We start from the raw sequence: 72,089 nt of genomic DNA, 5'->3' as shown, positions 1-72,089 counted from the left end.
ATATTATTAGAAATAAGAATTGAGAAACTTTAAAATCTGTACTTATTTATTTTAAAATAATCCCATTACAGTGGAATTAATTGATTATTTTAAAATAAATTAATAAGAGTTGCCAAAATAGTGTAACATATTTTATGAAAATATAACATTTAAAAATGCTAAGAACAGCATTGGTTTTATAGTTTTGTAAATCTCTATTGTATCTGGCTTAATATGAGACAACTGGATTCTCACACCTGCTTCTTCCTTGAGTCTGTTGCAAATATACATCATGCAACTTCAGAAAACCTCCATGCACACACATGAAAGAATGAGTCTGAAAAAGAACCATAACATGTTGGTACTGCTATGAAAATAGTTTTGACTTCATGAGCTCGCTAAAAGGGTTTCAGGGATATTTAAGGGTCTCTGGACCGTGTTTTGAGAACCACTGGCTTAGTTAAAATAATAAAGCAAAATTCATTTATGTATTCAAACATTTTATTTCCACATGTGTGTTTCCATTTAATCCTCCCAACAAGCCAAGGAGTAGATATGTTATATCCCATTGCATACAAGAAAGTGTTCATTAGTAAGTTAGTGAAGCAACTCTTAAACATTTGAATCCATAAGCCAGGATCTGGGTGTGGAACTTTTTGTGTGACATCCAGTGGCCAAAGTGATGTCATTCAAAGATGACAGACTTACCTTAGTATTTCACTCTGTCCTTGAATATTCATTGTAGGCAATTCATTTGGATTCATCATCCAATAGCTTATCTCAATTCTATTTCATCTTCCTGTAGTGAAGATGCCTATTTTAAGGTGCATGATGTCTTATTTTGGTGTTTCTATTCCTTATTTTACCACTTTTAGGAAAGGTGCTGTCGTAAACCTGCCATCTGCTGAGCAACATAATAATCATGGCAATAATCCACTGAGCAAATACCAGTTTGCATGTTGCTGAGTGTTGGAGTTGAGGAGGAAGAGGGTGACTGTGGAAAAAGCAATGAGTGTGGTATAAAGAGACTGAGGTTGTACAATAAAATCCAATCAACTTCTACTTATTGTATGACTTGGGAAAGTCAACAGACTCCATGAACCTCAGTATCCTTATCAATACAAAGATAACAATACCAGTCTCCCAGGGCTGTTGGGAAGTTCCTGTAAAATAATGCATACTAGCTTCTAGGGCTTCTGATTTGAAAAGAAAGAAAGAAAGAAAGAGAGAGAGAGAGAAAGAAAGAGAGAGAGAGAAAGAAAGAAAGAAAAGAAAGAAAGAAAGAAAGAAAGAAAGAAAGAAAGAAAGAAAGAAAGAAAGAAAGAAAGAAAGAAAGAAAGAAGAAAGAAAGAAAGAGATATAATAATAATGCGTGGAAGGTGCCTACCACTGTGCCTGATACAGAGTGAGAACTCCATTGACAGTTGCTGTGAAAATGCAGATGATAGTAATGATGATCAAACAACGCTTCTGACATTGACACAGTCAGGTTGATTCAAGGACCCAGAAAGGGTCCAGAATCACAGCCAGAAACTACAGCTTCTCCTTTCCTTCTCTGTATTCTAGCCACAAGAGCCACCTTTCAGACCCTCAATCACGCCAGGCTCCTTCCAGCCTCAGGGTTTTTCTAAATGCTATTCCCTCTGACCGAAAGCACCTGAAACCCTCCATATTAACAGTCACCCAGCTGTTGGCCCTTCAGAGCTCATAAAAATCACCTCCTCTGACATGCCTACCAGGAGTACCTAGATTAGTCATGCCCTGTCTCCCTCAATAGGCTTACAGAAAATCCAGTGTTTCTTCATAATATTATCAGTTAATGAGGCAATTGTATAATTACTTGTTTAATGTCTGCTTTCTCCTTTCTCTCTAGTTTCTATCTAGTAGCAAAGGAAAAGAATGTGATAACAGCCCCCGAGGCTGTCACCTCTACTTCATGCCACATATATTAACTTTGCTCCTTTTGGATTTGCTGAAAGCACAGGTCCCAGGCATAAAATTCCCAAAGAACTAACAGCCCAAAGTCTTTTAAGGATAATAATAAGAGCTGCTACTTTTTGAGATGTTCCTCTGTGCTAATCATTGTATACACATGACCTGTTTGATTTTCTCAGGATGAAAATTTGCAGATCAAGTAACAGATTCAGAAAGGTGAAGAAATTTGCCTAAGGTCAAAGTCAGCAAAGCGCAAAATTCAAATCTAGGTCAGTAGACTGACCATTCTGCCTTGCCCAAGACTCTGAAAGTTCACAACTGCAGAAACCCCTCAGTTCTGAGCAAATCAGAATGGTTGGCCACCTTACTAACCTACTTAGCTGCCTGCTTCTAGGAAGCCACATAATCTTCCCAAGTTTAGGCTTCTTCATCGGTCAAATGGCAATAACAGCCTACCTGTAGAATGGCTTCACGTCACAAATGGAATGATATATTTAATAATAAAGGGCTGGGCATAGTGGCTCATGCCTGTAATCCCAGCACTTTGTGGGGGCCGAGGCAAGCAGATCGCCTGAGGTCAGGAGTTCAAGACCAGCCTGGTCAACATGGGAAAACCCTGTCTCTACTAAAAATACCAAAATTAGCCAGGCCTGGTGGTGGGTGCTTATAATCCCAGCTACATGGCAGGACGAAGCAGGAGAATCGCTTGAACCTGGAGGGTGAAGCTTGCAGTGAGCTGAGATTGTGCCACTGCACTCCAGCCAGGGTGAGAAAGCAACACTTCATCTCAAAAAATAATAATAATAACAAAGGCACTTAGTAAACATTCCTTAAATAACAGATTGGGCTTTCAAAAAATGTATACTGAATGAATTGACAAAAGTAATAAATATATAGAAGCTGTGTTGATAAATGTATTAAGAAGCATTTAGATAAGGGAGACTGTTGTGAAGAGAGAAAATAAGAAATGGCTTCAAGAAGTGACCAGAATGATTTTGGAGTCTAGCCTTATAGAAAATATAGTAAGGCCAGGCAGGGTGGCTCACACTAGTAATCCCAGCACTTTGGGAGGCCAAGGTGGGCAGATCACCTGAGGTCAGGAGTTTGAGAACAGCCTGGCCAACATGGTGAAACCCTATCTCTACTAAAAATACAAAAATTAGCCAGGCGTGATGGTGGGTCCCTGTAATCCCAGCTACTCGGGAGGCTGAGGCAGAAGAGTCACTTGAACCTGGGAGGTGGAAGTTGCCGTAAGCTGAGATCCCCACCACTGCACTTTAGCCTGGGCAATAGATCAAGACTCCATCTCAAAAGTAAAAGAAAATAAAGTAATTTTATATGCAGGCTTAAGATAGGAGGGCATACGAAAAAGATCCAAAATAAACACATCACAAACAAGTAAAGTACAGGTCCCATCGACAGGTTATTAATGGCAGATGTGAGTGAAGGATGGGATGTATGCTCTCGAGGAATCTCACAGAAAGCTGGGAGGTAGAGCCTGAAGCATCAGGTCTGATGACAACTCTATTCCCTTAACTAAAGCCAGTCACCAAACAGAACCCTCTGCATCAGAGGTGTCCAATCTTTTGGCTTCCCTGGAAGAAGAATTGTCTGGAACCACACATAAAATGCACTAACACTAATGATAGCCGATGAGCTTATAAAAGAAATCACAACCAAATCTCATAATGTTTTAATAAAGTTTACAAATTTGTCTTGAACCACATTCAAAGCTGTCCTCGGTCATGTGTACCCTGCGGGCTGTGGGTTGAACAAGCTTGCTCTACAGGCTTCTTTGACGTGTGACTAGGTGCTTACCGTCATTCCTACTTGTGTGTGCCCATGACTGCATGTGTTTTAAAGAGCATTAGCGGGCATCTACACTATGCTCAGGACTATGTCACTCCACTTAAGTTTTATAACTGAGATGTTCTGGAGAAGAAAATGGTGAAGGTGCTACGTGTAGCAAAGACGTAGGAAGACAGAGAAGCAGCTCGTTACATACGTGCCTCAGCCAGACTCTCCAGGCTTTCCAGAAAATCCATCAACAATGGGAATGGTTTCCCTTGACACCTCTAGCCTATCTTCTCAAAGAAATACTGTCCACCCTGAAATATGTACTTGATGGATGCCAGCGAATCAGTTTACCCAGAAAATGTGCACATGAGATTCACTCTCTCCCTAGACTGCCTGCCGTTTTTTCCCTCCTCCACCTCACCCCTTTCTCTTCTATAAATCTTACTTGCAGCTTTTGTAGTAAAAGTAATTGCTGTCTTTTATCTATGACTAACCTGCTGATAATTCAGCAAATGTATCTGCGTGATTCTTTCACATTATTCTGAAAGGGATGGGTCTTCCGAAAATTTTGAAATTTTGCCAAAGTCAATGTTTACAGAATAGACACTCCCCTTACTTCAAAAATAAATAAATACACTGAAAATTAGCAGACCACAATTCACTTTTGTTCTCAAGACTTCGGTTTTATTTTATTGAAGAAATCAACATCATCATCAAAAGCTAGCATGGGAAGATGACAGTTAATAATAGCACATTTTAGACCACAGCCATCATTTCAAAGATAAAACAGATCTTGTTAAATTAATGAAACCACAAAAGAGAGAACTGAACTTCCCCAGTGGCTCTCTGATCACTGCCCCACACTTACCTCCCTTGGATCTACCCAGCCTTATCATGCTAGATTGTCTTTCTAACTATAGCTCTAATCTTGCCATTCTTCTAAAAAAAAAAATTCAGTGTCCCCAGCATTGCCCACAGCATAAAGTCCCAACTCCTTACCCTGGTATTTGTATCCTTCTGTGATCTGATTTCACTGTACCCACTTACAGATTTCTCCTTCTATCTCTCTCTTGTCCTCTACCTCCTACCTACAAATGCCAGGTGGCCCACTGCAAGGCTGCCATGATGAAGAAAGCAATGTATTGATTTATATTCAGGCACAAGATTTTTTATCTTACTGAGACACAGACCAGCTATTTTGAATAGCATTGCCAAATACAGTTCTCTTTCTCTGAAACGCCTTTTCATTACTAAGATCTATCTGTCCATTAAAGTTCCACTCCAAGTCCACCACCTCCAGAAAATCTTCCTTATTCTATTCAGCTCAGCTAAAGACAGTGTCATTGATTATCCTGCTTATACTCCCTAACAGCATCTACAGATCTGGGTGTGGCTGTGCCTATTCACTTCTCCAGCCTCATCCAGCATCACGTGTCCTCTGTTCCTATATATAGGCCCTTCCTCTGTATATCCCTTGAACATACAAAGTTATTTCTCTCCTGGAGCCTTCATACACATTCTTTCTTCCTTCTAAAACTGACTTCGTCTCATTAGTCATCTGATCCACAATTTCTGACATTTCAGGCTTCAACTAAAAAGCCACATCCTCAAAAAGACCCTCTTGGATGTACGTCAGTCAGGGCCTCGGCAGGAAACGGGTGTCATATATCAAATGGGGTAAAATGTTCACAAAGAGTCCATATACCAAGTTATGGGCAGGGTTTAGTGACACCGACAAGAGATAGTGCAGTACCCCACAGCTAGCATCATCAGCTGGGGAGGCCAGGAGTGGGAGGGAAGGGAATGTACCAGAACCTGGAGAGTTTAAGTGTAAGGGCCACCTTAAAGAATTGATGGCCTTTAGTGGAGAGTTTCAATCAAATAGGAATATATAGTGTAGAGAGAGCTAGGCAAGTACACAACCCAGCATCATTCTTCTCCCACCCTCTCAGTGGCCAGTCCCCACTGGAAGCGGAGGAGCCCTTTAAAGCAGTCCATGCAGAAAGGCTCCCAGGAATAAGGGGGAAGGGTGGGAAGAGGGACTGATGGGACAAACAGAAGCTACCAAACACGTTACTCATTCTTAGGTAGACACTCTGATTATTCTGCCTCTTACATACCAACCTGTTCTTTTTCTTCTTAGTAGTCAATAACATTTTTATTTGTACATTTATATTTTTGCTTATATCTATAAGCACCTTCAGATTGTCAATTCCACGAAGACAGAAACCTTATTTAGTGAGCTCACTGAAGCATTCACAAAATGTGGCGTATAGTAAATGTTGAATAAACACTTGCTAGTAAATGAGTGAACACATGGATCCATCAGATATGTAGACGTGTCAATACAAGTGTGACACATACAATTATGCACATATACATCTCAGCCTCAAAGAAACAAACCTCCTCTGCAGAATTAAGGAATAACAGGACTTTTCACATCTAAATCAATTAAATGAAAACAAAATCCTGCCTAGCAAAGAGACTCAAATTCTAACTTCAAAGAGAGCTGGTCGTTTTCTGAGATGAAAAAGCCTTTCCCATTAACCTCCTGTGAAAATATGCTGAGCCAGACGGGAGAAGCCATCACTGTATTATACAAAACTGTTATCTTGCCCAATACACATTGCAGATTTAAATGAGGTTGAATGGAACTATTCTTCTTGAACTCTGTTCTTTAAAAAACCTCAGTAGCTCCCACACCCAACTTTACAGCTCAGAAGATGTAAAGTACTAGCAAAACCTGAGTCCCTTTCTCTTGGAATTTTGGTTTTACACATCTTCCAAAAGCTACATTTCCCTGAGATCTTGTGGTAACATTACAAGGAATCCAGACACAACCTCGTTAAATCAAATTTTCCATAAGTTCACATTACGTGGTAAGAATATTTTATAGACCGTTACATGTAACACCCAAACACAAACTTCCACATTTCCTTCTCTCCTCCCTCCCCAACACATTCTCACTTTGATGGAAACAGAGAAAGTCTTTTTCCTTTAGCATTGTACACAGAATAATTCCAAATACTTTCCTTCAGTTCCTCAAATGTGTCATATGCCATGTTCGTTCCAACCACAGGGTCTTTGTACTGGTTCCTTTTTGGTAGGAGATGCACCTTGCTTTTCTCCAGTTAGTTTTGTCTTTAAAACAAAAACAGAAAGGGGATAATATTAATAACCAGATTGCAGAATGACTGTAAGACAAACTTGTCCAACCCATGGCCCACAGACCACATGCAGCTCAGAACAGCTTTGAATGTGGCCCAACACAAATTTGTAAACTTTCTTAAAACATTACAAGGCTTTCTTGCAATTTTTTTTAGCTTATCGCTGATCGTTACTATTAGTGTATTTTATGTGTGGCCCAAGACAATTCTTCTTCCAGTGTGGCCCAGGGAAGCCAAAAGATTGGACACCCTTGCTGCATGGAATAATCAAGATAATACATGTAAGGCACATAAAACAGAGCCTGACACATAGTAAGGTCTCAATAAATGCCATCATCATTATCATTATCAACAACATCATCAATTATTACTTTGCTTCCGAATTATCCTCCAGATCTTTAATACTACTCACTCCAGGAAGTTTTTGTTTGTTTGTTCGTTTGAGACAGAGTCTTGCTCTCTCACCAGACTGGAGTGCAGGGGCACAATCTCAGCTCACTGCAATCTCTGCCTTCCAGGTTCAAGCAATTCTCCTGCCTCAGCCTCCTGAGTAGCTGGGACTACAGGCACACACCACCATGCCCAGCTAACTTTGTATTTTTAGTAGAGATAGGGTTTCAACATGTTGGCCAGGATGTCCTCAATCTCTTGACCTTGTGATCCACTTGCCTCAGCCTCCCAAGGAAGTTTTTATATGCCCCAAATTGGATTGGATATCCTAATCATGCCCATTCATATGACTAGTACCTTTTCTTCATAGCACTAATTATAACCCATAATTAAGGATTGTTCCAATAAACACAAAAATAATGTATATGTTGCTAACTAAGAGAAAAGAAGTCCTTGAGGATGTGTGCAGCAAGCATGCTTATTATTGTTTGCCCTTGTGTCTCTAGTGTCTAAGGTCTTCCATTTAGTGCTCAGAAAATGCGTGATGAACAGACAACCTCTCACCCTTTGTGTCATCATAATTACTTTATAGATTTCACATCCCTCTTCACAAATTTCCTTCACCCTCCTTATTTCAAGAGCTCTAAAGGGAGACATTTCAAGAAGCCGATGCATCAAGAAGCCACATGACCAGGGTTACCAGCTCCCAGATTCACAGGTGGGACACAACCCAAATGTGCATAGTTCCAATTGCAGAGTATCCTGGGCATCAGAAGAAGATGAAAGAAGCTATCTGTTGTGGACTGAATGATTGTTTCCCCTCAAATTTTATTTGTTGAAGCTCTAACCTCCAATGTGATGATATTTGGAGGTAGGGTCTTTGGGGGTAATTAGATTTACAGGAGGTTATAAGGGGAAGATTCTTGTGATGGCATTAGTTCCCTTATAAGAAGAGACCAGAGAGCTTGCTCCCTCTCTTTCCACCATATAGGATGCAGCAAGAAGGCAGCTGTCTGCAAGTCCCGAAGAGGGCCCTCATCAGAACCTCACCCTGCTGGCACTCCGATCTCTGACTTCCCAACCTCCAAAACTGTGAGAAATAAATGTCTGTTGTTTAAGCCACCCAGCCTTAAGGTATTTATGAAAAGGGATGTGAAATATATATAGAGATAACATGTCATTCCCATGCCTGACCTCAAAAATATCCCATGTACAATATTCCACAGTCTTCCCCTCTATTACCACCTTGTAGGTTACCAGGGCTACTTGTCACCCGTTATACTTCAAACAAGTGAGAAATACATTTTTATTTTACTAGGTCCCTGATATTTCAGGGCTTATTTGTTACAGCTGCACATCCTAGTATTTTCCTGACTAATACAAAGAGGCAGAGTGGAACAGTGGAAAAAGAAAGAAAGAGATCAAGGGTTTAATGCCTGGTTCAACCATCAGCTTATCGTGTGACATTGGAACTTCATCTCCTCTGTAGCCCTGACTTTTTTCATTCATGCTACTCAAATGTGGATAGATCACCGTGAACAGTCTCTGATTTTGCCCCAATTCTACCCGGAAGCCGGACTCAATGCTTCATTATATCCTTTCCTCCCCCCCACACACACAGTTTTAAAAGCAGTGATAAATCACGTTGTTTTTCACTGAAAAATTTCTTGGATGATACAACAGGGATTACAGCTAGAAGGACCATATATGTCATGATTTGGCTAGAACAGTATCCACTGATACCTATTATCTCAGTGTAATCATTGTGGTTATTAATATAAGGGCCTCCCTTTACCTCTTAGGGTATCCTGGTTTAAACAATAAATTATAGGGTTAAGCTAGTTATATCACACACAATTCTTACCAGATACCTCTCTGCCCATTCTATTGTTCTCCCTCCACTTTGAGGCTTTATCATCCCCCAGAAGTCTTCCCTGGAGTCCTTTACTCAGTAAAGTTTACTGGATCATCTGCCTGTACCCATCTAGCTAGCTGAGAAATTGCTGAGAGAAATACCTAACTCACAATCATATCCCATGACCCCAAACTGACCACATGGCCTCACTCTAACTGCAAGGGAGACAGGTTATTGTCAACTTGCTGGTGGCCTTGTATGCTCATGAACTTAAAACAAATTGGTATATGTAAAGTTTTTGTTTCGTTTTGTTATTATTATATTTTTATTTTCTTGCTAATAAAGACATAGGTATATGTAAAGTTTTAACAAAATGCCTTTGCTTTCTCTGTAGGAAAATGACTATGGGTTAACCTTATAGCATATTCCCTGGAAACTATTCCCTGATAAAGGCAGAATGGCATTGTTAAGGAGGAAAATGACCTCTAATTGAGAAACTGACTCTACACTGGGCAAACTGTTGATGAATATGAATACTTGGAGGGAAGGCATAGATTTGGGCTTCCCACAGTGCAAGACCTGAAAGCTGTTATAACAGGTATTGGTTGCTATGGAGCTTTGAGTTTTTAAGCTAGGATGGTTCCCATACTCAATCCTTTAGTGTCTACAACACCACCACTTGTGTTGCTGGGGAAAGGAGGAGCCTGAGCCTTGGACTGCCATGAAGACTCACACCAGAAAGATGATATACCTGATGCTGCCCTTTTGGCCTGCTGTGTTGCCCCTGGAACACTCTTCTAAGTGAAATTGACCACTGTGGTCATGTGAGTTTGATTACCTTTCCGTTCTATTCAAAGTATGCATCTTGGAGAAGTAGCATCGGCATTCCCCCAGGACTTGTGAGAAACACAGTCAATCCCCTCCCCTGCAGACCTACTGAATTAGAATCTATGGTTTAATAAGATCTCCACGTGATTCTTATGCACAGTTAAAGTTTGAGAGGCAGTGATATGAATGAACCAGGACCAGAACCAGCAGTCACATAGAATGAGTACAGCTGTAAACACTCACCAACTTATGACACTCTTAAGAAGCTCTTACACATTGCCAGGTCGAATCAATTCATGTATATTTTCTTCTTGTTTCTAGTTTCTACTTGTAATCCTTCGATCGCAACATTACTGACGTTCTCCAGAGGACTCTGTAAGAGAGATTAGGTCTTTCTATTGTTATAATTAATTAATTAGCCTTCAGTACCAACACAGCCTAGACAACAATTTCCCTCAATGTTTTAAGAGTATGAACATTTAGGGTTTATTACTGTTCCTCGAAAATGTTTACCAAGCTCCATCACATGAAAGCAAGAGAAAAAGACAATAAGCAAAAATCCATGTAGCCTAGAACACAGGGCTCTCTGGTCCCATGAAAGTCGAGGAGAGCTGGGCCAGTTTTGCTCAACCTGGACCCTCCAATAAACATCCACAGGGAAATTAAAGGCAGGACCTCACGGGAGAAGCTCAAGTCCAAGAGAGTCCTTCCTGCTTTTCCAGCCATGCATGAGTTTCAGCTCTCTGAGAGTAGAGAAATTGCCTTCTACAGTGTCACCAAATTGGCACAGCGAGCCCTTCAGACTGATGCCTTATTCTCTCCCAGTTCTCATTCTGTGCAGCTGTTCATCAGCTACACTAACATGTTTTGAAGTGAAGAACAGAACGGGCTACCCCAGAAAGCAAAGTTTTGGAGAACAAAGAAACGGGCATACAAGGCTGGGTCAACAACGCTGTGGGCTGGCTTCAGAAGGAGACATTTAATTTTATTTTTATATATTCCACATTCCTTGGAAAGAGGTAGTGAGAAGTAATGCATGGTGTTTAGATAAGGAAATACTAAATTTTCCTATGAGACATAGGAAACTATGTATATTAAAAAAGAAAACAACAGTATAACATATATTCCGTATTGTCCCAAGATACTACTTATAGTCTTCTCTATGGGTAAGGATTATGAGTTGTTTCCAATGCCTTCTTTATTTAAAAAAATACACAATACAATATAATGAATTGTATTATAAAAATAATAGTCATAAATAATAAAACCATTTTTAATTTGAAATGAAAATATATAAAATGCAAAAACAAAAGAGATAAATACAAGAAGTCTTCAAAAACTTTATGGAAAATGCATATTGTGAACAAACCACATGGAGTTCACAAATGTTTTGCACCAAAATAAACTCATATTAACTTGTTATAACATGTCTGACACAGATTTAGTTTGAGGCACTAAAAAGGATAATATAGTTTGAAAAGCTCCCATATCAAAGTGAAGTGAATTCTGCTAAAATTGAAGCAAGAACAAACATCAAATTTTTGGTGAAGCTTAAGTGGAAGAATGATGAAATCGATGATGCTTTACAGAAAGTTTATGGGACAATGCCCCCAAAGAAATCAACAGCTTACAAATGGATAGCTGAGGGTGTGGAAGATGGGAGAAAAGTGAAAAGATTGTCTCAGGTGATTTAAGAAGAAAGAAGGGAGAGTTTTTCCTGTCTGGAGATGTAGCCCAATGATTTATTTGGCTAGCTTGGAGTCCCACACTTCAAGTAAACATAAGAAAGGCTCGGACCTGGCCAGGTATGGTGGCTTACATCTGTAATACTAGCACTTTGGGAGGCCAAGGCAGGAGGATTGCTTAAGCACAGGGGTTCAAGACCAGACTGGGAAATATAGTGAGACCTCCTGTCTCCAAAAATTTCTTTTTAATTAGCCAGGTATAGTAGCACATGTCTGCAATCCTAGCTACTTAGGGGACTGAGGTAGGAGGATTGCTTGAACCCAGGAGGTCAAGGCTACAATAAGGAGCATGCAGTGATCATCCCACTGCACATTAGTCTGGACAATACAGCAATACCCTGCCTCAAAAAACAAATGTACAGTTTAAACACTAATTGGGAGCCTGCTAGTCATGGACATGTACAAACCACATGCTGTATTCTCAAGGTGCTTACGGTGGCTGGGGAGAGCCCTGCAAAGCTACCTAGACTACAACTCATATAATTACATAGTGGTTACAGCAACTTTCTCTGGAATCAGGCAGACCTGTGCCATGATGCCAACTCCATCAATTAGTAGCAGTAAAAACTTGGAAAAGAAAGAAAGGCTCAGATCCTTTTGACAAATATAAATTAAGTGCCCACTGAGTATTATACAAGATGTTTTAAGGTGTATTAAGCACACAATAACCATCCTTTAACCACTCTAAAAGTGAAAATGATTGTTGTTACATTACCAGTGAAAATAACTGAGACTTGGGGTCTCAGTTGACTAAATGGCTTCCTTAAAGGCTGCAAGCACCTACCTTATTGCAGGGCTTCATAGATGTTTGTTTTGGAATAGAAGGAAGGGGAAGGGGACTGAAGTCAGATCTGTATTTCTTGGATACCTCTTTGAACTGTTCTTCAAATATTCACAGTCCTCTATAGCTTCATTGCGGACAAATTTCTCAGAGAGGTGCTCCAGTCAAAATCTTTCCATCTTCAATGCCTTTTGTGTCCCCACATTGACTGTCCCCTCTCTGGTCCCTCTGCCCATGGGCATCAAGCAAACACCCACACTTGGGCAATTATTATCTTCCAATTCCCTTTCTTTGCATAGCTGAAAGTTCAATGTTAAGAAGGCAAAGTTTTTAGGCCGGGTGCGGTGGCTCAAGCCTGTAATCCCAGCACTTTGGGAGGCCGAGGCAGGTGGATCACAAGGTCAAGAGATCGAGACCAACCTGGTCAACATGGTGAAACCCCGTCTCTACTAAAAATACAAAAAATTAGCTGGGCATGGTGGCGCGTGCCTGTAATCCCAGCTACTCAGGAGGCTGAGGCAGGAGAATTGCCTGAACCCAGGAGGCGGAGGTTGCGGTGAGCCGAGATCGGGCCATTGCACTCCAGCCTGGGTAACAAGAGCGAAACTCCGTCTCAAAAAAAAAGAAGGCAAAGTTTTTAACATTGCCTTCTTAAAAGTAAAAAAAAAAAAAAAAAAAAAAAAAAGTCACTGAAAAATGAATTGTGCTCTATGCTGTGGTTCACATGTTTCTCCTTTGCTTGTCTTTTCACAGCTGAATATATCCACAGCTGCACAGCTAATGTATCTATCCAATCTGATACAGCTTACTCAGTTGCCCTAACAATGCAGAGATACATTGATTTTTACTTCAAAACCAACACCACCAAGCTTCCTATTTCATAGAAATTGAAAAAAAAAAAGTTAGCCCACTTTAAAGAGAAAAGGTCACTTCCTGATTTTGCTAACATCAGGAAACAAAGCTTTAGATCTTTTAGTACCTGCCTCCACCCCCAACAAAGCCCATAAATCTAGCATAACCAGAGAACAGATGCTTGACTGATTCTATGTGTGAAAAGTTTGAGTAACTCAGAAATGAGCCATTCTTCTTTTCAAAACATCTCAGATCTTGAACTTCTAAAATGTACTAAGATTCAGATCTCTCTCTCTCTCTTTTCTTTTTGAAATAGCATTTGTTCATCCAAAGTTTCTGCACACCAATTGTGTTTCAGGAGCCCATCCAAGAAGGCACCAGTTCCCTTAGACATCTATGTGCAACACTCTGACTGCTTGTTTCAAAAATATGTGTGAGTACATTCACTTACAGGCAAAAAGAAAACGGAGTGAGAAGAGACAGGTATTTGGTGGATGGAAGTCAGCAAGAGGAAACCAGAGAAAAGGCCAGGCTTGAGCTGAGATCTCTTTTCTGGGATGGTCCTATGCTTTTGGACCTCTGTAAAATGAAAAAAAAAAAAAAAAAAAAAAAAAGAAGGCCTTAAAACAAATCGTGTTTTTCCTGATATGTATTTAAAATTACTAGGTAAATGTATAGTTGTACACTAGGTAAATTTACACTTACTGGGAGCCTGCTAGGCATGGAAATGTACAAACCACATTCTGTATTCTCAAGGTGCTTACAGTGGATCTGGGGAGAGCCCTACATGGCTACCTAGAATACAGGTCATATAATCACATAGTGGTTACAGCAACTTTCTCTGGAATCAGGCAGACCTGTGCCTACTCCATCAATTAGTAGCAGTAAAAACTTGGAAAAGCCGTTTTGCAGCTCCAAGTCTCAGTTTCCTCATCTGTACAACAAGAATAATAGAACTACTGGGATTATTGTAAAACTATGTGAAATTATGAGTGTCATATGCTTAGCATATGAGCTTGTAATATGAGTTCACTAAAGGTTGGTGGTTGTTGTAACCATAAAATAATCATTAATGCTCTCGTCATTATTGATTGCAGGTAAAAGCATGCTATGAAAACCTACAGAGGAAAGAGGGATTCATTTCTTACTGGAAGTTGAGAGAGGGAGCACAGAAAAGGGACAATATGTAGACAGTAACTTAATATGTTTTTTAATGAAAGATGTAAGAGAGGGCATTCGATTCCACAATAAAGACGTCACCTGCACAAAAGTAAAGTCAGGCGTGGGCATTGGAATAAAAAACTGTGCCTGGAGTTGAGGCAATGGAATCAGAGGCTGAAAACAAAGCTTAGGGGAAACTAAGGAGAAGGCCATGGAGGCCTTCCAAGGAAACATGACCAGGATTTTGCAGGCACAGGGAGATGTTAAAGGATTTTAAACTGGAAGAGGAAGGGAGTAAAATGACCTAGTAAGAATTTGGGGAGGAGTCTTACTCATTAAGCTCGTGTAGAGGTAGAAGAGTTAACCTCAATGAAGTCCCCTAGAGAATGACAGATCAGCCTAAGATTTCCCTACTGTGTACCCATAACACCACGAATTGTCTGTTATGTATATAAATTATGTTATATAATAATTACTTATTTAACTTCTTGTCTTACCCACCTTACTGTAAGTATCATGAAAGAAGAGATAATGTTTGACTTGCTCATTGTTATACGGGCAGCGCCTAGCACATATTAAGCCCTCAAATACCCAATGGATGTCTCTTCTTGTATCCATTATTAATCAACATGGAAGGACATTTTCCCAGCTTTGCAAAGAATGCAGATTCATCTCTCTTCTTTGAATGACAATGGAGTTATTAAGAACCATGTAACTAAGAGTTTTCTAGCCATTCAGCTATACTGGAAGCCCCCAGAGGCCAGAAAAGTGATGTTCCTTTTTATTTTTTCTTTCCTTGAATCTCCTACTTCCCTAATATCAGTTTATCATTAGTTCTGCATCACTGGAAATAAAAAAACTACATTTTTAAAAGTTTCAGTATTTCCATTTGGTAAGATCTGCCATTATCCTAATTCATTGCAATGACTTGTTTTAAATTCTTAGATTACATTCATCTGGTATTTTGGAATATGTTGTATATCTCAATGCACTTACACAACCAGCAAAGTATTCATTTCTCCATTTAAGCTCATCTGCTTTTTATGACCAAAAAGAGTTATGCAATCCAATGTATTTGCTTCTTTTCCCTGGTTACCAGGAAGCTCATAAGTATAAATGTTGTGCTTAACTATTAAAACTGTCATCAGATAGGATTTCTTAATACATTCACTTTACTATCTACTTTTATCCTACCTTTTACCTTGTGTTAATGGCTTCAGTATATACCTGTACATTTATTTTGTGTTGTCTCAAAATCTTTTTAAGGTTGACAGGAAGATAACAGATGGATAGATAGATACATAGATACATAGATGATTGACAGATGATATAGATAAAATGATAGGTAGATAGATGGATAGATAGATGTGATTTAAATACACACACGCACACACACACACACACACACACACACACACACACACACACATATACATACCACCAATACTGGAAGGATATCTGTCTATCTCCCAGATGGCTTCTGTCCTGCCTTTCTATCAGCTATCTTCTTCAGTAATCGATTTTTTTCATCCACCAACCAGAACACACAGCTTCTCTACAATTAGTGAATTCCAAAAGCAGTCTTCTCACATGAAGCATGAGTTAACAATTTAAACATCAGGGAAGATTTTACAGAGGTGCCTTTTTAAAATTTGTACAAATGTACATGTGAAATTTTGTTACATGTATATAATGCATAGCAATCAAGTCAGGGTATTTAGGGTGTCCATCTCCTGAGTAAAGTACATTTTTGTTTAACTATAGTCACACTACTCTACTACCAATCAGTGAATTTACTTTTTCTATCCTACTGTATATTTGTACCCCTTAACCCTTTTCTCTTTGTCCTGCAACTTCCCCTGCATTCATCCTTCCCAGTTTCTGTTCTCCATCTTTCTACTCTCAACCTCCACGTGACCTAATTTTTTAGCTGCCACTTGTAAATAAAAACATGTGATATTTGTCTTTTTGTGCCTGCTTATTTCACTTAAGATGATGATCTCCAGTTTCATCCATGTTGCTGCAAATGACATGATCTTATTATTTGTTATGGCCAAATAGTATCTCACTGTGCATATATAGCACATTTGCTGTATCCATTTGTCTGTTAATGAACACTTAGATAGATTCCACATCTTTGCTGTTATAAATAGTGCTGCGGTAAACATATGAATACAGGTGTCCTGTTGGCATACTGACTGTTTTCCTTTGGGTAGAGATCCAGTAGTGGGATTGCTGGATCAAATGGTAGTTCTATTTTCAGGTTTTTTTTCTTTTTTTATTGCATTTTATGTTTTGGGGTACATGCAAAGAACATGCAAGATCGTTGCATAGGTACACACATGGCAGTGTGATTTGCTACCTTCCTCCCCTTCACCTGTATCTGACATTTCTCCCCATGCTATCTCTCCCCACTTCCCCACCCCCCTGTCCCTACCCCATTTCCCCCCAACAGACCCCAGTGTGTAGTGCTCCCCTCCCCGTGTCCATGTGTTCTCATTGTTCAACACCCACCTATGAGTGAGAACATGCGGTGTTTGATTTTCTGCTCTGGTGTCAGTTTGCTGAGAATGATGGTTTCCAGGTTCATCCATGTCCCTACAAAGGACACGAACTCATCGTTTCTGATGGCTGTGTAATATTCCATGGTGTGTATGTACCACATTTCCCCTGTCCAGTCTATCATCAATGGGCATTTGGGTTGGTGCCAGGTCTTTGCTATTGTAAACAGTGCTGCTATGAACATACGTGTGCATGTGTCCTTATAGTAGAACGATTTATAATCCTTTGGATAACTATCTTCAGTTTTATGAGGACTCTTCGTGTTGTTTTTCATGGTGGCTGTACTAGTTTACAGTCCCACTAACAGTGAACGAGTTCCCTTTTCTCCACATGGAGGTGGCTTAGGAAACGCATTTCTGTTCGTCCCCAAATCTCTTTTGGTTATCCTGCCTTCGGTTTATTTTAATACTCTAAGCCAGGCGTCCCCAGACTTTTTACACAGGGGGCCAGTTCACTGTCCCTCAGACCGTTGGAGAGCCGCCACATACTGTGCTCCTCTCACTGACCACCAATGAAAGAGCTGCCCCTTCCTGAAGTACGGCGGGCGGCGGGGGGAGGGGCGGATAAATGACCTCAGGGGGCCGCATGCGGCCTGCGGGCCGTAGTTTGGGAACGCCTGCTTTAAACTAAGGGTCAGCAAGCTTTTTCTGTAAAGGTCTAAATAATAAATGTTTTAGGCTTTGCCAGCTGTGAGGTCTCTGTTACAACCACTCAGATTTGCTGTTGTGGTGGAATTGAAGGCATAGATGTCTACACAAGTGGACATGATTACGTTTCAATACAACTTCAATTACAAAAATAGGTGGCCGCCAGATATTGCCTGTGGGCCATTTTCCTCAACCTGCTCCAAACCTTCCCCACACTGTCCCTGTCCTCACTGAGGCCTCTCAATGAAGTGTCACTGTGGCTGAACTCCAACGTCCAATCTTTTCAAGTTACATGTGTTATTGCTTGAATATACCCTGGGTGAGTCTGTCCGTGTCTCACATATACCCATAGTGAAATATATATTTATATATTCCTACCACGCACAGTGATCAGCACAAGAGAACCTTAAATGAATAAAATTATCAAGTTACTTTTAAGGGCAAAAACCACAATCACTTTTGTGCCAACCAAAATATCTGCATTCCAGAAAGGTTGTAAAAGTATTTCCAGAGCCTGCAGCCATAGTCAAGGTTAGAAAGAGGGCTCAATCAAGGGACCAAAAAAACTAGTCTGTAAACCAATATGACCCAGCTAGATGACCCCAGACAATAACTTTATTATGCCTCAGTTTCCCTATCTACACAACGGAGGTGGTAGTTTACCTGCCCAAAGGCCAAATTTTGGACCAGATAATCCCTTGGAGATTATTTCCCCAAATCAGTGTTTTTCAGATGGTCTTAAGTATCTGCATTCCCTGGGGTGCTTTGTGAAAACAGACTACCAGACCCCAGCCTGAGTTTCTGAGTTAGAGTAGATCCAGCGGGTCTTGAAGTGCCACCAAGTTCCCAGGTGCTAGTGCTACCACTGCTGGTGTTGGCTTACACCTGAGAGCCCCTAGTCTATACAACAGAGATCGCTCAGTCCCTTATACAGGAAAGCAATGTTGGGGGAATGGCTACAGCTGACTTCTCTTTATTTTTTCAAAATGGGGTTCCTTCTTAAAGGGATGAGAGGTTAGTTCTCTTTGCCCACTGAGTCTAAGGCACCACAGCCACACCTCAGCATCTAATTCCAGGTTGAAAGAAAGCTGGGGTCGTCCCCTCATGGTGCCATTCTCTGGAGAAGAATGGAAACACAGAGTACTGTTGAGAAGAGAGAGGCAAGAATGCTACCACATAAGCCATCCTTCTACAACTTTCTCTTACCATAAACACAAAGCACTGATTGAAAGTCAACCCTACACAGAGGCCCAGCAGCAAGAAATGCAAGGTGAGATGCAAGGACTTAAGAAGACTGGGAAAGTGCAAACTGTCCTCAAGGACTCTTATGAGCTAGGCGAAATTTACATGTGTTCACACACTCGAGTTCCACATCCAGAGAGGTAGATAATTAGACAATTAGGTCATGTGCCATGAAAATAGAGGCGTTGCAGAGAGGGTGTTCGTGGATTTGAGAGATCTGGGCAAGCATTCCTGGAGACAGGGAGGCGGGTTGGCAAAGGCTGAAAGGGAGAAGAAGAACGGGAGCAGTGGAAAGGCAAGGAAAACGCGAGAGGAAGCATGGATGCACCTGGAACATTAGCAGAGCGGGCATGAGAATGAGCAGAGGGGACTCTTAGACCTGGCTCTCTCCCTGCCAGTGTGTACTTCCCTTCGTTGTTCCCATTTCTGTGTCCCAGTTTCCTCCTTTCATGGAATGAGGGATTCAGGCCAAATTTTCTGAAGTTTCTAAATTTTGTTCACCTTGGAGAGACCCTAAGCCAGAAAAGGGCAAATGAGCAGGTGGAGGCCAGGCGCGGTGGCTCAAGCCTGTAATCCCAGCACTTTGGGAGGCTGAGGCGGGTGGATCACGAGATCAAGAGATCGAGACCATCCTGGTCAACATGGTGAAACCCCGTCTCTACTAAAAATACAAAAAATCAGCTGGGCATGGTGGCACGTGCCTGTAATCCCAGCTACTCAGGAGGCTGAGGCAGGAGAATTGCCTGAACCCAGGAGGCGGAGGTTGCGGTGAGCCGAGATCGTGCCATTGCACTCCAGCCTGGGTAACAAGAGCGAAACTCCGTCTCAAAAAAAAAAAAAAAAAAAAAAAAAAGAGCAGGTGGAGCTTCTCTCTGTCCTACCTGTCCTTCATCCAGAGCAGCCCTGTTTTCTTATGTTTTTATACTCCTTGTACAGCTTTGCTTCCAAAAGGATTTAAAAATTACTCAACAAGAAATTCTATAAAGGCTCCTTCCATCTGCACATCGTACGGCTTGAGGAGAAGACAGTAAGAAGCCAGTTAGCACAGGGAAGGGGTTTCTATGTTGGCCAGGCTAGATTCTAGAACAGTTGGAAAGCAGAGAGGGGCTTAGAGCAAGGGAGTGGGAAATAGGGAGCCATTGAGGGTTTGTGAGTAGAGGAGTGCCACAGCAAAAGAAATTGAGCCCACAAACTACTGTACTAGAAACTGATCTGAAAATCTCAACTGCTCAGAAATTTCTGAGTAAAAACAAAGGGTGATTTTTCCCCGTTGTCAGCCTTCCCTCCCAGGTCATTTTACTGTATGCAAAATGGGTAACTGTAAGACAAACATTTTTTTCCACTGCCATTCTCAGCCCCACAGGCCTTCAGGAAGACCCGAACTTCAAGCAAAGCCTTTTTATTTTTCAACACCCACAGCTTCCATTCAACAATCAGAAGTTTTCCACTTTGATCAAAGAGGCTGAACAAGAGGACCAAGGGAGCAGCTGGTTCTCAGCAGCTCTGGGCAGACCACAGAGCCCTGGCTACCCACTCACGTCCGTGCCTACCAGAGGACACAGCCCTCTCCCAAAATCAGCCAGGTACATGCTCCAGAAAACACTGGTTTGCCTCCTTCCCACCTTAATTACCAGACCAAATGAATGTAAACACATGGTTTTCAAAACCAGACTCAACTTAGGATCACAGGGGCTTCAGTTTCCTTGGCTGTAAAATGGGTATGCCGCTCCCGACTCTATTTAGCCCAAGAAAACAATTTATGTCTTGATGCCTCTTTCGCTTCCAGGATTTATGCTCTTATGGACTCACTGGGAAGAAATATCCAGACCAACTCCTAAAGCCTGAACTAATTTGGGAGAAACTTGGAAGTTTCGGATCTGTGTAAGAACAGCAGTGCTAAGAGTCCAAGCTTGGCTTTCAACACAGGACATTTCCCTAGGGGCATCTGGGATCTCTGCTGCCTCAAAGTGACATGTTGCAGCCAAAAAGTGAGCAGAAAGGAAAAGGGGTGCCACACAAAATGAGCTCCTTCCAGGTTGATACCACGTGGAGTTTTCAAAGAGCCACATCTGGAGGCAGCAGCTACGCAGTGATTCACATTGTAAATGATGTTTCGAAATAGAGATCGTTGGTAACCACACATGTGACCTAGCTCTGTCCCCCAGATAATCTGTCTATTGTATCTAAATTCCAGAATTGGAATTTAGGACACCCATTGGAATGTTTAATAGGAATTGTCCAACACCATCCCTAAGTCTGTTTTTACTCATGAAGTACTCTGACATCATCTCACTTGGTCTTCCTGATGACTGTAATGCAGACAGGGAACAGGGAAAGCCATAAGGACTTGTACAAGGATCAAAGGCTAAGAAGGGAAGGGCTGAGACCAGACGTCAGGTTTTCAGCCTTCAGGTGCAGTGACGATTGAATGACTTGGCACGAGCTTTCAGCCAGGCGGGCTGCAAAGTGCACCCAAGTGCTTTTCAGTGACTTTGGTTGAGACAATTTTCATCCTCCCTGAGCCTCAGTTTTCCCATCTGTGAAAAATAAACATTGCCTGCCTGAGAGGGTGGAGGTGAAAGTGGATTGAGGCCACATGTAACTCCTATCACTGGGCCTGAGAGAGTAGAGATTCAATTATATATAGCCATCATATATACACCACACACACACATATGCAACACAACACAAACAAACCACACAGCATGCATCTCAGATCACAGATGCACATCACACACAGACTGCATACATATACCATACAGAACACACAACACACACACATACCCCCATACCACAAATACACACCACGCACAACACACAGAGCCCCCATACCACAACACCTCATTGCTAATTCCTTCCCCTTTTCATGAGTTTTATGGCAGGCCCAGGTTCATCTAATGGTTTAACAGATCCCAAAACATTCTGCAGGAGTGTTTGTTCAAAGGATGGATGTTTCCAGATTCCTGCTCTCTGACAGTATCTCTGAACCCCAAACTGTATACTGCCATGAGCCAGTTCCCCTTTGTGGGAAATCCCCCATTTGTGGGCCCCTTTTTTTTCCCCCAGGGACCCTGCAGCATGTCCTGTTTTCAGCAGGAGCCAATATGATCAAAATGATCCCTTTGGAGTTATTCCACCGCAGTCCGAGGGATCCCACCTCCCTGAAACCCAGCAAAGACTCATTATCTGGGAAGGTCTTCTGAGCCGCAGGCCTCACCGAAAGAAGGTGCAACTTCTCAAACAGGAAGGCGTTTTGTGGCTGGGTCTAAACGAAACAGAAGTTGCTTTGTGTGTGCGCACGCATGCAAGGACACACACACACACACACACACACACACACACGAGTAGGGGAACCGTCATTTTCCTATGCGCCCTCTGACATCAGCCACCTTCTCTGTAGCTAGTTTCTCTGCACTCAACTTAATCCCTGGCAATGAAAATGAACCTCTCCCCCACCCTTGCTGCCGCCTCTCGCCTCACGCCCCCAGAGAAGAGTTTCTCCGCCAGGCAGCAGGTGAAGGTTTTTTTCCAAGTCACATGATTCAGGATGCAGGGGAAGAATCCTTCTTGGAACAGAGATGAGCCCAGAACTGAATCAGATGAGGAGAGATAAGGTGTGATGTGGCGAAGACTATATAAAGAATGGACCCAGGACTGCAGCAAGCACTCAACGGAATGGCCCCTCCTGGAGACACAGCCATGCATGTGCCGGCAGGCTCCGTGGCCAGCGACCTGGGGACCACGAGCCGTAGCTACTTCTATTTCACCACAGCCACGCTGGCTCTGTGCCTTGTCTTCACGGTGGCCACCATTATGGTGTTGGTAGTTCAGAGGACGGTAAGTGGACTCCTCTTCCTCCCTTTCCCTTTCTTGTTGTTTTCCCTAGAGAAGGAACCCTTGGAACAAATGGTATTCATTTGCTGGGTAAGAGCAAAAAATAAAATTAAATAAATAAATAAACTATATCTATAGTATATAGTATATACTGTTTAACATAATATACAGTATATATGTTATCATTTAACATAATATACAGTATACATGTTATCATATACCATAATATACAGTATATATTTTATAGTATACTATATATACATATATTTGAGAAAGGGAGAAAAGAAAGAGGAACTTAACTCTCTGAAATAATTTGGCTTCTTGAGAGAAATATTGTTAGACCATCATCATCTCAAACCTTTGCAGACCTGTTTGAGCAAAACAGTGGAGCAGAGCTATTGGCCTTGTGAAGTTAAGATTTAAATCTTAATGAGCCAAAGACCCATATCGAAGAAAGAAACAATAAAGAAACCTGGTCAGACTTTGCGCAAGTTTTTATCCTGTCTTCAAGAACTTCAGACTGGATTCCAAGGTTCTACATCCTAAGTCCGAGTGTCCTGGAGGTTTCTGAGGCCTCACCTGTTGCCAAGAGTTTTTGTTTTTGCTTTTGTTTTATAGAAAGAGGTAAGTTTCAGAGGTCAAGTTCTAGAAGGAAAGGAGGCAAAAGAGAAGTCCATGGCTCCTTAGAGCCTTGGACATGTTGGTGTTAAAGCCAGCAAGACAAATCGAAAGCTTCCTCTGAAGCCACCACTTTGAAGAAGTGAGGGCGTCACAAGAAACAGCACATAGAGGCAGAAAGTAGAAAGGCTTTGAGCACCTGTTCTCTCTGCGGTTCCTCACAACACTAAGCAATCGTTGGGTACACACTGTACAGGGTCAGACTGTGTTGGGAAATGTACTTCATTTGAAGTAAATGCTAAGATTTGTTTCTGAAAACAGAAGAGGAGAAGAAAGAGGAAGCTTCTTCATATTTTAGGAAATTGGTGTTTACAGAGACTCTACCAGTATGTATTGTGTAGAAAATACTGTAGTCATAGCCTATATTGCTAATGATTTGTGTGTGTGTGTGTGTGTGTGTGTGTGTGTGTGTGTGTGTAGTAAAGTTGTTAATTTCAGTGATCAACACTTGTGACTTTGGTTGAGACAGTTTTCATCCTCCCTGAGCCTCAGTTTGCCCATCTGTAAATCTGTAATTTGGGTAATTTAAGAACTGTACCCACCCACGTGAACTGCCAAAGTGAAAATATTTCTGTTTCTTACTTCATAGCTCCTACTTTTCATCATATTATAATCCTACAGAATCTGTTCTGGTTTTTCTTCAGTTTTCTTAAGCCAAATACTCTATAGCTTATCAACTGCTGGAAAGAACTAGGCTTTAAAAGGCTTTGATATCTGTTTCTCAAGTGTCATGAAGCTTTGAAATTCATAAAGCTTTGAAGCTCATATCTCCACAAAAGTGAAAAGATCGAGTTGCAAATACTTGATTTAGATAGTGGAATTCTTAAAACTCATAATTTAATGGGCTTATCTACATCTATTAAGTCTAAGACTCTTGAAAACACTTTAGGGCATCTTCTGTAAGGGCTCTGAAATTTCTGTAATTCTAATTTAGAGTAAGCCAAGGGTGTGTCATTTTGTAGCAATGGCCAAAGAAAAGAAATGGAAGTGTCCTTTAAGAAGTCCTTCAGTGAAAGGATGCAACTAAACTGCTGAGAGAGAGAGATGGTGGAGGAGTGGGTGGCAATGGTGATATATAAAGCTAGAGAGAGCTAATTCAAATCCAACTTGTAGCTGAATTGATTTCTTCCATAAAAGAACTGGAGCAGATCTTTCTGCTTCATTTTTGTAAATGTGGAAAATGAGGAGCAGAGAGGGAACAGGGCTTGCACGACGTCACCCTGAGAAAGTGGTAGAGCCAATACTTCTTGATTGGTGCCAGCAGCATCCCCTTTGCCAACACAGCCAGCCACAGAAGGACTACGAAACACTGTGCCACTCTTCCCTTGGGAGTTTTATCATCTTGTGCATCCATGTCCTTCACTTACCCCTCATGTTTCGATATGAAAAGATTCACTGCACAATCTGATTATATGGTTCGGTGTGCTGTGATTTCTTAGCCCAGGAAACACTAGTTGCTTCCTTAAAACTAAAGCCTGTCATATTAATGGTAGCTGTGATATACTAAGTGTCAAATGCATTGCACATATCATTTCCAATAAATTGCTCCGACTTTAATGATTGTAAGACCTAACAAGAAAAAAAAAAAACTCATTATTCCCAATAACTTGAGTTATAGGGAAGAGTTTCCTATAGGAAGTGGGAATGTAGACTGACTTGAAAGCAGGAAGAACTTAGACAGTGAAGAGATTGTAAAACAAACTCTAGGGAAGAAATAGGAGAAAGCCCAGGTGCCAAGACTCACAGCCTCACTATTAAAAATGGAATGAGTTGATGACCAATTAGCACTCTGTATATGACGGGAACAGAGGTGGGGAACCCTAAAAATGGTTTTATTGGCATAAGACGTCTCACAATTCTTATCCCAAGGCACATGTATAGACGACATTTAAAACAGCTAAGTCAAAATGTATATTAAGTGATGGAAGGGATACCATGAGACTCCAAGTTAAGAAGAAAGTATCTTTTTCCAGACAGGTTTAAGAAAAACTTTTCTAGGGTTAGAGTTTCAGGTTGGCTTGAGAAATGTGAACAGTTTCAAACAGGCAGGGAAGGGAAAGCATAGGAGAGGCACTCCTATCCAATGGAAGAGCATCAGCAAAGAGACAGAGGAGAGAAGATACAGAGAGCATAAGGAAATCATCAAAGCTTGCCTTGAGATTTAGCTTGAAGATCAGATAACTCCAAGCTCAAACTCCTTGGGAGAGACAAAGAAGGAACTTAGGTTTCTATCTCAAATATTTATTAAATATCTACTGTGTACAGGACATTGTTCTATAGCCTTGAACAAAACCAACAAAATCCCTGTCTTTGTGTTGCTATGAAACATACTTTCCAGTGATATTTTTAAAGTCTTGGTGGTGGTCATATTTTGTTTTATTTACATTTAAGCCAGCATATTTATAAAACATATTATTTTATATTATAAAATAATTGCTTTATATTATAAAATAAATGCTATTTTATTTTATAAAATAAACATTTCTATTTTATATTATATTACAAAGTGTTTATAATACAAAGTTTATAAATATTATAAAGTGTTTTTAAGAGTTTTATGCTTAGTAATGTAGATAAGCCCATTAAATTTTTATAATATAAAATAATATTTATTTTATATCATTTAATATTTTATAATATTATACATTAATATATTTTATGTGTTATAAAATATACTTACGTGGTTTAAGAAAAGTAACCAGCAAATAAGAGGGAAAAAAGTAAAAATCTGTCACACCCTCCCACCAACCTCTAATCCCTCTTCACCAAGATAACCACCATTAACAGATTCTTGTGTGTCCTTCCAAATATCTGTGCATCTACAAATACACAGTGCACACATGTCATTATAATAAACCCATAATTTTGCATCTTGCTTTATTCACTTGACACTGTGTATCTTAGAGATCCTTCCATCCTCAGTACATAGAAGTCCACTTCATTCTTTTGAAGTCGCATAGTATGAAGTGTAAATGCTTCATAACTGATCGGTGCCTGGTAAGGGACATTAATTTTTTCTCTAGAATTTTTGCCTTCTGTGCATGTCTGCAAGAATATCTAGGGGATAAATTTTTACTGATAGAAATGGAATGTGCATTTTCATTTCAATAAACATCAATCTGTCTCCAAACAGATTGTACTAGTGTACCCTTGAGGAAGTAAAAGTCCTACCAACAAAGAGACACCTCTTTACATCAATATGGAAAGAAAAAATTGATTTATTGTTGAGTAAGCAAGAGTGCATGCGTATAGGCAGCCTGCAACAGACTACAAAATCAGGATGAAATTTCACACAATTCATCTAGCAAAGCAAAAGAACAAAAAGTAAAACTTCTCTTATCTCCTCAAGAGACAGGAATACATAATGAGATAGACTCCTAGGTTAACACCAGAGGTAGGTGTTTACATTTCAAAAGGCTCTTTGAGACATCCCTGTTTTGAAAACCAGGAGACTGGGCTTCTCTAGCCCCAGGGGAAAATGTAAATAGTTACATTCTAAAAGGTTAGAGTAAAGATTTAAGGATTGGTAGGTTTTCAAGTAAATCATTTCTAGAAAAAAAGAGAAAGCAGCTGCTTCTTTTCCCTTTATAAGCAAAGAAAATCTTTTTTTTTTTTTTAAAAAATTATCCCTTTTTTAATTATCTCCACACCAGCATTGGAGCTGACACCTGTTTAAGGGTAGTGATTGTTGGTGGTGGTTTCGTATTTTGAGCTTATTTTCAAGCTCAGACACAAAAGGGAAGTGTAAGGTAAACATACCTGAAACAGCAATAACTTAAGCATACCCTTAGAATAACCATGGATGGCAGACACGTCTGAATGTGTGTCCCAAGCTAGAGAATCCAGGAGTGGTCAACCTGGAGACACAATCCTTGTCTATGAGGAACATCTGAACCCCCAGCCCATCCAGTGGAACATACGCCATCCAGGGGATTGAGGCCTGAGTTTTGGGTTACATGAAGGCTGCCAGGTGGACCTTGTGAGGGGAGGCTGTTAAGTGAACATACTCTAGAAACTGGATGCTGTTTTCAAGTGGTTGTGGTTTTCCTGCCCAGCCCACCCCCACTGGACTGTGTGTAAGGTGACTATGTTGTCCAGTCTGCTGCCATGAGATTATTTCTGTATATAAGGCAGTTCTCTGTTCAGCTCACTGCTGCTGGACTCTCTCCCCTTTATGTAAGCCCCTAATGAAACCCCATGTCTTGTTTGCTGACTCTACGCCTCTTCTTTAGCCTCTTGAACGTGGTTCCTTCCCTGTTGAGGCTAATAGGAGTTCAGCCCAAGAAGAAGTTATCTGGAATGCTCCATGACACTTCCTTCTACCCCAGGTACTCCCTCCACCTGACGTTCATTCCAGTTTGCAATCCAGAAAAACCCACTGAAAATCTGCCCAGATGTGAGCTCTGTGTGAACTTATGCAGGGAGGGCCCAAGGGGACTGGGCAAGACCTTGTCTTCTGGGAACTCTGTTAAATTGAGCAGATGAAGCCCAAACATCAGGTTCTTGGGTTCTGGGCAGAATGGCACCGAATGTCGCAGAGCAAAGGAGAGGTCATTCCTTCTTGGGATGAAGGAGGGGTTTGTGGAAGAGCTAGGAAAAAAAGTCAGGCCTCCGAGAATTAGAATAGTCATGTCTTATTCCCAAGGTCTTATTTTGAAAATGTTCAAACCTACAGAAAAGTAGGATGGCAAATGTTCATATAACCTTGCACCCAGATTGGTGTGCCAATATCCTGCTGTATTTTTGCTATCTCAATATAAGTCTATGAAGGTAAGCTGTAGGCAGCATGACCTTTCACCGACATGTACTTCAGTGCCTATCCCGTAACTAACGACAATGCCATTATCACAGCCAAGAGAGTTAATATTAATTCAAAACTATATGGTCCATATTTTAATTTCTTCACTTGTTCTAAAATGTCTCATATGGCTGTGGTGTTATAGTTTGTTTGAACCAATCCAGGGTGGGTCACATACTGTGTTAGGGTAATACCTGTTTTAATCTAGAACTTTGCTATTTAAATTGTGGTTCTGGGAGTATTACTAGAAATTCATACTCTCAGGGGTCACCCCAGATCTCCTGAATCAGAATGTGCATTTAAATAAGCTCCCCAGGTGATCTGTGTCTACACTAAAGTTTGCAAAACTCTGAACTAAAATCTGGCCTACGCTTTGGTGTTCGTTTTAAATGACATTGCACTTTTTAAAGGTCAAGGCCAATTCTGTTGTAGAAGTCCACTCATGGCCTGGATTTGTATTAGTACTGACTCATGGTTATACTCAGATGAAACATTTTTGGTAAGAATAGTATATGGGTAATGCTATAGACTTCTTATTGTAGCACAGCTAGAGGCATATGTCACCTTGTCCCATTTTTGATGACTATATGTTTAGTTACTCGATTAAGGCAGTGACCACCAACTCTTGCCTTTATAAAACATTTTTTCTTTCTCATTAATAAGTAACCTGGCCAGAAGCAGTGGCTCATGCCTGTAATCCCAAAACTTTGGGAGGCCAAGGCAGGTGGATCAGTTGAGGCCAGGAGTTCAAGCCATGGCGAAACACTGTCTCTACAAAAAATACTAAAATTAGCCAGATGTGGTGGCCCACACCTGTAGTCCCAGCTACTGGGGAGGCTGAGGCAGGAGAACCACTTGAACCTGGGAGGCCAATGTTACAGGGAACAGAGATGGCACCACTGCACTCCAGCCGGGGTGACAGAGTGAGACTCCATCACAAAAAAAAAAAAAAAAAAAAAAAAAAAAAAAAAGTAATCTATGGGATATACTCTGAAGACATAAATATGCTTCACTTGGTGGTTTTGCCATTTCTTGATGATCCTTGTCTGAATCAGCTAATGCACTGAGAGTTGAAAAAGAGTGAATGCCTAAGTCTCTTACTCTTTCCAAATTTATTAGCTGTCATTCTTCTGCAGAGAAGAGTTCCTCAATGGAAAGATGGTAGCAGAAGGAGGAGAAAGAGCAGGATATACCAGGTGAGGCAAAAGAGAAAGCAGCAGCACAACCCATAGGAAAGCAAGCCCAGGTGTGAGGAGAGGCGTGGCAGGGCCAGAAGTCAGTCCAGACTGTACGGAAGAGAAGAAATGGAACTAGGCGACAAAAAGATTTTTTAGGAGAGACTGAGAGGACAAGATGCCACTGCCATCCTCAAACTAGGAAGATTTCCTAAGCCCATATCTGAGCCCAAGTCTACACTCAGCCTCCTACAGCCGTTGCTCAAGACTTCAGGTGTTCTGACTGCCTACTAAGTAGTGTATTTAAGACCTTGCTACTCAAGGGGTGGTCCATGTCCATGGCAACATTGGCATCACCTGGAAGCTCATCAAAAATGCAAAACCTAAGCTACCCTCCCTACTGAATCAGAACCTGCTTTTACCAAAGTCCCCCGGTATTGATAAGTCTTTTAAAGTGGGAGAAGCACTGCTTTAAGCCACTGTGGTCCAATTCCCACTTTGGCAGACCATGTGCTACCAGTAAAAATAGTCTTCCCCTGAGGATTTTCTATGATTTCCATTCACTTTTCCATGATATTTCAGGAGATTTTGCTGCTCAGCTTTATTCTGCCCTCATCTGGAAAGGCAACGCAGGAGGATATTGAAGAGCATTGCCTTCAAAGTCAAACTCACCTGAGTTTGAATCCCTTCCATGCTATTCGTCACCTGTGGGACCTTCTGTAATCATTATCACATTATGAAATCACTTCTCTAAGCCTTGATGAATTCCTAATTCTGGGGGTCAAGTTAAAGGCCAAATGAAATAATACATTAGCTTGAAACTGAAATAATCGATTAGCTTGAAAACAAGAGATATTCTTGGCAAAGTCTCTGCAGACCATGAGCCAGAGCCCACCTTTCAAGACTATGTGAGGGAAGCAAGGAAAGGAATGTGGAATTCCCTCTGGCATATTCCAAACAGAGTTGCCTTTGATCATTTTCGGTCCAACAGGGCATTTGGTGTCCAAAGCAAATTTAGGAGCTGACTGCATCTGCTCATCATTGCCCTGTGAAAAGAAACAAGCCTTCCAAGGTTTGGGGGCAAATTAAACACATCAGTAACATCAAGGCAGTGCTCAAAATAGCTATGCTTTTCAAGTACTTGCTAACGCTTTATAATATTTTATTATGTCCACAAGAACCCAGTGGGAAGACAGATTATTAGCCATCTAATCACTGATCAAAGGAGAGGAAAACAGTTCTAGGCAGGGATGATGATGGGATGGGGATTATTTTATACCTGGGGACAAACAGGTTAAACATGACCATTCCCCCCTCCACACATGAAAAGAACTTATTATTGTTGGGAATACGCATCAGACATCTGCAGAGGCCAGAAAAAAGAGAAAGTACATTTAAGGAAGTGTAACTGGTTGATAACCATGGAGACAGTTTCCTGAGCTACTCAGTGGAGCTAAGAATGAAAACCTGGGAGGGTCCATTTGTGTCTGCATTCAGCCTAGGCACTATCTTACTCAAAGCTAGGTCATCGAGCAAGATAGTTCCCATTTCCCAAGCTAGGACCCAGATCCCTGGACAAGATTAGAGAGAGAATTCTAGGACTGGGGGACATCTTGCCAAAGAGTAGTTGGTGAACAACTCACTTAGTATAATACCTGTTTATGAACAGTCTTTGTTGAATCTGAACAGTCATCATCTCTTTAGACCCTGCTGCTCCACCTCCAAATGCAAGGACTGCTTATGGGAGAGGGGAGGAGGGAGGAATGAGCTCTTCTATCCTTGGTTTCTGGAAACAGCATCTCTCCTGGGGCAGTGGAAAGTACACCAGAGAATTTCAGTCCAAGATCTGCCTCTGATTCATGAGTACCTTGGTTTCCTCCTCCATAAAATTAGCTTGATGGACTGAAAGATGTTTCAGGTCCCCTCTGGCTTTGATTGTCTAGTCTTGACTACCATGGGTAGCCAGAAGAAGCTATGAAGACCTCATCCCAAGAGCTCTTCAGAATAGGAATAGTCACGCTTCTGTCATAGATTCCCTGGGCCCTGGGTGAGGGTTTAAGTGACAGGCTTCTTTCCTGTTTGAGATGCTTTGCTTTTGACATCCCGTGTCTGAAATTAGGAAACCAGAAAATATTCAAGTGACAGAGAGAAGAGAGGCCTTCCTTGACCCCCATCTAAATTAGGTCTTTCTCTCTGATATGACTTCTTACAGCTGTGCTATTCAAAGTGTGTTCTGTGAGCCAGGAATATCAGCATTACCCGAAAGCTTGCCAGAAATACAGAATGTTGGCCTAGCGCAGTGGCTCACGCCTGTAATCCCAGCACTTTAGGAGGCTGTGGAGGGCAGATCACCTGAGGTCAGGAGTTCGAGACCACCCCGGCTAACATGGTGGAACCCCCATGTCTACTAAAAATACAAAAATTAGTCAAGTGTGGTGGTGGGAACCTGTAGTGCCAGCTACTTGAGAGGCTGAGGCAGGAGAATAGCTTGAACCCAGGAGGCGGAGGCTACAGGGAGCTGAGATCCTGCCACTACACTCCAGCCTAGGCGACAGAGTGAGGCTCCATCTTAAAGAGAGACAGGGAGAGAGGAAGGGAGGAAGAAAGGAAGGTGGGCAGGCAAACTATCCCCAAATCTGCAGAATCAGAATTTGCATTTTGACGACATCCCCAGGTGATTCCTGTGCACATGGAAGTTCAAGCAGTGCTACCTTAAAGCACTCTGATTCTTTTACTCCATAGCTCTTCCCACAACTTGCAACTGCAATTCTAACTACACATTTATTTATATTGTTTTAATGGCTGCCTTAATGACTGAATCATAAAATCCATAGGATGTCTTTTAATGACTAACGTAGTTCCTACCACAGACCAGGTGCTCATCCAGGGTGTGCCAAATGAATGATTCTCTAGGACTTCCCGAACTGCTAGCAGCCTCTGCAATAATGGCCCTGCCAGGTTTGCTATTCCAGCTTCTCTCACTGTTCCAGTATATGTCCCTGGGAAGCTGATGAATTTGATGACTGTAGCAAGACATTCCTATGCAGATATCTTTCTAAGTGCATTTGCATTTTCATGCTAATCAGTGGTCATGCTTGGCAGTGAGTTGTTAATTAAATTTTAAAATGCTGTTTGTTGTCTCACAAGGGCAACATAAAGGGGAATTTTGTGATGTCAGGTTTTCCTGCAAACTGCATGCATAAATGAAATACCACAAAAACTTCAGCTTTGTTATTCAGGTTAAAAGCTTTCAACTAAGGCAACAAAATCATAGACTATTACAAGGGCCTTCCAGGACAGGTTTGCCTCCCTTCCCCTGAGAAGCTGGGGCCCAAATGTTTAAACTGACTTCCCCCATCTCCAGATTGGTGCTATGCCAAGGCTTTGCCTTCAGGAGACCGCCTTGACTCACTACCATCCTCTTGCACTAGAGAAGAGATCCATTCATAAAAAAAACAAGCTGTCAGTGGAAGGCAAAGGACCAAGCTCCTAGGGAAATGTTACAATAATAGGGGAACTCCAGATGGTCTTAGTGTTCACACAGAATGCTAAGAAAATAAGCTGTGGGCAGCCGCTAATTTCTTGCTTTGGTAGAAGTTAGGAAGTTGGTTTTTTCCCATATACATGCTCACACCTCTCTAGGTCTTTATTAATATTTCAGTTTAATGGATTATAGGAGATTCCAACCTTGGCAGGTCAAAAGATGAATAAGGTACTTCATTGGTTATTGGTAGGACATTGTACAAGGGTCTTCATGGCTGGGGAGAAAGGGGAGGGAGAATTAGGGTGTTAAAGTTAGTCGCCGAATAATTTATTAGGGGAAAAGAACTGTGCATCTCTGCTTCTGTTAACTCCTTGTTCAGAGTCCTCGAACTAGAACCTCCCTTTAGTCCTCTTTAGTCCTCAGCCCAGGATTCCCTTCTTCAGAAGACAATCTCTTTCTATCAACCTCTTACTTATTTGTGTAAATATTTTTGTATATATTTGTTTGTTATAGAATAAAGAATACACAATATAATGTAAATGTTCAAATATATAATATGCATTTGTATATATTTATACTACATATGTATACATATCTGTATATTTAAATTTAAACTTGTAATAAATCCATAAGGGTGGGGACCCAATTTAATTGTGTATGGTATTCTCACAATGCTTGCCATATAAACACAAAATTCAGAGTTTCCAACCACAGGAGAGATAGAGATATACCTTCCCAGGTATGTTTACAACATACTTTCACAGATGAATCAAACATGGGAAAAAAAAAAAACACATATACTTCTATAATACACTTGATTATTCTCATGTTGACCAAAGTGGGGAAAAAAAATCACACATGTGGAGGGGAAAAAAAAAGCATGAGATTGGGAGTTGAGTCCCAGCTCTAGCCAGGTACGATAGCTCACACCTGTAATCCCAGCACTTTGGAAGGCTGAGGCAGGAGAATCAGTTGGTTCCAGGAGTTTGAGACCAGCCTGGGCAACATGGTGAGACCCTGTCTCTACAAAAAAAAAAAAAAAAATTAATTAGTTGAATGTCGTGATGTGCACCTGTCCTCCCAGCTACTCGGGAAGCTGAGGTGAGAGGATCGCTTGAGCCCAGGAGGCTGAAGCTGCAGTGAACCATGATAATACCACTGCACTCCAGCATGGGTGACCGAGCAAGACTTTGTCTCAAAAAAAGAAAAAAAAAAAAAAAAAGAGTCCCAGCTCTGGACTCTGATGTGGCCCTGGGCAAGTCATTTTATCTTACTCTATCCCATTTCTCTTGTCTGTGAAATGAGGACAGCAATCCTTCTCTTGCATTTCTAATAGTCACATTGTCAAACAAATGGATAGAAAGCCCATTGGACACTACATCAGTGAATTAATTTTTAAAATTTAAGAGGTAAGTGGAGGGTGAATTCTAAATTGCACAGTACTTTAAGGACAACAAAATGAAAAAGAAATAAAAAAAAAAAAAGTTGTTTCAACTGAATGTCACACCTCATGCTTCTTTTTTCTTCCTTCTCTTCCAGGACTCCATTCCCAACCCACCTGACAACATCCCCCTCAAAGGAGGTAAGATCTTGGAATTAGGTGTAAATGTGTAGTAAGTCATCTAGATGAATGCTATAAAGTGTGAAAGCTGATTATCAACCAAAAACAATGCTATGACATGGGCCAGCAGTAAAGTGGGTGGGAGTGGAAGCATGGGCTGCTCAGGACTGAGCTGATGCATCTGAATTCACCTTAGTAGCCCCTGAACTTGTCCCCACAAGCCTCCCACCAGCCCTTGACACTCCCACTAATGAAAATTCCACCTCTGGCATAGGCAGGAATGCAAGGCAGTGTTGTGTTAAAGCTTGAAACCTGAAATCAGATAAACGTGGGAAAGTATCTTGGCTTGACTTCCCATCTGGGAGCCTTAACTCCTCATCTATTAAATGGGAATAAGAATACTCACCTCATCAAGGTATTGGAGAAGTCATTCAGATCTCATCTATAAATTGCTTGGTATGGTAACCGGCACATAGTAATCATTACATAACTAGTAATAGCTAAAATGCATAACGAAGTCAAGGACTTGTGAAAACAGACTTTCTCCTCACTCCCAATATTTCCAATCACTGAAGTCACTAATTAACACATCGTCTCTACTAGCCTCGGAGGGATGATATGCCAAGTTCAGTTAACATCGATGATGAGAAATTTTCAGATGATCTGATTAATGTTTTTATTGCTCAGAGGAAGAAAAGGAAGGCCCAAAGAGGGTAAGGAAAGCATCTTGTCCAAGATCATATAAAACCAAGCCTAGAACCCAGGTGTCCTCGTCTCTAATACAGTGTCTTTTCCACCCAAGAACACTAGCCCCCATCTCAGTCCTGTAACCTTTAGAACCTAGATGGCAAACACAGCTGGAAAACCAGACAGCTCAGAGCAAAAAGTGAAAAAGTGAGTTAACATAGGCACCAGCGTTGGGACACAAGAGTGTCCTTGAGACCAGAGGACACAGGTGACTGGACACAGCTCCTCATAGTCACAGCATCACACTTGGAGTGTCCTTCAAGTTTCCCTTGATCATGCCTTTCATGTGGTTTATCACCCAGAGACTTCAAAAGTAGGGGCAAAAGCCCCCAAAAGACAAGGATTCTGGATCTTTCAAGGCAGACAAATTAATCACAACAGTATCTCATTTTGGCTGGAATCACTTAGCATGTGTCCTCAATTCCTATCATGTCTATGCAGACAGTCACATTAATATTGAAAGGAGCGTGGTAGAATACAGAGGTAGGCAGACTTTTTCTACAGAGGGCCAGACAGCAAACGTTGAGGCTTTGGGGGCTACAATGTCTGTTGCAATTAATCAGCTCTGCTATTGTAGTGCTGAGCCAGTCTGACTACATGCAAATGAGTAGCCAGGGCTGCGTTCCCATAAAACATTATTTCTCAAATGAGATGCTGGGCTGGATTTGGCTAACGAATTGGAGGAGTCACTACAGGCTTTGGAGTCCGACATTTGAGTTAAACTCGTAATGCACGTTCACACGGAGCTTTGTAAAAACCAAAAGTCTTTGAGTGAATATAACTTGCCCCTCCCTGCTCCCACTGTTCCACCACCACCTCCACCCAGACTTTCCAAGGAAGAGAAGATGGGAACTTTCTGATTTTTTGACAGGCAGAAGGGATTTTTTTCATGAACATGGTCTCAATGACGAGAATGGTTTTGATTAGGTAATGGGGCCTCGGCCATTTTGGATCTCAGTCTCCTCACCTAAAGAGCACTTCAATCCAAAGTTGCCAAGTACAGGTACTCTAACTAGTATTCTGGTCCCATAATAAAGTTGACAAAGTTGTCATCAGTCCAAAATGGAGTGCAAAAAAGGACACAGTAGCCCTCTTTTCATAGGGCCAATTATATCTAATGTAAGAGGCACTCTTCCTCTGGGACGGTCCTTCATTTTTGTGTGTCAAAATGTCCTTTCTTTTACAACATGAAGTTGATATGCACAGGAGTTAGTCAGGCTGGCTTGCTTTTTGCCAGAGTGATTTTGTTTGGTTTTAATGATTGCAGTAGGCAAAATAAGAAGCTGTCCGCTCTTTGTTGGTCTCTGAATTTTCCTTTTGGGGAGAAATTTCCTGGGTCTATAAACTACAGAATTTTAAGAACCATGGACTAGATCGCTTATCAGATTTCTTTTTATTCGGACCATGCATGAATTAGATTTCTTTTTATCTAAACCATGCATGGGAATACCAGAACACAAAGTAATCAAAACCAACCTCAGTTTACAATTCAATGTTTCCATAATCAGATTTTTTAAATCCTAATAATATTAGGTTGGTGCAAAGTCATTGCAGCTTTTGCCATTATGTTCAATGGCAAAAACTGCTATTACTTTTGCACCAACTCAATAATCCCACTGGGACCAAAACTTTTGTTAAAGACCTCCCACACCTCCTTTGGGTTCATCCTCACCTCAACCCTGTGAGCAAGCCACAGCAACATGAGAAACAGTCTTCCCATTTTACAGATGAGAAGCTTGAGGCCCAAAGAAGCCAGGTGTCTTGCCCAACATCATACAAGGAGTTAATGGCTAAGTGAGAATCCAGGGCTCCTCCCTCTTTCCCCCTCCCATGATGAACTTCCACCATGAGATGCCAGTGACCTGCTGGAGGTGGTCGCTGACTTTCTCTTGCTTTTAGTGCAAGTCTTCACTCCCCTTAACTCAGCAAACTGCAGACACTGTATTAGGGCAAGGTAGAAATAATATCCCTGGGCTTCAGAACTGACCTCCACATGAATAAGCCTTTTCTCCTCTCTGAGCTTCATCTGGAATATAACAGCAATGTACTAAATGCCCTGGAGGAGTCTCTCCAGCTCTGACACTTTATGAGACTATAATTCTCTTGCCCAATATGTAAAGATAGAAGAAAAAAGCCTAACGAATATCTTGAGGAAATCTGAAGCCACAGCTTCCCTTCCCCAACAAACAGACACAGAAGCAGCAAATTGTCCTTTCTGAAAAAAGGCATTACAAGACATTCCAGGCAGAGGGGAATCATCTTCCAGCTACTCTTGGAAGGAAGCTTCAGAGGCAGCATGTGGTTTGTCACTGGAAAAGGAAAGAGCACAAGCCAGACACCTTCTAGGGAGCCCTTTGTCACTGGCTGTTGAAAATCTTCCACCATCAGCAGAAAATCAGCAGTGGCTCAGAACCTGAGATATACAGCTATGTGCACATGCTAAAGAAACAGCATCACAGGATACACTTGACTGCAGAGGAACCACCAAAAACCAAGCCCTTTTTGGTAATGAAAGGATTTCTGAGTCTTATCACAAGCTTCCCATTCCCAGCCAGGATAGCCCCCAGCCAACTGCCACCTCACAGGCAGTAAGCCAGAAAAGCACATGGAGGAGAAGCTTTCCCCACACCCTTCTTCTTTCTGGATTTTAGTTTTCTCACCCAGAAGACAGAGTTAATAATGACTCTTGCATGAAGCCACCGTAAGGATGAAATGGGACAGCAAAAGTGACCCTTATCTGATACCTGGCTGGGCGTATGTCCTTTGGGCAGAGGACCCGCTCTATTCTTCCATATCCAGATGAAATGTTCCCATCTCATTTCACAAACGGCATGGCACCAAGCAGAATGGTGTAAAGACAGCGAAGCTCACCCTTTTCCTCGTCCTCCTTGTTTCACTTTCCTGCTTCCACCAAATTTTGAATCTCGTATCTTCTCATGGTTTGTGGCTTATTTGCCCAAATCAGAGAAGTCAGCCACTTTTGCCTTGATTTTGCAAGTTTGAATGGTAACCCACATTTATGAATAGCGAGATATACAGAAGGATGTGGGGTATGCAGAGACTCTGGTAAGGCACTGTAGTGCATCCCAGTGTGGGCCAGCAGATGACACAGAATTGAATATTAGGTCCCTCTGTTCTTGCAAAGCCTCAGCTATTCCACCTATTGGGAATTTCTCAAGGGACAGTTCTCCTCCCTGGGGCTCAGTCCTCCACCACCTGAGCTGACCCACTCTCCTTCCTGTTTTAATGTCCTTCTCCCCATTTCCATGCCACTTTCTACTTCCCCTCACAAACTCTGCAGAAATTCAAATTGCACTGACTTTAATTTACAGAACAATTCTGGTCCTTTGGTCTCACCTCAGGGCCTTCTCAGTATCCTCTGACCTTTCTTAATAACAAAACACTCCATCAAATGATATATCTTGCCTGCACTAGAATAATTCTGTAGACATTCTGAAGTATTCTTTCTTGTACTCCCTCATTGCATCTGTATGAGGCCAAAGCAGAGTGAGAATAATAAACATTGACCAGCATCCACTATGTGCCAAGAATTGGCTGAGTACTTAGTAATTCACTCATGCATTACTCACAATAAGCCCCCAGAAACCATAATCAGCCCCATTTTATAGGTAAGAAACTGGAGAACAGAAAGGCTTGTTGTCTTGCCTAAAATTTTAGAGCTGGCAAGGAGCAGGGTGAGACCTCAAATCCAGCTGATCCACCTTGCAGCCCTTACGCTTAGCGGGATTGTATTGTAGAACATCTGGGAAAGCTCAGTACTGTGCTTCCTTCTCCTACCTGCTCGCCAAGTCTAGAGACCCTTCCAGTGCTCTATCAGCTCTGTCACTTCCTCAGCACCTGCTGTCCCCAGCCATTGGCTTTTATGTCTCAGAAGTGTACTCCGTGTTACCAAGCTCAGGGTCAGAAAGGACCACTAGGGGAGGCATGAGTTTGAATGAGGTGAAGTGATGAGGGGAAACGTGATCCATGGTGAGGGTTCTATAGGCTGAATTTCAGTTCTAGCTTTGCAGCTGAGGGTCATGTGCCTTAAGACAATTCCTTTTCCATGCCTACCATTTAAAACAGATTTGTTTTTCCTACAAATGTTATGTAGCCTCCAATACTCAGAGGTTCTTAGAGGCCTTAAGAAAGTTTGATAGATCTCATGTGGGTCCTGAGAACCCCACCCTTGCCTGAATTCAGTCTCCAGCTGAAGTTGTGGTACCAGATACAAAGAACTGGCCTGAAATTTGGAATGCTGACATTAGAGTCTTGGGACTTGAAGCAATTCACTGTCCCTCTCAGGGTTTTCTGTTTTCTAAAGTATCAGAGTGAGGGGAAAAAGCCAGATGTCCTAACCCTGAGATGGATTTTGCTTTGATTATAGTGTTCTATAAATCAAATATCTTAGGATTATTTGACCACTTTAACATTCTAACATTTGAAATTTTATAAGGAGTAGCAGGCTACTCCCCTTCCCCCTCCCCTTGCTAAAAACAAAATGGCATTCAAGAAGACGAAATGAGGTTGGCTCTCTAATTTTACCAAATGAACTCACCCCAAAGAAACAATAAAAACTGTGCCTTGAAGGCAATGGCACTAAACCAAGGCTAGGTTCGCACCAAGACCCAACTATCCCTCATGTCCCATGGTCACAATGCACATGACAGCAGCCCCAGCAGAACACCACACTGGAAGCAGTTAATAGGCAATATGGAGGTACAACAGCCCCCCTCTTCCTGACAGCTCTTCCTCTAGAAAGACTGAAAACTACCAAGCAGAGACATTTCTGGATTTAGAATGCCCAATTCATCATTCTGTCTCTTGTTTGCTTGCTTGCTTTTTTCACAGAAAGGGAGAGTGCTCCTGCTCAGGGGGAAAATCACTTTTCAGATAAGTCACAGGTCTCAAAAGCCTATTTGCTTCTCCATCTACTTTAAACATACTCAGAACCTACCCTTAAACTCACTTTTTCTTAAAGCAGAGCTAACAGGAATCAGAAATCTCTTATAAGAAATAAACTAGACAATGAGCCACTCAAAATAAAGTAGAATGGGATCCTGGAGAGGCCATCAGAGTTCAAAAGCCATCTGCCCCTAATCCTCACATCCCTGCCACCAAGAGAAGAGAAGAGAGAAGAGAGGAAGTGCAGGGGAGGGGAGAGGAGAAAAAAGAAAAAATATAAATCACTGAGATACATGTGAAAATTTGTGCTTGAATTTAGCACGTATAAACCACAAGCCTTTGAATCCAGAGGAAATCTCAGAATTCCCCACAATTCAAACAGCACTTTGGAGAAGGAAGAATGGAAGGAAAGAAGGAAGGGAGGAAGGGAGGAAGGGGAAAGAGGGGAAGGAGGGAAGGAAAGAAGGAAAGAAGGAAGGAAGGAGGGAAGGAAGGAAGGAAGGAGGGAGAGAGGGAAGGAAGGAAGGAAGGAGGGAGAGAGGGAAGGAAGGAAGGAAGACATAAAGGGAAAGAGAGAGAAAGCAGGCCCATTCCTTGAAATGGCTTTGTTATGTATTTCATTCAAGCTATCTGGACACAACCTGTGTTGGCTTAAGTTTCTGCATTTCAAGCAACACAAACCCTGGACTAGGGCGTAGGACTCACCCACTGTTTGATATACTTTGGGTGGTAGACACTAGACTTATTTTTATGCATTATCTCATTTAATCCTTCCAGCAACTCTCCACAACAGTTATTTTATTATTCTCATTTTTAGGAAGAAGAAAGGACAATTCAAAGAGGCTGCATGACTTTTGCAAAGCCACACAGCTAGTAATGGCAGAGGTGTAATTTGAACCCAAGTCTGTCTAACTTTCTAAAATTTATTTGAACCCAAGACTAACTTTCTGAAATGGCTGCCATACATTTGTGTTTTGAATAGCTAGGGAGTGTTTTATTCAGATTATTAAAATGTTAGCAGATTTTACCCTCTGACTCCAGACTTATCTTTCCTTTTAAATTATAGACTTCAAAGGTGCCCACAGCAATTTCCATTCAACCTGTGTTTAGTATAAGTGAATTCCAAGGAAATGCCCATAGAGTCAGGTTTACTGACTGTTACAGATACACTGCAACAAGTCAGGACTGAAAAGGCCTTAACATCCCAAGGAAACAGGGAGGGATTTAAATTATTTAAATGAATTCCAACTTGATCTCAATTTATATGTACTGATCACTTCCTACGTGCTCAATACTAAGAATGCTCAAATGGGCATTTCCCCTATCCTTTTGTAAATCCAGGGTTACCTAGTCGTCCTTTGTCTAACAAATGGCCCCTCCTACAGTTTATTCTTCATTACCGGTTGGCCTAGTAATGGAGAATTGGTTGTTCTGCTGGGGCTGCTGTACCGGTTGGTTGTTCTGCTGGAGCTGCTGTCATGTGCATTGTGACCATGGGACATGAGGGATAGTTGAGTCTTGGTGCGAACCTAGCCTTGGTTTAGTGTCATTGCCTTTAAGGCACAGATGTTATTGTTTCTTTGGAGTGAGTTCATTTGGTAAAATTAGAGAGCCAACTTCATTTTGTCTTCTTGAATGCCATTTTGTTTTTAGCAAGAGGAGGGGGAAGGGGAGTAGCCTGCTACTCCTTATAAAATTTCAAATGTTAGAATGTTAAAGTGGTCGATCATTTCCTGATTTTGACATCATGGAAATGGTCAAAAACCACAATTACTTTTGCACCAACCTAATAGTTAATATAACCCTTGCTCAGGTTAAGGATGCACTTTGATTCCAAATTTTATTGAGAAGGGAGAGACTGTCCTCTAGATGTCAGTGTTGAGACTCTCCTGTATATTCTCCTCGAAGTCTGGAAGGAAGAAGCCAGGGCATGGCAGATGCAGAGTCTTTAGGATAATCCCTTTCCTTCTTGGAAGGATTAAAACACTTTCAATAAATGTAAAGAGGATTCGGCACACATTCCTGGAAGCATCAGATAGCCTCAAACACTTAGGTACTTAATTGAGAAGCTCCCATCCATCAGATAATGTCATGAGCTTCATTTCAATGAGCATTTCATCTGCCAATTCACCCTGCTAAGTGGCATTGCTAAACTGTGCCACTATAACAGCAAAGAAAAGAGGAGCAAGGCAGAAAGAATCTACTTTGCTGAATGTCTCCTCTAGCCATGGGCTGCCCGGATCACTTGACATCCACAGTCTCATTGCATCTGTGTGACATCTGAACATTTGGGTTGATTGTTTCAATTGTCACTTTACGGATAGGACAACTGAGTCTCAGTAAGGGGAAATGACGGATCCAGAGCTAAAAGCCCTGATCAGAACTCAGGTGCTCTTTCTGCGATGAATTGTGTCTTCCTTGTTCTTATATCAAAGTTGCTGTGCATCTGGAAGGTACCTGGCACTCAAACCACACACCATCTGGCTGGAGCGATCTGTGTGGTTTGTTTTGCCATGGTAGAGCTGTCCCGAGCAACGTTGCATCTTTATGTGCCCATGACTTGTAATCTGGCAGTGTTCAGCACATGGACCTGAAGTCATCTGCTGGCATTCTCCCACAAGACGGAATCCGGAAGCTCATTCGTGCTTGTTTTCCCAGCACCTCCATCTGTCTCCTCAGTTTTCAGTTCCAGTGTCTGTGGTGGCTACAAACCTACTTCTTCCTGCATTTAACCCTTCCTTCTCCACAGGAGGACTGAAAGGCAGAGAAGAGCCCTGTACTAGGAGTCAGAAGCCCTGTGTTCTGAACCCAGCCCTACCACTTACCTACAGTGGGGTCTTGGGCCAGACCCTTGTCTCTCTGGGTTCAGTCTCCCTACTCCTAAAACTAGGATCTCTGTTAGCATGGCATCAATGGCCCTTTCTGTTCAACATTGTGAAAGCTCAAGGTGAAAGCTAGTCTTAAGGTTGCCATAATCTAGGTCTTCTAGGATATGGTCCTTTCAAACACCTCGTGCAACCTCTCTTTCTATCTCTCTCCTCTGTGTGAAACTAGCCAGGAGGGTTTTGTTAGCACATCTTTCTCTTCAGTCTCTCAAACAAATCCACAGAAAGTTCCATGATCCTTCTAAAAGAGGCTAAAGCTTGGAAAGATGATTTTATAAAACTGACGCATCTGAAGGCTCTGGTGCTCAGGGGAGTTCATGAAGTTCATGGAGTTGTCTGAAAGATAGACTGCCCCAAAGAAGGAGTATGGAGCCCTGGTCTCTGGCCTGCCTCTCTCACTAACTCTCTGGAGGAACTAGCACCAGCCTGCCATAGGGGCAACATTGAGGAGCACATGAGTTATGTGTCTACCAAGCCTGAGCCAGGTGATCTCAGGGAACTTTCGTTTCTCTGAACTCTGCAGATCCTTACAGAATCAGACTATTCATGATGTCGATTGTCCTCGGAGCTAAAATGTTCTGCTCCACTACTGCAGGTGTCTGAAAGCCTGAATGTGTGAAGACACAGTCTCCTACCTCAGGTAATGCAACATGCCCACAAAGAGATAGCTGGAGCCGGGACTGACTCCCTGTCCCAAACCTTCCCACCCCCACCACCAGCAGGTCTGGTAGTGGATGGCTGAGTCTGCACAGCCTGCTGAAATAGGCTAGATAGGCCCTTTTGGATAGGTCATCAAATCCACACTGATCTTCATCTATTAGCTTGGTGCAGAAGTAAGTGTGGTTTTTGTTATTACTTTTGATGCCAAAAACCACAGTTACTTTTGCACCATCCTAATAGGGACACCAGAGTTCAGGGAGGAGAAATCCCGGGATTCTAACTCTCAGGTCATCAACTCAGCTGTGACTTGCAGACAGTTTTCATTTCCCCCACTCCAATGCTCTGTTCTTCGAACTAAACCTCTCCAGACATCACCTTTTCTCCCTCTGCTCCCAACCTTCAAAATTCCAGGGACATTGCAGGATTTCAGCTGCATGTAATGCCACTATTTATGTCACTTTTTTTTTTCTGTCTTCATAACCAAAAAAGAAAGTTATATCATAGACTCACAGGGTGATGAGAAGACTCAGGCCATGTGGCTGATGACCCATGAAATGTTCATCTAGCTGTTTATAAGAGCCTCATGACCTCCAGAGCAGCCCACCTTTTTGAGCAGGACTGACTGGTCAACTATGTGAGCTGCCGGTTCTATGACTCACAGTGTGACTAGGTGTTTTGAGTGTAGGTCTTTCCATTGCTGCATCTGAGAAATGGGGATTATAGCAGTGTTAGCCAGTAGGTGAGGGCTTCATCTCCTTCGGCTTCCACCTGGAGGATTAGTACTCTGGTCCCACAGTGTGCCAACAGCCTCCTCAAGCATTAAAGGACAGAGGCTGCGCCCTCCTCTGGGGTCTTCTCCAAGTTCAACAGCCTGTTCCCTCAATAGCTCCTCTAGTGTCCCACTCTTAGCCTCTTTCTGAACGAGCCCCGGCAACATCATTTTTAAAGGGGCTGCCTGTGTTTTTTCCTTTAGCTAGAAACCATCTAAATGATTTTTAAAGAAAAACTAAAATATACTATGCCACTGGACTTCAGGAAATGCAAATGTTTCAAAATAAGTCATTGTTGTTTTTGGTTTATTTTCCATCCTCGGGTTTCTCAGAATTACCACGGAGGTCACCCTGCTAAACATTTGAAGACCAAAGGGGAAAAAAACAACAAAAGACCCAGCATGTGTAAGAGGCAAGCCTGGGCTGGCACTTCTCCAGCCATCTCTTTACAGAGGCTCACCTGCCGTAAGGAGTAAGGGGCACAGTGTGAGGGGGCATTGGGCCAATGAGCAGAGCCTGTTCTTGATGTTGTGTGGCTCAAGCTGGCCTGAGTTCAGGGCTTGAATCTTATCTTCCCATCTCTGCAAAACCAGTGGGAGAATGAGGCCCTGTGTTATTCTAGCCCTCAGGCAAAAGTCAAGCCAAGCATCCTCATTCACCTGGCTGTGGCCCTAAGTATTTACTTGGTATCCACAGAGGGAAATAAGAAAGAGGAACTAGATGATTCAATTCAACAAACGTTTACAGAGCATCTGCTAGGCTGGGCAGTGGTGGGTATATAAACAGGAGTCTCTGGCCTGAAGGTTCATGGTCTAATAGAAGAGGCAAATAGGCAGAGTCAGAGAGGGTATCCTGGAGGTGATGGCCGCTAGGCTGTTTCAAAGGAGGAATAAATTGCCTGTTGAAGTAGGGAAGTCCAGGTAGAAAGCCCAGCAAGTGCCAAGGTGTAATGATAAATCAAAATGCCCAAATGGTTCATTTAGGGGGGACTGCAAAGCCCCAAACTCCAGGACAGCAGTCAACAATCCACTTGGGCAGTGGTCAGACAGCCTGAGTTTGACTCTCTACTCCACCCCTGACTACCTGTGTGAATGTGAACAAGTCTCTTAACCTTTAAAAGGGTTCATTTTCTTACGTACAAGATAGAAATAATTATAGAACCTCTCTCACGGTATGGCTCTGAGAATTAAACAAAATAATGCATGTAACATGCTCAGCAGAGTACCTGGAAAATGGCTGACTCAACATGTATTAGTTATTATCATTCATATCATTATCACTGCTCCTCCTCCTCCGATTGTTATTACTATTGGAACATAAAGGGAAAGGGGAGGAGGGAAGGTGAGGAGTGAGACCAGAGAGTTGAGTAAGAGTCAGAACACTGTGGACCATGAATGCCAGGCTGAGGAGCTTGGGCCTGATCCTGCAGGCAAAGGGAGTCAGAAAGGGCTTCCATGCAAACAGACTTAGCCAGATCTGTCTCCCTGACTTGATGTTCTACAGCTTAGAGTCAGAAGTTAGGCCAGAGAACTGGCCTCTCTAGCCATAGTCACAGTCCATTGGGAGCAAAAGCAGCCATCAGTGTTAGGGTTCTGACTACACACCCCGAGAGTGTGGGCCATGGGATGAAACAGGAAGGACCAGAGCACCGGTCAGAGGATGCATGAGGATGAAACCAAGAGAATGACAGCTGACCCACTGACCCTCCCCACCAAGATAGCTTCGGACCAGAAGCTCTATGTGGATGCAGCAGATAAGGAGGAAAACTGCCCCCTGCGTCTACTCGGGGTGCCTCTCGCAGTGAGCTTGTTCAGACAGCAGAGGGAACTCTTCATTTAACTTTTAACCACTCCAAAGCCCCCATGAAGCTATGAGGTTGACCAGGAGGGACTTTATCAGGGCTGGGCAGAGATTGCAATGGGAAAGGTTGTGAGCGCAATGGGCACTACTCGGAAATGCAGTGAGCAAACATCCCAGGGTGTGGCCGCTTCATTGAATGGGCCTTTGGTTGCCTAGGCTCTGATGGATAGACTGAATGGTCATCTCTGGTAACATCTTTGAAAAGATGTCCATGTCAGGTCAAAGATTGCCCAGTTTTACACCTGGGGAATCCAAGGATCAAAGAAGAGATTTTGCTCTGAATAAGCTGAATTCATGAGTCATTGCAGGAAAGGTATAACTTGAATCCTTGCATACGGAATATTAAGTAGTTACTATAATAAGAAAAAGCTAAGCCACTATCACTAGTGAATATATGAAAAATATTTTAGTTTCTTAAATACAATAATGACATAATGTTATGTTGCCTCTGCCAAGGAAGCTCCAGATAGTAGGACTTCTGCTAAGATTTATTTAATCCTGTGTCCTCTTAAAATTGAACACAAAGATGTTTCTTTCTTTCGTTGTCTAGCAAAATAGCCTAGAACAAGGATCCTGGCCTCTGGAATTAGTCACGGGCAATTCCAGCATTTATGCAAACTTGCCTGACCTTAAGTGATGATATTGACCATCTCTAGGCATCAAAGTTAACCCTGCAGGATTAGTCTGAGAACTAGATTAGCTGATATATTACCCAACTGTAAAAGTACCCAGACTAGTTTCTGGTGTGTGGTAGGTGAGATGGCAGTATTTACTATCAGTATTATCATTCTCATTACCACTGCCTGGCAAGGCAACATGAAACAATGTATTTCATCTGCCTGGTCCCTAAGAATTTTTCCCACTTGTGAAAGGGACTTAATAATACCTCTCTCATAGAGTTGCTGCAAAGATTAAGGAGATGAAATAGGTATAGTGGCAAAAATGTCATCTGACACATTATAGGAATGCACGTCATATTTGTTTTCTTCCCTGACTTCCAGTCTTCCATTAAAACCCAAGTGGAAGCAATCAATAAAAATAAATTAAAAAAATTAAAATCCTAAAACACCCGATGCCAAAATGAGAACTAAAGAGGTTTTATCTTGATTCTCAAAATGGAAGCAGAATGGTAATTATCCCCATCAAAGGGTCATAGAAAAAGATCTGATATCTCCAGATCCCAGAACAGCAAATAATGTTTTAATGCACTGTCTCCTTGTTTTTAGGAAATTGCTCAGAAGACCTCTTATGTATCCTGAAAAGGGCTCCATTCAAGAAGTCATGGGCCTACCTCCAAGGTCAGTAACCAAACCCAGGAAACCTAAACATATGAAAACTACCTCTGTGGCTTTTCGACAACTGCTAAGCCAGGTGTCACAGTTAGAGTTCCAGGGCCAAATGTGACCTGCAGATGTGTACTGTTTAGTAAGCAGGATATATATATATATATAATTTGAATTTGAATGCCATAGTGGGGAGAGTGTTTTTCTCCAAAGCTACAAGGCTTCTCTTTCCTCAGCCCCATTCACGCTTTTATGTCTCCTACCTGGCCTCTATGGGTATTCACGGTCCCCACCGCCACTGCCACCACCAGTCCCACCCCTCATCTCTCCTTATTCAGCTACCTACCAGTTTCAGCAAAGTATACAGTCATTTTCCTAATGCAAGGGAGGCAGGCGCTTAATCTTTGCCTCTGTGAAGTTATTTACAAGGGATCCACAAAATTGACTTGTCCCCAGATTGACAGCTTAATGAACATGTCAGCAAAGGCCCAATTTGCATATTGCAGTGTGCTTCAGGTAAGAGGTCCTTACAAATGAAGCACTAAGGGGCACTTCAGACTGCAGAAGAATGAGCTGCAGAGATGGCCAGGATTCTCTAAATGGCCATCTTGCTCATTTTAAAAATTCAATTTTGCAGTTAGATTAGTTCTCACTCTTCAGCTGAATTGCAACAAGGTTTATAGGGAAAACATGGAAGCAATTCAAACCCATGCCAACTTCCCAGCTCTGAAAGTCACCCCTACCAGTCAGTGCTGATTTTCACATGTTAGGACTCAGAGACTCACCTTCCAGAACAAACCTGTCAGCTTAGAGGGCCTGCTAATTCTCTGCTTTTCAATAAATCCCAGATGGCAAAAGCCCCGTAATAGGCACATGAGGGACCTATGCAATTATGTTTGGCTGCCCATTGAAAGGAGACATTCAAAAACTCAGACAATGAACAGTTAGAGGATACATCTTAATGTGAAAATTAATTGCAATTCTCCTGGACATCATCACACCTAAATTGGTTATTAACTGAATAATATTATTAAATGTCTTACCTTGTACTTTCTGCAATGCCTATAAAACTCAATATTATTGAATTTCCTATCCCTGATACCCTCTGCAATGCCCATTCATGATAAATGAACATGATAGTTCTGACCTTGTAGAGAACAGTCCAGGAGCTTATAATCTGAAAGGGAAAGATCACCACCATCATCATAGAATAATATAATATGATAATGATTCAATGGGAAGCCATCCTATAAGAGATAGAAGTAAAGTACCATGTGTGTTCTGACCCTCCAGCTTTGAGCATTGGAGAAAAGGAAGAAGGATGGTTTTATACCTGTGCCTTGAATAATAAGTAGACTCTAGAGGGAGTGACATGGAGGATATTCAGATGATTGAAATGTTACAGAAAACATGGGTCTCGAATGGGGAACTTTGAATAAAGACTTAAGAGTTTTCCAATGTGTACCTACAACCTTCTCAATAATTCTGTTTTTTATACTTTTCTAGTCGCAAAGCATCTAAACCAAACCAAGTTGTCTTGGAACAAAGATGGCGTTGTCCATGGAGTCAGATATCAGGATGGGAATCTGGTGGTCCAGATCCCTGGTTGGTACGTCATCATTTGCCAAATGCAGTTTATTGTACAATGCCCAAATAATTCTGTTGACCTGAAGGTGGAGCTTCTCATCAACAAGCAGATCAAAAAACAGGCCCTGATGACAGTGTGTGAGTCTGGAATCCAAACCAAAAATGTATACCAGAATCTCTCTCAATTCTTGCTGGATTACCTGCTGGTCAATACCACCATATCAGTCAATGTGGATACATTCCAGTACATAGACACAAGCACCTTTCCTCTTGAGAATGTCTTGTCCATCTTCTTATACAGTAGTTCAGACTGAACAGTTTCTCTTGGCCTTCAGGAAGAAAGTGCCTCTCTACCATACAGTATTTCATCCATCCAAACACTTGGGCAAAAAGAAAACTTTAGACCAAGACAAACTACACAGCGTATTAAATAGTATACTTCTTCTGTCTCTTGGGAAGAGACAGCTCCTGGGTTAAAAAGAGAGTTTTGAGTGAAGTATCTTTCAGTTAGCAGTCAGGGAAGCAATGCAGTGTGGTAGGCAGAGATCCACATGGGAATCAGAATGGTTGAATGGATGTCCCAGCCCAACCACCAATTCACTGTATGGTCTTGATCTATTTCTTCTGTTTTGAGAGCCTCCAGATAAAATGGGGCTCCAGTGCCAGAGCAGCTGGCAACCGTGCCCTAATGGGAAATGAAGGGGAGCTGGGCATGAGTGTTTACAGTGTACCCTTCACGGAATACTTCCTTTATCTGCAGATGGCCTAATGCTTAATTGTCCAACTTGTGATCAAGGACTCTCTCACACATGAAACTTCTCTATGCTGGCGGATACCCTTGTGACTTGTGTCTGAACCGTGCCCAGTTTATTCCTGCCTGGCCATCACTCTGGCACTAGGAGCCTGACCTTGTGTTCCACACAACCCCGCCCTTAGGAACCTCCAGGGAAAAACCATGCCTGAGGCAGCCCCTCGTTCTTGAGATGGGAAGCACAAATTTAATACACCACCACAATGGAAAACAAATTCAAAGATTTTTATTACAGATCCTGGTCAGAGAGGGCATAATGAGTCTGAAGGGCAGTCATCCTTCTCTGGGTTACATGAGGCAGGAGTGAGGAGTCAGACATTGAGAGCAAACCAATTAGCAACCTAGGTAAATAAATAGGGTGCGATCACTCTCAATTCACTGGCAAATGCCTGAGTGGCCTGTTTAAAGGACGCAACAGAAAAGTGGGAAATCCAGTCTGCTAGACAAAAGAGCGATGACTCTCAGTTCTTGTCTCTGGCAAGAGGTGCGGCATGGAACTGGAAAACCCTACCAAGGGTGACTAAGCCTGGCTTCTGGTATGAGAACATTAAACTTGTATGCAAAATGGATGCCAAAGCAACATAAAAGTATAAGAATTCACCATACCTTCCCCTCCCTGGAACTCAGGATCGAAGTCTAGCAAATGAAAGGACTGGGTTTGAATTGCTTCCAAACCTCTTCCATCTCAGAAGACCAGACCCTTTGAACTGAGATTCCAGATACAATTTTGGAAGCTCTCCAACCAAAATAAGGCCCCCCTACCACAGTATACCATTGAAGACACTAGTATTGATCTGACCTCATCTCAGCAGAGCCAGAATATAGGGGACAAGCTTCAGGGTGCCTTTAATGGTATGAACTGCAAGATCTAAAGGATGTAATGGAAAGGACTATTTCAGGGTTTTTTCTTTTCTACCATGACCCAGAAGAAGAAACGCCATGTTGCCAATGAGGACTAAGAAAAAAAAAAAAAAAAAACTTACTGTTGACCACCTGAATCTAAGAGACTGACCATCCAGAATCTAAGAGACTGTCTGGGTGTTTGGGAAGCCATCTGATGAGGCCTGACTCTATCCCAATTAGACTGACAATAATTGACCAGCAGGCATTTTTCATTTCCTGTCAGGAAGGTATTGTGCCTTTAGCAAACAATCAGTGTGTCGTAGTGATGTGGTCATCTAGCCAGGGAATGGCTGCTGCATCTCCTGCATAATATATTCCTGCTTCAAACACCTCTCAGAAAACCAGTTCCGTGGAGAGTTTTTAAATTTCCACAAAGTTGTTGACAGACAATAATGACCCTGAAAGTGGGGAGGACTTCCGAGAAACAGCAAACTCCTCTCCTGCTTGGAAGAGCCACGTGAGATTTCTCTAGCTATGTCCAACTTGGCATCTGTCCGTCATCTTTGGAGGAGCACCTTGACAAGCCATTTGAGATGCAATGTAGGCCCCGAGGTTGTGCTTCAGTAAGAAAAGATGGAAGCTTCCCTGCTAGACCAAAATATGGAGCAAAATTTGCATTTTTCTCAAGAAGGAGAGAAAAGGAATAGGAATCCAGCAAAGTTTGTCAGAAAAAAAGCTAGAAAATATTTAAAAGAAAAAAAGAAAGAAAAAATCAGCAGTGGTGGTATGGATGAGAGGGACCTGAGAGAACAAAAATGGCTAAGGGAAAATTTTAAGTCATCTGCTGAGCCATATGCTATGTCAACCTTCTCCTAAGTCTCCTCTATGACATATTCAGTAAAGTCTACATTTCTCTTTAACTCTTTCTGTGAGTAGATTCTTTGGGAGAAGCAGGAATTGGAAAAGGTGTTGAATTCAGCAAGCCAAGTGGTCTGTGGTAAAAACAGACTTTGAGACTCAAAGCTAAAAAAAAAAAAAAAAAAAAAAAGGGAAAACACCTGGCATTTGAGTTACACATTAACTGCATAGGACAAATGAATCTTGCTTAGACCAACTCATGTATTCTTGAAAAGGTATATGCAACCCACTGTGGGTTAACTAACCAAATTTTCTGCCATCTCACATTCTAACTCAAGAAAGATTCCATTTTCATTTTTCACCAACTGTCCTCTGAGCAGAGGTACCTGACTTTTGCACTGTGAGTGGTTCCTAATTTCAGTGTCTGTCAAGCAATGTTCAGAAAGCCAACGCCTACAGACGCAAGAGGTACATCATTTAAATGAATAATGTAACCAAATCAAGAAAATGAAAGAGAATAATCATTAATAACTCAACTGATAGATGCATAGGGAGTGGGCAACCCAGGAAGTTTAAAACTAAATTCTCTTACTCTTGAGGGTTAACCAGCCCCCGGAAATGTTATGAATGAATGATACTATGCTAGTAAAATGATATCTATGCAAGTAAAATAAATAATTTATCTAACTGGGAACCCAGACTACCTAAAACATATGCCTCTTTGGTAAAAACCCAACTTGAGCTCCTTCCCTTCCTTCTACCCTCTGAACCCTGCCTTGCCACCACACACACACACACACACACTCAGTGTATTTGCACAACTTTTAGAGGAAGATGATGAGTGAGTCGATGAAAAATAACAAGTCAAGGTAGAGTTGCCCTGACTGAAGTGCAGTAGTGTGATCTTGGCTCACTGCAGCCTCCCCTTCCTGGGTTCAAGTGATCCTCCTACCTCAGCCTCCTGAGTAGCTGGGACAACAGGTAGGCACCACCACACCTGGCTGATTTTTGTATTTTTACTAAAGACAGGGTTTCACCATGTTGGCCAGGCTGGTCTCAAACTCCTGGCCTCAAGCAATCTGCCCACCTTAGCCTTTCAAAGTGCTGGAATTATGGCCATGAGCCACCACACCTGGCTCCTAACCCTTTTCAGAATCACATGTTGACTATGTGTTGAGTCTGTAGAGGATAGAGACCACCTGTGCCTTATGTTCAAATCACCGTCTTGGAGTGACAGGGGTGAGGGCAGGGAAGAGCAGAGGAAACCTCTGAATGTGAAAGACTGTCCAACATAAGGCTGGAAAGACATGACCTGAGAAATTGCAGAAAGGTACAGGAGGCCCTATCAAGGCTGGTGGGAAATAATGGAGATTGGAGTAGGAAACTGGGTTGAATCTCCAGCTCTCTCACTAACCACACTTGAGGACTTTCCAAGTATCTGCTCCCTGCTGGGCTTCCAACCAATGGGACTTCCATCAAGCCTGGCAGAGCTCTCAGGAGTGTTCCGGAGATGATACTGGCTGACTTCTCCATCCTCTTAATTGAAGGAGTTTGTCCGTTCTATCCCAGAATAAGTGGTATTCCTGGGATTCCGGGAGGCTCCTTTGTTTGGTAGATTCTGCCAGCTTCCCTCAGCACTTCTTCCCTTTAGTGTTTGTCCACATCAAAACCTCTTAGGCCACAGAGCTATTCTCCCAGCCATCCTTATGTGACTGGGGGATTTTGGGAAGGAATTAGATAGTAGAGTTACAGTAGAGTAACTACTATATATTTAATTGTCTGAATATACTACAGTTTGTCCATTCTCTTATGCAAGAACATTTAATTTGCTTTTAGGTTTTTTTCTATTACACACAAAGCTACAATATAAGGACATCTTCTTGCACAGCTCCCACCCCTAGTTGCCATTTTTCTACACAGCAAAAACACTCTTGGAAAATCATAAATGGTGTCACAAAGATACTTTGTTAATCATGGCTACCAAGGGTTCAGATGGCTCTGTGATCAGAGCTTATGACCTGGAGCTTAGTCTCTGGAATCTGAATGGCTCCTTCCATACTTTCTAAGTACTTCTCTGCTCTGTATATTCATTCAACACACATATCCCAAGTGCCAGTGAGTGCCAGGTCAGTTTACAATCCAACATGGTGTGTGCAATACCTCTCCCAAGCCACTGCAGAATCAGCCCTCGTTAGCATGGATTTGAAACCTGCCTTTTAATGCACTCTGGGGATTCCCTGGATCTAGCTCTCTTCCTGGAAAGTAAACAAACACCAGAAAGTATGAAGGACAAGCACAGCCTCAGAAGATTTCTACCCCAAGATGATATGTTCATATTCCTCATGGGCTTTTCTCGAAGTTCTCTCCTGAAACTCTATAATGGAAGATCTCTACTCAATGTCTAGTATAATGACTTTTCAGGTGTTTTTTTGTTTGTTTGTTTGTTTTTTTCCTACCATGACCCAGAAGAAGAAATATCATGTTGCCAACGAGGACTAAGAAAAAAACAAACAAACAAACAAACAAAAAACTTACTGTGATCACTTGAATTGATTTTTATGATGCTCTCATAAGTCACAACCCACAGTTTCCGAAACATGGTTCCAGTGTGCCTTCTCCTGCTCCACATGTTGGAATGCTAAAAATATACTTTCCTTATTCCCTTGCAGCTTGGGTTCTAGTATTATTTAGCCTGATATGGACAGAATTTTGGAATGTTTGTCCATCCATCCAGCAAGCACAGGTTTTTGTTTTTTCTGCATCTTCATTTGCAGAGGTTTTAATGTTCAGATACTAGCTTAGTAGTTGAGGTGAGCCTGGGTGGTTGGGGAAAAGCATCCATTCTGCTGATAGAGTCTGTTCCAGATGTACGCTGGTTCTGGAGCCCAGCAGCAGTAGCATCTTCCTGATTGTAGTGGTTTCCTGTTCACGGTAACAGTTCTGTGGTTCTAGAGGGGCAAGCTTCCTGATTGCAAGATTATTGGAGAGACAGCAGCTACTATAGCAGCCCAGTTCCTGGGAGTCGCATTATAGGTTGCTCCTGAAAGCTCAATCTCAGTTCTGTTTCCTCGGCCCTCCTGGCAATTCTACAAGCCATTTAATACCCTGTGATAAACCCCTTCCTGCCAAACAAGCTAAAGTGAAGTCTGTTCTCTGCAACTGATTCCTCATGAATATAATAATAACATGTACAAACTGACCTCACCAATATTTACAAACCAACCCCACCATACTCATCCTGAACTTAACACTATTCCTACATTCCAAATCTCAAGGACTATCCCAGTCTCTGAAGATCCTTCTTCTCACTTCCTACTCAATTAACATTCAATTCCTCCAGTTTCCTAGTTCCAGCCACCACCCACTGGCACTACTCTGAATACCTCCTAACTCACAGCATTGCCTCCACTCTTACTCCTTATAAATCCCATCTTCAGACAGCAATAGTATCTCCCCATTGTTCTTGATAGTGATAATGACCATTTATCAAGCTCTTAAGTGTTACATACTTTTCCTGCACTCACTTATTTAATCTTCAAAGCAACCCAGTGAAATAGGCATCATTATCTCCATTCTTCAGATAAGGACGTTGAGAGTCTGAGACATTGAGTACCATGGCCAGTGTCACACAGCCAATGGATGGTAGAGTTGGGATTTAAGACGCAGTTTGTCTAACTCCACATCCCATGCTCCAGTCACTACAAACATAGCCTTCCAAAACTCTAAGCTCTCTCCACCAGCTCTCTCCCTATATCCTGAATGTCTCTCTAGTTTTGTGCCAGCCCCACCTCCTTGTGCTTTGTGCTCAAATCACACTGCACTCTTTCCAGTTCCTCCAATCTTTCATGCTCTGCCTAGCCACCAGGTGCTTGCAGACAATTTTTCTTCTGCCTAGGATACTCCTGTCACACACTTTTGCCTGATTAACTCCTATCATTGTCCTAATTTCCATTTCAGTGTCACCTCCTCAGAGAAGTCTTCCTGACTCTGCTGGCTTCAAATAACACTTTGCTGTCTCCTTCCATACTTTCCCCATCCTTAATTGCATGACACTTGACCCTTCACCCCTCGTTCTCTCTATCTTCAGCATTCAAACTCCCAGAAGGCAGGAACTCTATCAATCTTATTCAGCACTGGGTGCTCACAGCCCAGCCCAATTCCTGGGACATAGTAGATGGCCATTCAGTAAATATTTTTTAAATGAATAATCAAAGAAAACCACTTTAAACATGAGTTCATTTTAAGAAAAATATATCAAATAAGCCATGCCCCCCCCCAAAAAAGAAAGAAAAACAGTTATTTTCAAAATATGGAAAAATGAATTGAAAGCCTCTATTTTTCTTAGAAATAATTTTTAGCACTCAGGAAATAAGTGCCTATTAAAGTTGAAATTATTAGAAAGCAGAATGTATCTGTGTCATCTGAAAACATGGAAGGGAAAAAAATAAATCTTCACTTACTTTATTGAACCCCTTTTCTGAGTAAGGTGTGGTATATTTGCTGTACAATCCATTGCCCTTCCTACCTCTGAGATATCTATGTGCTATTCTAGTCATTTTGTGATTAGAAATAAACAGAGTACTCTTAGAAAGTTTTTTGTCATTGTGTTTTGTTTTGTTTTGTTTTGTTTTGAGACAGTCTCACTCTGTCACCCAGACTGGAGGACAGTGGTGTGATCTTGGCGCACTGCAACCTCTGCCCCCCAGGTTCAAGCAACTCTTCTTTCTCAGCCTCCCAAGGAGCTGGGACTACAGGCGGGTACCACTATGCTTGGCTAATTTTTGTATTTTTTAGTAGATACAGGTTTTCACCACATTGGCCAGGCTGATCTCAAACACCTGACCTCGTGATCTGCCTACCTCAGCCTTTCAAAGTGTTGTAATTACAGATTTGAGTCACCATGCGGGCATTTTGAAGGTTTTTTAAGTTTTATTTTATTTTTGATTGATACAAAACTTGTGTGCATATTTAGGTAGCACAATGTGATATTTTAATACATGTATACATTATGCAATAGTAAATATATCGTTTTCATGAACATATCCCTTACTTTAACCAGCTATTTCTTTGAGGTAAGAACATTCAAAATCCTCTCTTCTAGATATTTTGAAATACACTAGAAAGTTTAGACCGCCGGGCGCGGTGGCTCAAGCCTGTAATCCCAGCACTTTGGGAGGCCGAGGCGGGTGGATCACGAGGTCGAGAGATCGAGACCATCCTGGTCAACATGGTGAAACCCCGTCTCTACTAAAAATACAAAAACTAGCTGGGCATGGTGGCACATGCCTGTAATCCCAGCTACTCAGGAGGCTGAGGCAGGAGAATTGCCTGAGCCCAGGAGGCGGAGGTTGCGGTGAGCTGAGACCGTGCCATTGCACTCCAGCCTGGGTAACTAGAGCGAAACTCCGTGTCAAAAAAAAAAAAAAGAAAGTTTAGACCAAACCTGCATATATCTTAGAATCCTGAAATTCCAGGCCACTTCCTAGAGCAATTAAATTAGAATCTCTGGAGTTAGAACCCAGGCATCAGGATTATTTTAAGATCCCAAACTTAAGCCAAGTATAAGAGTCAGTGGTTTAAATCTTTGCTGTCTAAGTTATGTCCTGGTGTCTGGCATCACCAGAGAGCTTGTTAAAAATGCAGGCATCTCATACATACTTAAAAACTGGAACATAATCTGCATTCTAATATGACCCAAGAGATTCATGTGCACCTTACAGTCTGAAGAACACTAGTTGGATGACTTTTCTTAAGTGGAGAGGACTGCTGATAATGCATTACATTTCTCTGTTTTTCCCAAGTGGACTTTCGTGAACAGATATTGTCTTCCTTGTCTGCTGCTTAAGCAAATGTGAGGGTCTAAACACTATAAAAGCATCAAGTCAACATGATGATATTCTTTTGTAATGATCACCACTGAATTTTTTTTTCTTTTTATTTTGTTTTGTTTTGTTTTGTTTTGTTTTTGAGACAGACTCTCTGTTGCCCAGGCTGAAGTGCAGTGGCACAATCTTGGCTCACTGCAACCTTTGCCTCCCAGGTTCAAGCAATTCTCTGCCTCAGCCTCCCAAATAGCTGGGATTACAGGCACCCACTAGCATGCCCAGCTAATTTTTTTTTTTTTTTTTTTTTTTAGTAGAGACAAGGTTTCACCATCTTGGCCAGGTTGGTCTTGAACTCCTGACCTCATAATCCACCCGCCTTGGCCTCCCAAAGTGCTGGGATTACAGGCATGAGCCACGGCTTCTGGTCACAACTGAATTTTTACCAACTGCTTTTGGTCCAACTCTCTCCCTTGGGATTCTTGCGCAAGAAGTGGGAAGAATCTGGACAATATGTTGAAAGCTTTGGATGCAGTTTAGAAACTTCTATGGGGACTATACTTTTCCTACAGCCAAGGAAAGAGAAAAAACAAATCTCAGGGTAGCAGATGGGAAAGAAGGGTGGCGTTGGCAGTTGGAAATGAGTTTGAATCTGAGCTCAAGCAATTACTAACTTTATGACCTTGGCAAATCACAGGGACTTTCTAAACTTAAATTTCCTCAGCTCTACAATAGGATGAACAAACCTTCCCAAAGCTGTTGGGAGAGCAAACACATAGAATAAGCTTGGAGAGCCTACAACTCTTAGGGTATTTTATCATAGGCAGCATCTGTGAAGGAGTTTGACCTTCGGGAAAGGAGTAGGAAAAAAATGAATCAATGCAAGTTTGAGAGAAATGAAATTTCCTTAAACTCACTGAAGCCTGTCCTCATCTGCATTCAGAAAAACCAGCCATTGGATCAACAAAGGTCGCTGTGAGGCCAGCTCTCAAAGGATGCTTTCATCTTGCAGGGAAAACTGGACTAGATAACCAACTATTTGGGAGATACAGTATCAGGATCCTCTCCCTGTGCCTCTCTAGAAGCAGCACGGATTGCACTGGAAAGAAATACTTTTCCCACTTAGAAATGAGCACTTGGAAGGCAAGAAGAATCCATCTCCAAATCCCAGCAGCCAGATCAGTGTCCTGCACAAAGTCAGCACTCAAGAAATGTTTAGATTTCACTTGCAACAGGAAGAGGGAATTACCAGGCAGGGATATCAGCTAAACTAGTCAAGAACATGATGATTTGAAGGCTCTTCCTCCTTCACAACCAGAAAGCTCCAAGCAAAAACCAGCTGAAGTATTTCATCATCTCATTTCCATTGGTAGGGATGTAGATGATCTAACGTCCGTGACATTCTGACGACGCCTTCCGTTCTCATGGGTCTCATTTTACCAGCTGGCCTGAAGCAGTCAGCATATGGCACGGTAGTCAAGGGAAGAAAGGCCACAATCCTTCACAGGATCAGTACAATGGGATGAGGAAACAGCAAGAAAATACTGAAGTAAGCTACATTTCCACCAGCAATTTTACATACCTACACTCACACAGTCCTCAATTGTATCTGGTCTTTTCATGCTCCTCCTTCATTACTATGATGTGTTTACTTAAACCACTTTATATTCCATAAATAGATATAATTGCTAATACTGGCTGAACGTTTGCTTACCAGGTTTCAAACATGAAAGCCTTCAAACACTATAGTCTACTTCTTCCTCACCCTTGTGAGATAGAAATGACCATTCGCATGTTACAGATGAGGAAACAGCCTGGAAGAAATGCATAAATATGTCCAAGTTTCAGCAGCTCATCAGCTGAAGAGCTAAGACATAACCACTGCAGTCTGGCTCCAGAGCTATATTTCTAACCCCACTACATTGCACTACACTGAGGCTACTTGACATGGTCCCTGCTGATTCCTTTGTCCACAAGGTCCTTGCCCTTCTTTCCCAGCTAGTTAATTTGACCTCATTCATAAAATCTCAATTCAGACTTTATTGCTCAAGAACCATACCCAGGCTAAATTAGGCATCCAACCTGGGTCTTAATATCCTCACTTCTGCCTAAAACTTACCATGCTGACTATGATGGCATGATCGTATGTTTGCCTCCCTGCTAGACTGTGGGCTTCTGAGTAAAAACAATATCTAAGGGTATTATACCCCTCCTGCCAGTATCTACAAAGTAAGGTTATTCTTTTTTCCAGATTATTGTGGCATGATCCTCCACCATTCACACCATACCCTAGACTCTGGGAAAGGGAGCTTCTGACCTGTGATTCCACAATCCTGAACCATAATGCTGGCTGCTCCAGAAATAAACTGCTTCTACCCTGGGTCACTGTCACTGCTAAGAGGAAAGTCATGAACTTGACGGTACCAGTCACCCTAACCTTAAACCCACATAGCCAAGAAACGGTTCACTCCCCACAAACAGAATCATCTGGACCTGTCCATGATTTGGAATCTTGGCCCAACACTTCCTGGGCCAGAGAGAAAAACAAGTCTGACCACCCCCTACCCAAAATGCCAACTCATTTCCTTCCCAGAATTAATCACTTCCCAAAATGTATGACTGCGTGAACATCAATTCCTTTCAGGGGAAAACCTCACTCCCACCTCTCAGGCGGTCATCTTACCCTATGACCCCAACCTGACAATCATGCAACAGCCCAGTATTGGTACCTTTTTCAAAATTTAGGTGACTCATTCTTATCTACGATCGCTTTGTTGTTCTAGGAAAGTTTTTGACACAGCAGGCCTTTGATATCTATTTCTTGATTAAATGAAAGATTAAATGAATACCATCTTAGACATCTGCATAGTACTTTAAAGTTTACACACTATTCTTTCAAATAGCACAAGAGAAAACGAAGCTGTGCACTCAACTGAGAAGAAGAACTGAGAGTGGGAGCTCCTGGTATTCTGATTTCTTTTCTAGAACTATACTGTATTCTGAGATCACTGAACTACAACCTCAGGAGACTCTGCCTACTTTTGAAAATAAAGTTTTATTGGAACACAGCCACATCCATTCATTTACATACAGTCTATGACTGGTTTTATGCTATGGTGGCAGAGTTGAGTAGCTGCCCCAGAATCCAGGAGCTGTTTACAGAAAATGTCTGATGGACCTGCTATATATTGCTGGTGACTCCAGGTATATTTAGATATAAACACTTAACAACACATACTCAAGCACATATAAATAATAAATTCTCCCACAAAGAGAACCGTATGATCACCGTCTGTATCTGAACTTCAATACTGTCAGCTGTGAGAGGGGAGTGCCAACATTGTTGGAATCACGTACAGAACATGCCTCTGCTGAGTAAGGGGTTCTTTGGGCTAATGCATGATTTTTGATCATGGACTTGATAATATCTATCCTAACAATATGAAGAAGTAGTAAACTTAAAAAAGAAAAGGCCTCAGAGGCACATCCACCAAAAGCAGTGAGAAAGGAACAGCTTCCAAAAAGATTGTGTTTTAAAATAAGGAGGTTAGAGATGGGAGATTTTTTTTTTTCTTTACAACCGATAAACCAGACACTTGAGGATTTGAATGTCCTCATAATAATGAAAAAATTTTAATTAAAAGGTATCTTTCTAAAATATGGAATCAGAATGTACTGTTTCAGGAAAATTATTTGCTCTTAGATGTTTTCCCACAATAAACCACCCAAGGGAGTTTAGAATAGACCAGATGGTGACTTAGAAGAATTTGAGGCCGGGCACGGTGGCTCACACCTGTAATCCCAGCATTTTGGGAAGCCGAGGTGGGTGGATCACTTGAGGTCAGGAGTTTGAGACCAACCTCATCAACATGGTGAAACCCCATCTCTACTTAAAAAATACAAAATTAGCCAGGCGTAGTGGTGTATGCCTGTAATCCCAGCTACTTGGGAGGCTGAGGGAGGAGAATCACTTGAATCCAGGAGGCGGAGGTTGCACTGAGCCTCGATTGCACCATGGCACTCCAGCCTGGGCAACAAGAGTGAAACTCCATCTCAAAAAAAAGAGAAGGATATGAAAAAAGGGAACTTAAGTGAATTCTACATGAATCACGAAACCTCGTATATGGCTAGTCTCTAGACTAAATTACCCAGACTTCTGAAATTATACTATCAGACGTAATTTTAATATTCACAGATATCCTATGAGTTTAGTCCCTGCTCAACCATAGGGCCAAACCACAACACTGTGGGTGAATAAGTATGGGATATGCCTGATAAAGACACATTATCATTATTATTCATCTAACATGGTAGATACTTATGAAATATTTACTTAACACTTTTATTTATCTATTTTCCTTTTTAAATTTTTAATTGTTGTGGGTACATAGTAGGTGTATATATTTATGAAGTACATGAGAAGTTTTGATATAGGCATGCAATGTGAAATAAGCTTATCGTGGAAAATGAGATATCCATCCCCTCAAGCATATATCCTTTGTGTTACAAACGATTCAATACAAAATTAGCCAGGCATGGCTACTCTTTGGGTTTTTTGGTTAGTTTGTTTGTTTCACTCTGTTGCCCAGTCTGGAGTGCAGTGGCACGATCTTGGCTCACCACAACCTCTGCCTCCCGGGTTCAAGCGATTTTCCTGTCTCAGCCTCTAAGTAGCTAAAACCACAGGCATGTGCCACAATGCCCCGCTAATTTTGTAATTTTAGTAGAGAAGGGGTTTCACTATGTTGGCCAGGCTGGCCTCAAACTCCTGACTTCTTGATCCACCCACCTCAGTCTCCCAAAGTGCAGGGATTACAGGCATGAGGCACCATGCCCAGCCTCTTTTTAAGTTGTTTTTAAACGTACAGGTAAGTTATTATTGACTAAAGTCACCCCAATGTACTATCAAATAGTAGTTCTTATTCATTCTTTCATTGTTTTCTTTTTCTTTTTTTTCTAACTCATTAACTGTCCCTTACCTCCCTTTCAGCCCCTCACTACCTTTCCCAGCCTCTGGTAACCATCTTTCTACTCTCTATGTCCATGAGTTGAATTGTCTTAATTTTTAGACCCCATAAATAAGTGAGAACATGTGATGTTTGTCTTTCTGTACCTGGCTTATTTCATTTAATGTAATGATCTTCAATTCCATCCATGTTGTTACAAATAACAGAATCTGGTTCTTTTTTATGGCCAAATAATACTTCATTGTGTGTATATACCACATTTTCTTTCTCCATTCATCTGTTGTTAGACACTTAGGTGGCTTTCAAATCTTACCTGTTGTAAACAGTGCTGTAACAAACATAGGAGTGCAGATATCTCTTTAATACACTCATTTCCTTTCTTTTTTGGTATATACCCAGCAGTGGGATTGCTGGATCATATGATAGCTCAATTTTTGTTTTGTTGTTGGTTTTTTGTTTTTGTTGTTGTTGTTGTTGTTGTTGTTGTTGTTGTTGTTTGAGGAAACTCTGAACTGTTCACCATAGTGGTTTTACTAATTTACAACCCCACCAGCAGTGCACAATCCTTACTAGCATTTGCTATTGCCTGTCTTCTGGATACAAGCTATATTAACTGGGGTGAGATGATATCTCATTGTAGTTTTGATTTGCATTTCTCTGATGCTCAGTGATGTTGAACACCTTTTCATATGTCTATTTGCCACGTGTATGTCTTCTTTTGAGAGATGTCTGTTTAAATACTTCGCCCATTTTAATCAGATTATCAGATTTTTTTCTATAGGGTTATTTGAGTTCCTTATATCTTCTGGTTATTAATCCCTCGTCCGATGAGTAGTTTGCAAATATTTTTTCCCATTCTGTGGGAAATACACTCTGTCAACTGTATCCTTTGCTGTGCAGAAGCTTTTTAACTTGATGTGCTCCCATTTGTCCATGTTCACTTTGGTTGCCTGCGCTTGTGTCTATGGTTTCTTTCAGCGGCATTTTGTAGTTTTCCGTGTTGAGGTCCTTCACCGCCTTGGTGAGGTATAGTCCTGATTATTTTATTTTATTTTTTGAAGCTATTATAAAAGGGGTTGATTTCTTGATTTGAGTCTCAGTTTTGTCATTGGTGCTATACAGTTGGTGTATAGCAAGACTACTGATTTGTGTACATTGTTTAATCTTATATTCTGAAATTTTGCTAAATTCATCTACCAGTTCTATAAGCTTTTTAAATGAGTCTTTATGGTTTTCTAGGTATACAATTATACCATCAGCAAATAGTAGCAGTTTGACTTCCTATGTTATTATCTCTTTTAATAAACTTTTTACCCCTCTCTCTTTCTCTAACTCCTCTTTAAGGCCAATAACTCTTAGATTTGTTCTTCAAGACTATTTTCTAGATCTTGTAGGCATGTCATTGTTTTTAATTCTTTTTTCTTCTGTCTTGTCTGTCTATCATATTTTCCAATAGCCTATCTTCAAGCTTGCTAATTCATTCTTCTTTTTGATAAGGTCTGCTGTTAAAAGACTCTGATGCATTCTTCAGTATGCCCGTTGCATTTTTCAGCTGTAGAATTTCTGCTTGATTCTTTCAATTATTTCAATCTTTTAATTAAATCTATCTGATAGAATTCTAAATTCCTCCCTTGCATTATCTTGAATCTCTGAGTTTCCTCTACACCACTATTTTGAATTATCTGAAAGATTATATATCTCCATTTCTCCAGGATTGGTCCTCAGTGCCTTATTAGTTCATTTGTTGAGGTTGCTTTCCTGAATGAGTGTTGATACTATCAGATATTCTTTAGTGTCTGGGCATTGAAGAGTTAGGTATTTATTGTAGTCTTCACGGTCTGTGCTTATTTGCACGTCTTCTTGGAAAGGTTTTTCAGATATTTTAAAGGATTCGGGTGTTATAATCTAAGCTGCATCTGATTTAGGGGGCACTGCAAGCCCAGTAACACTGTGGTTCTTGCAGACTCCTAGAGGTACCACCTTGATGGTCTTGGACAAGATCCAGGAGAATTCTCTAGATTACCAGGCAGAGACTCTTGTTCTCTTTCTTTATGTTTTCCCAAACAAAGATATTTCTCTTTGTGTTACGAATCATCTAAAGCTGGGGCTGGAGTGACACAAGCATCCCTGAGGCCACTACCACTATGACTGTGCTGGGTCAGACCAGAAGCCACCACAGTATTGGGTCTTGCCCAAGTCCTGCTGAAATACTCCCTGGTTACTGCCTGTTTGCTCAAGGCCCTGGAGCTCTACAAGCAGCTGGTGGCAAAGCTAGCCAGGCCTGTGCCCTTTACTTTGAGGTGGCAAGGTTGCCCATGCCCCAGATTAGTCCAGAGGTGCCATCCAGGAATCAGAGTCAAAAATCCTAGATGTCTACCTGGTATTCTATTGTACTGTGGCTGAGCTGACACTCAGACCACAAGACACAGTCCTTTCCATGCTTCCCTCCCCTTTCCAAAGGCAGAGGAGCCTCACCTAGTAGCCACCACCACCCCAGGCCACGAGGAGAATGCCAGACTACTGCCGATGTTTTCTTAAGTCGACTTGTGGTAAATGTTGCCTAGCCTGGGACTCACTCATCAGGGCAGTGGGCTCTCCTCTGACCCACGGCAGGTCCATAAACACCATCCAAGAGTCAAATCCTAAAATCAGGAACCCCAGGAGCCCACTTGGTGCTCTACCCAACTGCTGGTATCTAAGGTGCAAGACAAAGTCCCCTTTATTCTTCCTTCTTTTCTGAAGCAGAAGGAGTTTTGCCCCAACACCTAACACCTCAGCTGGTAATGTGTTGAGTCTCACCTGAAGCCAGCAAGTCTCAGAGGCTTACCCAAGGCCTTCAACATAGTACCTGGATATCACTACTGGTTATTCAGGGCCAAAGGGCTCCTCAGTTAGCAGGTGATGAATGCTGCCAGGACTGAGTCCTTTCTTCAAGGCATTGCGTTCCCTTCTGGCACAAGGTGTGCCTAGAAATGTCATCCAAGAGCTAGGGCTTGGGACAGGGACCTCACAGCTCTGTCTGGTGCTCTCTTCTGCTGTGGCTGAGCTGCTATCTAATATGCAAGAGAAAACCTTCCTTACTCTTTCCTCTCCTCTTCTCAAGCAGAAAGAAGGGGTCTCTTCTGGAGCCAGGAGCTGTGCAGCCTGGGTCTAGGGGAAGGGCGATGCCAGCACTCCCTTGGCTGATTCAGCTGGTGTCTCAGTATGTCACATGCCACCCAGTCCACCATCTCTGGGCCCAGTTAGGCACTAGGACTCACCTAAGATTTGCAGGCCTTATGGCCTAGACTGCCTTTCAAGTTTACTTGGAGACACAGAGCGCTGTAGTCCTCAGTGGTGAGGTTTGCAGGAACTCAAGTTTGGACTGCTGGGATTCATGATTCACTCTGGCTAGGGCTGGTTTAAATGCTTCCATGGTCGGTGGGCATCAGCTGAGTTTTGTCCAGTTTTCCTTTCTGCTCTACCAAGAGAGCACTGAGTTCAATGCCTCACAATTGCTGTGCTGCCCCCTTCCCCCAGCACCCAGAGACGCTCTCCACACCATGCTGCTGGAGGGTGGGTAAGGGGTGGCAGCAGCAATTCAGAGCTGGTTTTTCTATCTCCTCAGTGCCTCTTTCAGCAATGTGAAGTTAGAACCAGGTACTGCGAGCACTCACCTCATTTTGGATTCTTATGAAGGTATTTTTTGGTGTGTAGATCATTGTTAAATTGGTGTCCTTGCGGGGAGGACAATCAGTGGAGCCTTCTGTTCTGCCATCTTGCTCCACCTCCCTCTCCTGAAATATTTATTGATTTGAATAGAAGCTGCAATTACCTTTAAAAAAATTTCTATCTGAAATTTTGTCCTCTTGGTTCAAGCTCTTTTCAAACAAAAATATTGTACCCAAATACTCTTTAAATGAGCTATATAGACACATATTTTTAAATAATTAACTCAAGCCTTCTTTTAAATGAGAGATTAACAAGAATGGCATTCTATTTGAGTGAACATGTAGTATAGGGAAAAATTCTGAGACTTTGAAATTTAGTGAGAGTACTGACTAGCTCATACGTTTTGGTTATTTTATGCTTTCACTGGCTCTGGGATTTGTTTTACAGCCCCAAAAGTTGCAGAAAGTTGATAGTAATGCAAATAATTATTGTCCGTAAAAATGCAAGTTGTATCCCATGTGATGCAACGGATTACCACTTTATAAATATTGACCAGTTTTGCAAGTTTCTATGTATAACCCCTATTCCACCAAGCAGCACCTATTAATTACTGTCCATAGAGAACCTTTTTTACTAAACATTGGTCCACACTCTTTTCTGCAGTTAATAACTCAACAATGTCGTACATGCACACATATACAAGAACACACACATCAGTGATTACAAAGTCAATTTATAGCATAAAAGTGATTTGACTATTTAAAAATAGTATTTTTATTAAGTAAATATAATTATTTTGGTATTTTTAGCCCAAATACTGAAACATAGAGAAAACTAAATGCTGCATTAAAAATGAGGCATTACTGTTTCCATTTTATTGATGTAGGGAAACAGAATCAGAGATGAAAATCACCTACTTGTTAAATAAATGCAGTTACAAGGACACTAAACCAGATTTTCAGAGATATTCTATATTTTGAGGGAAACTTTATTTATCTCTTTCTTCAAATACTCAAAGAAGTAAGATCTCTGTATGATTAAGATACATCCATTCTAGAATATTAGCACTTCAAAAAGTATCAGACTAATAGTATTTCAGAAACACAGGTTAAAAAAAATACTAAAATTTCAATATTGTTGTTTTGCTATGGTATTGCAGATAGCAGATTCATCTAGCACAAAGGAAATGCAAGAAAAGCACAAGGCCCACATGTGTTCTTATGAAGCCTAAAAACTAATTTGGAAAATAAGTCATGTTTTATCACAAAACATCTTGAAAAAAAGTATAAAATTACATATTTAAAAGCCCAACAAATGCAATAATATAAGCTAATAAGAATAGCTCACATGTAGTAGGAGTTTACTGAGACACAGGCACTGGCCTAGGTGCTTTATGTTCAAATAACTCTTTCAATATTCACAAGTGTTCTATGAGATTGGTCGTATTATTATTCCCAATGCAAAGATAAGGGAAAGAGAACCTGAGGAGCTGATCTAATTCAAGGAAGGTTTTGGGAATGTCTAAGTGGTAGAACTCCTGTGGTAAGTCCAGAGCGCAATCCTAGGGAATTCGGCTTTGGAGGGCTTCACCCTTGGCCAGCCAGGGAAGAAAAAAGATCTTTAAAAGAAATTAGCCATGCAGACCTGATGGTACTGAGAAAAAAGCCTAGGACTTTAAAGAGGGAAGGGTACTGTGTAGCTTTCAGTCAGGGGTGAAGCTCAGCTAAGTTACAGAAGGAAGAACATGGAGAAGAAAAGTGTAACGGAAAGAGAGCTGGATAAGCAAAAGAGGAAGGAGGCTTAAATGGCCCATGTAATCATACTTTAAAAATGTATTTCCTTGACAGATGTTAAAACTTCTTTGTGACTAGTTTGTTTTATTTAAAAGTTGTTCTATGTTAAAATACTGAATATAATGAAACTTAAAAAAAAAAGTAAAAGTATCTCTTAATACCGCTATTAACATTTCAGAAGTGGTGAGACCTACCTCTTTCTGCATTCAGGCTCTTGAACAAAGTGACAAGTAAAATTAATATTAAGGCAGATAGGAAATTAAAATATCAATTTCATGACTATGAAAGATTAAGTTGGAGGATGCAGCTTAGCTTCAGAGCCAAAAAGACCAGCTCTGCTAGCTGAATCTCAGATCTAGATAGGCTTGCCTGTCATAGAATTACTGAATACTGGACAAGTACAGGAAGACAAAGGGAGTAGCTGAAAGGAATATGCCTGCTCTTTTCCTCCCAGATTTATGAAGCATATAAGTCATTCCACCATCCCTGTGACAGAATGAACAAAAGCAAAGAAAGACATGGAGTTAAACTGAGCTTCCTCATGTGAAAGACACTGCTAGAAAACAGAAGTGTCTCTCAACAGTTATCCCTCTTCAAATATTTTATACTCCAAAACAAAAAAAAACATATTTATTAAAAACTTAACACTAAAATTGTACTCAGGTGTGAATATAAACCATTTTCGCTCCAGTTAGGACCAAGACAAAAAGGTCCATTAGCATCAATCAACATTGAAATAGAGGTTCTAGCCAGAGTAATAAAGAAAGAAAAAGAAATAAATTATACAAAGATGAAAGAAGTGACACTTTTATATTAACAGATGACACAAATATTATAGTTAAAAATTATCATACAAAAAGATTTATAAACAAATAAATTTAGCAAAGTTGCTAGGTACCAAGTAAATATACAAAAATAAATTATGTTTCTTTTTTCACTTTTATTTTTCACTTTTTCTTTCAGAGGTATATGTGCAAGTTTTTTATATAGGTAAATTGAATGTCATAAGGGTTTGGTGCACAGATTGTTTTACCACCCAGGTAATTAGCAAAGGTAGATTTTAGATCCCTACCCTCCTCCCACCCTCCACCCTTAAATAGACCTCAGTGCCCATTGTTCCCTTTTTTGTGTCAATGTGGACTAAATGTTTAGCTCCCACTTATAACAGAAAACTTGTGGTAATTGCTATTCTGCTCCTGTGTTAGTTGCTTAATTCTATTTCTGATACTATCAACAAACAACTAGAAAATAAAATTTGGAAAAATAAATCATTTACAATAGCACTCAAAAGTATCACATATCTAGGAATAAATCTAATGAAAAATATAAAACCCTCTACACTGAAAATTATAAAATATTGCTGAGAAAAAGTAGAGATCTGGTGGAGAGAGATGGCACACACATGAGTTAGAAAATTAAATACAGAATGATGTGAACTCTTCCCAAATTGATCCATGGAATCAATGTTGTCCCAGTTAAAATCACTACAGGCTTTCTTTTTTAATGGAAATTGACAAAATGTTTGTAAAATCTATTTGGAAATACAAAGAACCTAGGATAACCAAAATAAGTTTGAAGAAAATGAGCAAATTACAAGTCTTCCTGTTAAAGTAAGTAGCTCATCAGGCATGAGCAGAGAAGAGGGCTCTCACCGACTTTACACTCTCCCTCAAGCCCTGCCATACACATCAGAAATGTCAGGTGACAATCAGGTAATGGTCAATAACAGTCAGGCCATTGTTAACTGTCACTCTAAAATAATAATTGGTCATAGCTGGTGTCAGGGAAAGGCCATCACCTGATAAATAAAAAACATCTGAAACTAATGATCAGCAGCTTCCTGGTAAGATCTCAGGAGTTGGGATAGTGGGCTCAAGCATTTGCATGCAGACAGCCCACTCCAAGGGAAAAATCAAGGGAGAAATTACGCAAGACCCCAGAAGTATGCCAATGTATAAAACCAAAGTTAAACATAAAACCAAAGTACGCCAAAGTAAAAGAACATCAAAAGGTCAAACCACACTCTTTGTCTTTCAAGCCACCTGCTTGGTCCTCTTCCAGGTGTACTTTCTTTCCTTACTGCTCTAAAGCTTTTATTCTTGCTCTAAAACTTGCCCCAGTCTCTCCTTCTGCCTTATGCCCATCAGTTGAATTCTTTCTTCTGAGGAGGCAAGAATTGAGGATGCTGTAGACTCACATAGATTTGCTGCCCATAACATTACTATCGGATGTCAACTTAACTATGCAGCTAAGGTAATCAAAATAGTCTGGGTGTTAGCTTAAGAATAGAAAATGTGTAAATGGAATAAGTCAACACATGTATTATCATCTGAATTGTGACAAAAGTCTTAGTGTAGAAATGATGCCCTTTTTAATAAATGATGCTGGAATCATTGTATCTGTTAAAAAAAAATTCAAGTTTGACCACCCCACCTTACACTACACATAAAAATTTATTTGAGATAGATTATAGTCATAAATGCAAAGAGTATGACAATAAAGCTTCTGAGATAAAACATAGGAGAGTACTTTCATAATATTGAAATAGATAAAATATTTTATACAGAACATGAAAGACACAAATCATAAAAGAAAAAGTAATGAATTGGTATTCATTACAATTAAGACCTTCTGCTCATCAGAGGATACCATTATAAAAGTGAGTAGAAAAGATTAAAAAGAACTTTGTTCTGTGACAAAGGATTCATATTCATAATACTATGTATAAAAATTTCTATAAATCAATTTAAAAGACAAATGAACCTAATTTTAAAATGAGCAAAACAACTTAATAGGACTTCAAAAAAAGACACTATCCATATGTCCAGTAAGCTAATGATTCCCTGATGGTATCATTAGTCATCAGGGAAATGCAAATTAAAACCATATAACCACCAAATTAAAACTATGCACCCACCAAATTACTAAAATTGAGATGACAGACAATATCAAGTGTTGATGAGGAAGTGAAGCAACTGGAAACCTCATATATTGCTGGAGGAAGTGAAAGTGGTACAATCATGTTGGAAAACTGTTTGGCAATACCTACTAAAGCTAAACATATGCTTGCCTTATGATCCAACCATGCTACTCCTAGAAATATTTGTAGAAGTGAGGTCATATGTCAACAAAAAAGATGGGTAGAAGAATATTTATAGCTTCTTTATTTCAAGTACCCCCCCAAATTAAAATAACCCTAATGCCTATCAACAGAAAAATTGAATAAAGAAATCATGGTATATTCATACAATATAAAATTAGGCAGCAACAAAGGGAAAAAAGCTACTTTTACACACAGTAATTAATCTCAAAAATATTTTGCTAAGCAAAAGAAGCCAGAAAAAAAATACATTCCATTTGATAAAAAGAATCCATGTACAATTTATATAATGTTCAAAACAAGCAAAACTAATCTGTGTTGATAAAAGTCGGAACAGAATTTACATTGGGGAAATGAATATTGACTAGAAAGGAATATGGAGGAAACTTTTGGGTGATGGAAATGTCTTAAATCTGTTCTGGGTAGTGGTTATACAAGTACAGTTGGCCCTTCATGTCTATGGATTTCACAACCAACCATGGATCGAAACTATTCAGATAAAAATGAATGGTTGCATCTGTACTGAACATACACAGATGTGTTTCTTGTCATTATCTCCCAAACAATAGAGTACAACAACGATTTGCATAGCATTTACACTGTACTAGGTATAAGTCATCAAAAATAATTTAAACTATACAGGAAGATGTACATGGGTTATATACAAATACTACACTATTTTCCATTAGGTACTTGAGCAACCATGGATTTTGGTATCTGTGGGGGATGGTAGGCGAGGAGCTGGAACCAGTCCTTCACAGTTATCAAGGGAATTTACATCCGTAAAACTCATTTTCATTGAATTGTGTATGCAACCATAAAAATTCACCTAGCTGTTTACTTAAGCTTTGCATATTTTTTACTTCAATTAAAACACTAAATAATAGAATATTTTAAAGAAGGCAAAAAGAGCACCCATTGTTATTTCAATCCCAACCCAAAGACAACTTCTAGTAACTATTTAATGGGTATCCTTGTTCCTATGCTCATACATTTTTGTATTTCTTTCTTTGTCTCTATTCATCTATTTACCTGTCATATTTTATCACACCTAAGCCTCTTTCAATTCTAAAATA

General features: G+C 41.2%; 1 protein-coding gene across 1 annotated transcript; it reads left to right on the top strand.

The window, feature by feature from the left end:
* The first annotated feature begins 22,289 nt into the window (after positions 1-22,289).
* TNFSF8 (TNF superfamily member 8) lies at positions 22,290-68,732 on the top strand. The gene is made up of 4 exons (XM_003925194.4): positions 22,290-22,778; positions 34,450-34,492; positions 47,525-47,596; positions 49,088-68,732. The coding sequence occupies exons 1-4, from the start codon at positions 22,584-22,586 to the stop codon at positions 49,480-49,482; spliced, it is 705 nt and encodes a 234-aa protein (XP_003925243.1). The 5' UTR covers positions 22,290-22,583; the 3' UTR covers positions 49,483-68,732.
* The last annotated feature ends 3,357 nt before the right edge of the window (positions 68,733-72,089 follow it).

This window comes from Saimiri boliviensis, chromosome 2, assembly GCF_048565385.1.
Source record: "Saimiri boliviensis isolate mSaiBol1 chromosome 2, mSaiBol1.pri, whole genome shotgun sequence".
NCBI lineage: Eukaryota > Metazoa > Chordata > Mammalia > Primates > Cebidae > Saimiri > Saimiri boliviensis.
This window is presented reverse-complemented; position numbering and strand designations above follow the sequence as displayed.

Excerpts from the sequence above, each read along its gene's own strand:
- TNFSF8 (XM_003925194.4), top strand. The coding sequence starts at position 22,584 with ATGGACCCAGGACTGCAGCAAGCACTCAACGGAATGGCCCCTCCTGGA. Across the intron at positions 22,779-34,449 it reads TGTTGGTAGTTCAGAGGACG|GACTCCATTCCCAACCCACC; the intron begins GTAAGTGGACTC and ends CTTCTCTTCCAG. Across the intron at positions 34,493-47,524 it reads CAACATCCCCCTCAAAGGAG|GAAATTGCTCAGAAGACCTC; the intron begins GTAAGATCTTGG and ends CCTTGTTTTTAG.